The sequence below is a fragment of the Leucoraja erinacea genome, chromosome 40 (genome assembly GCF_028641065.1).
Source record: "Leucoraja erinacea ecotype New England chromosome 40, Leri_hhj_1, whole genome shotgun sequence".
NCBI classification, from domain to species: domain Eukaryota; kingdom Metazoa; phylum Chordata; class Chondrichthyes; order Rajiformes; family Rajidae; genus Leucoraja; species Leucoraja erinaceus.
This window is the reverse complement of record NC_073416.1, coordinates 506,248-578,336: the sequence shown is the minus strand read 5'-3', so window position 1 is coordinate 578,336 and position 72,089 is coordinate 506,248. Positions and strand designations below refer to the sequence as shown.

Sequence of the window (72,089 nt, the reverse complement as noted above, 5' to 3'; positions counted from 1 at the left end):
TCTTGACCTGAAACCTAACCCATCCTTTTTCTCCACAGATAGAAACATAGAAAATAGGTGCAGGAGTAGGCCATTCGGCCCTTCGAGCCAGCACCGCCATTCAATGTGATCATGGCTGATCATCTAAACTCAGCATCCAATTCCTGCTTTTCCCAATATCCCTTAATTCCTTTAGCCCCAAGAGCTAAATCTAACTCTCGCTTGAAAACATCCAGTGAATTGGCCTCCACTGCCTTCTGTGGCAGAGAATTGCATAGATTCACAACTCTCTGGGTGAAGAAGTTTTTCCTCATCTCAGTCCTAAATGGCCGACCCATTATTCTTAAACTGTGACCCCTGGTTCTGGACTCCCCGAATATTGTTCCAACATCTAGCCTGTCCAATCCTATAAGAATGTTTTGTTTCTATAAGATTCCCTCTCATCCTTCTAAATTCCAGTGAATACAAGCCCAGGCGACCCATTCTTTCATCATATGACAGTCCCGCCATCCTGGGGATTAACCTCGCGAACCTACGCTGCACTCCCTCAATAGCAATAATGTCCTTCCTCAAATTAGGAGACCAAAATTGCACACAACACTCCAGGTGCACCAGGGTCCTGTGCAACTGCAGTAGGACCTCCTTGCTCCAAAACTCAAATGCTCTCGCAATGATGGCCAATGATTGGCTTTCTTCACTGCCTGCTGTACCTGCATGCTTACTTTCAGTGACTGATGTACCAGGTCTAGTTGCACCTCCCCCTTTCCTAATTTGACACCATTCAGACCATTCTGCCTTCCTGTTCATGCCACCAAAGTGGATAACTTCACATTTATCCACATTATACTGCATCTGCCATGCATCTGCCCACTCACCCAACCTATCCAAGTCACCTTGCAGCCTCATGGCATCCTCATCGCAGCTCACACTGCCACTCAAAGATCTTGGAATTGAAAGCTATAGGGAACTGGCAGGGTGAAGGAGCTGAGAACCACGGGTCGGCAGTGATCATATTGAATGGCGGAGGTAGACACAACAAGCTGGAGTTAACTCAGCGGGACAGGCAGCATATCTGGAGGGGTAGGCTTGAGGGTCTGGTTCATTCCTGCCCGAGTATTCTAGTGTTAGGAAGAAAGTCTATAGGCACTCTCTAGTCCACCGGGTGCAACAGTCAGGATTGCGAGAAATTGTGAGCATCTGCAATCCACAGAGGGACACAAGGAACTGAAGATGCTGGAACCTTGAGCGAAACACAAAGTGCTGGAGGAACTCAGGTCAGGGTCCCGGTGTCGCCTGTCCGTCAATTTCCCTCCACAGATGCTGGCTGACCCGCTGAGTTCCTCCAGCACATTGTGTTTCACAATGGGACCCAGGGGCATGGATTTTTTACGCACGATTTCGGCAGGGACTGGCTTTGAATCTTCCGACTCAAGCAAAGGGGGGGCGTACCAGAACACCGACTGTAACGGTTAACATTGTCAGCCCTCTGTGGCATGTGAGTATTTACATGGGGATTAAGGTGAACTACTGTACACATTTCGTGCACGCCTGAATCCCAGTTCAATCGCCCTGAAATCAAACCAAACTTGGTCCCGGCATTGCTCAATTAGTTCTGCTGGCCGCAATAGATTTTGTCAAGCGCTCTTAAATAATTCATGAGCGGTTCCCACTGAGGCAGCCAGTTTATAAAACACGATTGCGTTGGGAGGAGCTAAGGCAGGTTGAAGATAGCCCACCGACCTTTTATTAAGTTCCACAAAACAATTCGCTGTTCATTTAACAGCGTGTATGAAAGGCATTCATTTCTGCACTGGCTGCAAAGAATAAATCACGTCGCGAGCAATGTTGATGTCTGCAATACAAACCTTCAAGTTTGAACTAGTCACTGACGTGTAACAACTCCCACCCACCGCACCTTGCAAGCCCGTTACACAGGCAGGGACTGGGGTTAGTTAGTTCATATATCATTCTCCACAGAAATGGCCCACATGCTTCAACGCGAGAAATAAATCGCTGCTTTTTAACACTCCAGTGCCGGCTTCAATATTTAAGCTTTAAAAAAAAAAAGCCATTGCAAACGGGCGTCCCAGAAAGAGTGAATGATACATCGTTGCTACTGACATGTTCAATTGTACAAGCACTGCCTTCAGGGTAATCGCAAATAGATAAATTAACAGTAAATTGACACGGAGATAAATACATTCAGAAATATTCTATTCCGTTAATCTGCGTAAGTGTCTTGTGTAAACATTATCATTCACCCCCGAGTAACAAAATTCACCACACTTGAGATTCATTTGCACTTTCCGTGTCTTTGCAATCAGCTCAGATGAAACGGCGTTACAGATTCAAAATAGATTTTCAACTCACCAACTCTGAGCGTCCGGGCTGGTCTGTTTGTGTAAAGCCACAGAAAACCCAAACAAACTCCCTCGCTCTCCTTCCTTTGCGATCGTGTTAGTTGTCTCCAGATTAAACGCCGAGCCCTGGGCTGCCAAGAGTAGCCAACACACGCGCAGCAGAGGTGTCATTGCTGTAAATGTCTCTGGTGCAGGAGAAGCGCTTTCACAGCTTGACAGAGAGGTACTGACTGGTTGAGGAGGGTGTGTGACCTCGTGTATACAGGAGACGGGATGTACCGCTGCCACTGATGCTGCTGCTGCTGGTGGTGGTGGTAAAACACTCCCTCCCTCTCCATATACACAGGCTCTCACTGAAGTCTGACGAGGCTAACAGTAACCCTTTCACACCTCACTGGGTTATTTTAGATTTGAAATCCCGTGGACAAACATGCTTGACAAATTAACGCCAACTGCAGTATTACGCGCGACAAATTTTATCGAATTATAATCAAGTGGGCGGAATTGAAGGAGGACTGCGGAGCCTCGAGGTATTGCTATTTTGGAGATGGTGCACAGTTGGTGTAATGGAAACACTTGGATTATTTATATTTGCTACAAGTTGATTCTGAGAACACGTTTAACGTTTTTCTCGAGATGAGGAACTGCAGATGGTGGAATCTTGAGCAAATTATAAAGTATTGGAGGAGCTCAGCGGGTCAGGGGCAACTGTGGAGGGAAAGGATAGGCGTCGTTTCTGGTCTTTAGTTGAGTTTATTGTCACGTGTACCGAGGTACAGTGAAACATAGAAAATAGGTGCAGGAGGAGGCCATTCGGCCCTTCGAGCCAGAACCATCATTCAATATGATCAGCCAAAATCAGTACCGCGTTCCTGCTTTCTCCCCACATCCCTCGATTCCACTAGCCCCTAAGAGCTAAATCTAACTCTCGCTTGAAAACATCCAGTGAATTGGCCTCCACTGCCTTATATGGCAGAGAATTCCACAGATTCACAACTCTCCAGGTGAAAACGTTTTTCCGCATCTCAGTCCTAAATGGCCTACAGTTCTTAAACTGTGGCCCCTGGTTCTGGACTTCTTAAACATCGGGAACATTTTTCCTGCATCTACCCTGTCCAATCCTCTAAGATACACAAAAATGCTGGAGAAACTCAGCGGGTGCAGCAGCATCTATGGAGCGATTGAAATAGGCAACGTTTCGGGCTGAAACCCTTCTTCAGACTTTGTCCTGAAAATCACTTTGTCCAATCCTCTAAGAATTTTTATATGTTGCTATTAGAAACATAGAAACATGGAAAATAGGTGCAGGAGGAGGCCACAAGCCAGCACCGCCATTCATTGTGATCATGGCTGATCGTCCCCAATCAATAACCCGTGCCTGCCTTCTCCCCATATTCCTTGATTCCACTAGCCCCTAGAGTTCTATCTAACTCTCTCTCAAATCCATCCAGTGACTTGGCCTCCACTGCCCTCTGTGGCAGGGAATTCCATAAATTAGATCCCCTCTCATCCTTCTAAATTCCAGCGAATACAAGCCCAGTCGACCCATTCTTTCATCACACGTCAGTCCTGCCATCCCAGGAGTTAACCTGTTGAACCTACACTGCACTCCCTCAATATGGAACATGGAAAGGTCATATTTTGAGTCAGGGCCCTTCTCCAAGGCCAACCCTAATGTCACCTATCCTTTTTCTCCAGACCTGCTGAGTTACTCCAGCACTCTGTGTCCCTTTTTTCACGCTAGAATCTGGACCATTTGGATTTTGTTGACTGAAGTAGATATAGACGCTGCTATGGATATTATTTTAACAGACTTCCACAAGGTATTTGACAAAGTCTACTACGAAAACTAATACTACTTGTAAATAAAGGCAATTGCTTGACATTGAGTGGAACTCAACTGAGAATCAGGAGGTCAGAGGGTAATGGGAACAGACGGAACACACAATGAACTGCAGATTCTGTAATGGTGGGTAGAACACAGAGTGCTGGAGTAACTGTGGAGAACATGGATAGGTGACGTTTCACAGAGTGCTGGAGTAACTCAGCGGGTCAGGCAGCATCTATGGAGCTAAGGAAATAGGCAACGTTTCAGGCCGAAACCCGCAAGGGTTTCGGCCCAAAACGTTGCCTATTTCCAGAAGGATTTCGGCCCGAAACGTTGCCTATTTCCTTAGCTCCATAGATGCTGCTGCACCATAACTCAGTGGGTCAGGCAGCATCTGTGGAGAACATGGATAGGTGACGTTTCACAGAGTGCTGGAGTAACTCAGCGGGTCAGGCAGCATCTGTGGAGAACATGGATAGGTGACGTTTCACAGAGTGCTGGAGTAACTCAGCGGGTCAGGCAGCATCTGTGGAGAACATGGATAGGTGACGTTTCACAGAGTGCTGGAGTAACTCAGCGGGTCAGGCAGCATCTGTGGAGAACATGGATAGGTGACGTTTCACAGAGTGCTGGAGTCACTCAGCGGGTCAGGCAGCATCTATGGAGCTAAGGAAATAGGCAACGTTTCGGGTCGAAACCCGAAAGGGTTTCGGCCCGAAACATTGCCTATTTCCAGAAGGATTTCGGCCCGAAACGTTGCCTATTTCCTTAGCTCCATAGATGCTGCTGCACCATAACTCAGTGGGTCAGGCAGCATCTGTGGAGAACATGGATAGGTGACGTTTCACACAGTGCTGGAGTAACTCAGCGGGTCAGGCAGCATCTGTGGAGAACATGGATAGGTGACATTTCAGAGTGCTGGAGTAACTCAGCGGGTCAGGCAGCATCTGTGGAGAACATGGATATGTGACATTTCAGAGTGCTGGAGTAACTCAGCGGGTCAGGCAGCATCTCTGGAGAACATGGATAGGTGACATTTCAGAGTGCTGGAGTAACTCAGCGGGTCAGGCAGCATCTCTGGAGAACATGGATAGGTGATGTTTCACAGAGTGCTGGAGTAACTCAGCGGGTCAGGCAGCATCTCTGGAGAACATGGATCAACGACGTTTCAGATAAGGGCTCTCCTTCAGTCTTGACCCACAACGTCGCCTATCTGTGTCGTTCACAGATGCTGCCCGATTCGCTGATTTACTCCAGCACTTCATGCTCTACGATAACAGATAGGAGGACAGACCGGCAAGATATAACCAATGTGCCCCAGCAACGATTATTCATTGAATGCAATGCAGTAAAATACACATATCCTAGTTTGCCAGAGGTACAAAAATAGACAGCGTTGAGACCAATATGAGATGAAAGCTCAACTGTAAATAGAAATAAAAAACATGTGAATGGGAAAGCCTGTGATAAATGGAAATTCTTGTAGCCAAATGTGAGGTCAACCACTTTGAACTAAAGAGGGTAGAACTGAACATTTTCTAAGTGGCGCAAAACTGGAAGCAGTGAAAGTTCAAAGAGACTCTGTACATCAATCATTAAATGTCACTGCGAGATACTGTATGAAACTGTTGTTGGATCTCATTTGGAGTATCTTATACAGTTCTGCTCACCCTATTACAGGAAAGACATGCGGGCTTTGGAGAGGGTGCACGAGAGGTTTACCAGAATATTGGCTCGATTCGAGTATAAACTATAAGGAGAGGTTGGACAAACTTGGATTGTTTTCTCTGGAGCATCAGAGGCTGACAGGAGACCTGATAGAAGTGTATAAAATCACGAGAGGCATAGATGAAGTGCCTGGTCAGAGTATTTTTCTCAGAGTGGAAATGTTAAATACTGGAGGGAATACCTTTAAGGCAAAAGAGGGCAGCCTAAAGAGGCTGTCCCACTGCGGCGACCTAATCCACGAGTTCTGGCGAGTTTGCCCTTGACTCATACTCGCAGCATTGTCGACACGAGGTCGTAGGAGGTTTTCGTAACTCTCCTTCATGCTCGAGAATGGTCTCCGCGTACTCGAGGCCTCGGCAAGGTCGCGGCATTTTTTCCAATGTTAAAAAATGCGCGTGAGTAAAAAAAGGTTGCCATGGGAAAAAAAATCGATAGTTTTTTTACTCGTAGGTTTAGTCGTCGTAGGTCGGCATGTTAGTCGTATGGAGCAAAGGTGAGTATGTGGAGTTAGCTCACAGGTTAGTTATGATATCATTAAAATGATGGAGCAGACTGGAATTGCCACCTCCAAAATTTAGTTGCTATGACTTGTATGGAAATATCAAAAGGCACTGAACTTTCATGGAATCTGCTTCTTTAATGCTGAATCAACAACAAAGTGATTAGTTTTCCTGTTTGAAAAAATAGTCGTTCAGCCAATGTCATGCGATTGGTTTCAATCCCGAGACCTATGACTCGTGACCTCTGCAGACGTTATGTGCTGCCTTTTTAAGGAAAGTGCACAATTGTGGTTTTATCAAAGCCATCAATTAAACCACACTGTGGCAGCACAGTGAAGTCGCTTACACACTTAAGTTAGCAGTAGCTCAAAAAAAAGAATTGCACTCAATCTTCCTGGGTTTATCGGGGTTAAAAACAGCTCGGCTTTCTGGCTCTGAACACAAACCATTGACCTCTGCTGCAAAGTGCATTTGTGTGGACGTGGTCAGGCTCAGCTGTGCTGCTGCCCTCAGAATCAATGGTGAAAATGACAAATGACCAGTTTGGTAAAACAGTGGAGGGTTACACCTGTGGGGCTTTGGCCAAAGAACATTCAGGGAAGAAGTTGGGGAGTAAATTATTAAATAACAGAGGTTCAGTTGGGTAGTGGTAAACAGTAGAATTAGAATGGAAGAATGCCCAGCCAATCAATTTATTAAAAAAGCTATTTGCCACGCACAACCTCAGGATAATCCAAAGCCAATAATGTATTTTTTGAAAAAGGAAGCAGACTGCTGGAGTAGCTCGGTGGGACTGGCAGCATCTCAGGAGAACATGGATTGTTCAATGTGTTTAAGAAGGAACTGCAGATGCTGGAAAATCGAAGGTACACAAAAAAGCTGGAGAAACTCAACGGGTGCAGCAGCATCTATGGAGCGAAGGAAATAGGCAACGTTTCGGAGTCTGAAGAAGGGTTTTGGCCCGAAACGTTGCCTATTTCCTTTGCTCCATAGATGCTGCTGCACCCATTGAGTTTCTCCAGCTTTTTTGTGTACCTTGGATGGTTCAATGGTCTCTTTATTATCACGTGTACCAAGGTACAATGAAATACTTTTTATGCATACAGCTCAGCAAGACTATCACCATACACAATCCCCCAGTTAGTACAGAATGTATAGAACAGCCCAGTCAGTCTAGATGCATGAAGCACCATTTTGGAGAGGTGACGTTTCGGGTCGAGACCCTTCTTCAGATGCAAAATCTCTTAAAGTCTCTTAAATCTCTTAAAGAGAAAAACATTTTTCACACAGAGAGTGGTGAATCTCTGGAATTCTCTGCCACAGAAGGTAGTTGAGGCCAGTTCATTGGCTATATTTAAGAGGGAGTTAGATGTGGCCCTTGTGGCTAAAGGGATCAGGGGGTATGGAGAGAAGGCAGGTACAGGATACTGAGTTGGATGATCAGCCATGACCATATTGAATGGCGGTGCAGGCTCGAAGGGCTGAATGGTCTCTACTCCTGCACCTATTGTCTATGTTTCTAAAGTCCTTTCCTGAGATGCTGTCTGTCTCACTATGCTATTCCAGCACTTTGTGTCTTCTTTAGTAAACCAGCATCTGCTGTTCCTTGTTTTCAACAAGATTTTTTTGGAGGTGTATACACTGCTGTAATGTATAAAACACGTGGACCAATTTGCACACAGTGAACATCATGAGTTGTGACACTGGCTCTCTGAGGTACTTTCACCAGAAAGGGCAAATGGGAAGGGGACCCACCCTCCAATATCTGCAGCAAGTTAACTGATCACAATTAGACTACCACAATTGGCTCTGTAGCCCAAATCTAGGGAATTGGAATCTCACCCAGACTTCCAAGGTTAGATGGTTAAGCAGTTGTGAATATTGGAGGTTCCTAGAAACAGAATTGCATGCCAACATCAAATCAGGAATGTTATTCCAAAAAAACCGAATGCACTGAAGTCATCATTTCCAAAGTACTCTTTCTTCTTCTCTTCCTTGGGGTCAAGGATGATTTGACTCAACTGGTACTAAGGTGGTGACTGATGGGGCATGAGGTGCTTGACAGGGGTAGGTAAACATAGAAACATAGAAATTAGGTGCAGGAGTAGGCCATTCGGCCCTTCGAGCCTGCACCGCCATTCAATATGATCATGGCTGATCATCCAACTCAGTATCCCGTACCTGCCTTCTCTCCATACCCCCTGATCCCCTTAGCCACAAGGCCCACATCTAACTCCCTCTTAAATATAGCCAATGAACTGGCCTCAACTACCCTCTGTGGCAGAGAGTTCCACAGATTCACCACTCTCTGTGTGAAAAAAGTTCTTCTCATCCCGGTTTTAAAGGATTTCCCCTTTATCCTTAAGCTGTGACCCCTTGTCCTGGACTTCCCTAACATCGGGAACAATCTTCCTGCATCTAGCCTGTCCAACCCCTTAAGAATTATGTAAGTTTCTATAATATTCCCTCTCAATCTCCTAAATTCTAGAGAGTTTAAACCAAGTCTATCCAGTCTTTCTTCATAAGACAGTCCTGACATCCCAGGAATCAGTCTCAGCACTCCCTCTATGGCAATAATGTCCTTCCTCAGATTTGGAGACCAAGACTGTACGCAATACTCCAGGTGTGGTCTCACCAAGACCCTGTACAACTGCAGTAGAACCTCTCTGCTCCTATACTCAAATCCTTTTGCAATGAAAGCTAACATACCATTCGCTTTCTTTACTGCCTGCTGCACCTGCATGCCTACCTTCAATGACTGGTGTACCATGACACCCAGGTCTCGCTGCATCTCCCCCTTTCCCAATCGGCCCCCATTTAGATATTAGTCTGCTTTCCTGTTTTTTGCCACCAAAATGGATAACCTCACATTTATCCACATTATACTGCATCTGCCAAACATTTGCCCACTCACCCAGCCTATCCAAGTCACCCTGCAGTCTCCTAGCATCCTCCTCACAGCTAACACTGCCCCCCAGCTTAGTGTCATCCGCAAACTTGGAGATATTGCCTTCAATTCCCTCATCCAGATCATTAATATAGGTTAGTTGTTTCCACCCAATGTCTGGTCCATAGGTTTGGTTTCCTGGTATCTATAGAGATGTTTAAATTACAGCATTTAATTCACTATACCATAGATTTCTCTCTACCACACACAGTTTTGCCTGTTAAATACTTTGTCCAGTATTTACATTCCGACATCCCTTGCAGTTGTTTCAGATTCATTCTGCCAACCTCTGACCTTTCAAGGACAAGATTCGAACAAGTCTACAAAGAAAGAAGTATGTATGCCAAAGTTATTTGTGGTTCAGGTATATGCACGCAGCTGGTGTAGACTCAATCAACCATGGATATTCATATTTTGACAAGTTTCTGCTACATCTTTAAAGCCGTTCATGACAATGAAAAATGACAAGCTGGCATGTTTACAGAATTCCTCAGTTGCTGCAAAACAGAGGGCATCATATCCCTGTCAGTAATCCCTCAAAACATCAGTATTATATACCACATCTGCTAATGGTTTTGGTCCGAGACAGTTGTGGGAACAGTTGATAGAAATGCATGACCACAGACAATGGCACTGAGTTAATAGATGTTGTTTTCTGCAAATTGTAATTTATTTTTCTTTAGGCTGGCCAAAATCATTCAGTCCATTGTATATCTTATAGATTCATAGTCATAGAATGATACAGTATGGAAATAGGCCCTTCAGCCCAACTTGCCCACACCGGTTAACATGTCCCAGCTACACTAGTCCCACCTGCCCGCGTTTTGTCCATATCCCTCCAAACCTGTCCTATCCATGTACCTGTCCAACTGTTTCTTAAACGTTGGGATAGTCCCAGCCTCAACTACCTCCTCTGGCAGCTTGTTCCATACACCCACCACCCTTTGTGTGAAAAAGTCACCCCTCAGATTCCTATTAAATCTTTTCCCCTTCACCTTGAACCTATGTCCGCTGGTCTTCGATTCCCCTACTCTGGGCAAGAGACTCTGTGCATCTGCCCGATCTATTCCTCTCGTGATTTTATACACATGTATTTGCTTGTAATAAACTGTTAAAATATAGAGGTTAATTTCATGATCTTGAATATTTACGAGAGCATTATAAAAAAAATCTACAACAAATTGTATTGATGTGATTATTACCTGTAACATCACAAATCATCCGAAAGTGGTTCAATCTGGAATCAAGGTTGTCCAAACCCAGATTTTGACTAACACTGTGCAGACGGCACTAGCATTTGCACACTCTGCGGCCAAGCTCCAAAGAATGGTCGACTTATTCACTGAAACATAAGTGAGTAAGGGCTTTACACTCAACATCCACAAGACAAGGGTCCCCAAAAAAACATGCTCTTGCTGCCACTTACTGCACTCCAATAATCAAGGTTTGCAGCGAGACCCCTGGAAAGTGTCGGCCTCTTCCCATATCTATTGGGTGCCATTTTTTTGCCAAGGCAGACATCATTGATGAAATTCGACATCACCATCAATGTGCCACCACAGCTTTTGGTCTACTAGGGAAAATGATATATTTGAAAGACAAGATCTCAGACCATGCACAAAACGGATGGTATAGCAAGCTGCAGTGATCCCTGCCCTTCTATACCTGTCTGGAATACCTACAGCGGGCAGTCCGAAGTACTACAGATATTGTAGTAGTTTACACCCCAGCGGTATGAACATTAACTTCTCCAATTTCAGGTAGTCCTTGCTTTCTCCCTCCTTCCCCTTCACTTCCCAGCTCTCCCACAACATACTGTCTCCACCTCTCCCTTTCTTCTTCCCGCCCCCCTCCCCCACATCAGTCTGGAGAAGGGTCTCGACCCGAAACGTCACCTATTCCTTCGCTCCATAGACTACAGAGGTAAAGGGAAAAGTGGGAAAAGGGAAAAGCAGAGTGACAGAATGATTGGACATAGGAAAACTGGAGCTATGTCAGTGCAGCTCCATGCTAGATCCAAGCCGGTTTTCCTTGAAATGTATGGGAATTACAGGGAAGATTTCAGTTCAGAGGGCTGATAAAGTTGATACAGCAATGATGAAGTAAACAATGAATAGATATCTTGGTGCCAAGGTAGGTGAGTAAGACAAGAATCTATTTGAGGGCCAGAGTGCTGAAGTGTGTGTTTCAAATAATTTAAATGTTTTACTGTGGCAATATGGCGCCTAGACTTCTGCATGAAGAGAAGACAGCTACTGGGGCCTGTTGATGGATCCCCTGGGAATCACTGCTAAGAAATCTAAAAGTCGTAGTGATGAATAACAAAGAGCAAAGTGATGAATAGTCAATTATTGTTTTTTGGTGGTATTGATTGAGGCACCAGCAAACCTCCCAGCTCTTTTTAATTTAACCCACAACCTTCTGATTCACCTCTGGATTCAGGCGAAAGGCTACAATTGATTGAAGCATACATACAGTACAAAATAGGGGACAGCAATAGACTGGTTTCTTTAGGCGTGAGTTTGTGAGTGGGATCTCAGCTTAATATCGCAAGGAAAGTTGTTCTGTCATCCTGCATTGGGAACATTATGAACCATAATCTGATCCTTCTTCAGTCACATTTTATTGCATGCAATTTCTTCCAATCAAATTTTTACAAATGTAATATTTATTATATGCAACTTTGTTTTAGACGATTGGTTGTTATTTAAATTCCTTACAGCTGCTGTGACTGAAAATAATTATAAACTGGATATGAAGATTTCTGAAAAGCAAGAAGGGGAACCTAATTAACTTAGTTAAGAACAGATTCTGAAAAAGATCTTCAATCCATGGTTTTCCATCAGTCTCTCCCCACCCTAAACCCCAAACTAATTTACAGTCTGGTTTAAAATAAACTTTCTACCAGTTATTTCCCAGTAGCACGATTAAGTTCCAAATGTGTAAAATCACTGTGCGCATATTTGAATGTAATCAGCAAGGTTTGCAATTGAAGGCTTGAGCCCCACAAATGCATGGGTTTTGATGCTGCTAGTAAAAAGAGACACTATATTGTACAGTACATTCAATAAGACTTGCTTTTACAAGAAAGTTCATGGGTCAATGATAATTCTTTTGACATTCATGAGAGCCCAGTGGGAGCAATCTTTAAAAAAAAAAAATATATATATATATATATAGGGAAAAGGGAGAAGAAGGATTGATAAGGAGGGGATAGAAGTTATGACCTAGGAATTAGGAGGCAAATGTTCAAAGGAAAGAAAACTTGTGTGGGTGCAGATGACCAAATACACTGTAAGCATTTTATTAAAACTGAAAGCGTGGTTAACCAATTGCGGGGCAGCAGAGAGAAAATTTGGGAACTAAAGACGGGCCTATAAAGAGCACTGGGCGAAACAGGGAGGGACATTTATTCCCAAAATGCTTCTTTTAACACTTGCTCCTAATATTTGCTGTGATGTTTTAAGTCTCGAGGAAGGACTGATTAAATACCACTCACGGGTACAGAATTTAAATAAATAACTTCTGGTCCTTTTTTTAAAAAGAGAAGAAAAAAAGCAGAGATGGTTCACTGTCTTGACTGATATCAAGTCAATCATGCTGGCAAGTTAGTACCACAGGATATGATTGGACTCAGCTGCACTGATTTTCACATTTGAACCTCTGTCCACAGATAGTCGTGAAGAATGGCCTCTTGCCATCAAGAGCTGCAATGTGCGGGCAGAGTCAAGTTTCTGTTTTGTTAGAAGAGAGGTGCTAAAACAAGACAGAAAATTACGTAAAGAAAATTGGCAAAGTTACATCATGATCTCATTAGCACAGTGTGCTAAAATCTTGTCTCCATCCATTATTGCATCAATTAGAAATGAATCATAGAATTAGTGTTTGGTTACTGAAAGAATAGCTGAAGCATTACTGTAATTTAGACTTGTACTGTAAATGAAGAGTTTGTTTTACGATGACAAAGATAGGTCATACTTTTGATAGAGTCATCTTGATTTTCCCAGACTCTGCATTATCCACATACATGCTGAAAGAAATTCATGAACTCAGAGCATGACATTGCAAATTGACAGTTTCCCATGAACTCTGGCACTCCAATTATTACACCAGTTCATTTTTCCAGAAACTGAACAAATATTTAATATTCATTCATTTCAATAATTACATCCCTCAATACCCCCAAGTATAGATTAGTGAGATTCAGTGATGTAGAGCATTTTGACAAAGGGCCCAAACCTGCAACGATTTCTCTTTCCATAGATGCTGCCTGACCTGCTGAGCATTTCCAGCATTTTCGGATTTTATTTCAGATTTTCAGCATGTGAAGTTTTTAAAAAAAAATTCATGAAAAGATTCCCTATTTTATAAAAGAATGAAAACATTTGGATGAGCTTCTTCATACATCCATTGCTGTACAGATTTGCGACAAAGGCACCCCTGTATCAGAGCCTTAAATAACACAAGGGCTAATATTAGTATTAGTTAATTATTTATTATGAGTACAATACGTAGTGCTAAAAGAAACAGAATGCAGAATACAGTGTTACAGCTACAGAGAAGGTGCATATAAAAAAGTACAAGGACCACAACGAGGTAGTTTGGAAGATCAGGAATATATCCTTACAATTACGAGAGATCCGTCCAAAAGTATTGCAACAGTGAGGAAGAAGCTACTCGATGTAGAGGTTGGAGGAGGTGCAGGTGAACCTCTGCCGCACCTGGGAAGACTGCTTGGGTCCTTGAATGGAGTCGAGGGGCGAGGTAAAGTAACAAGTTCCAACGGGATCCCACCACTGGCCACATCTTCCCATCTCCTCCTCTTTCGGCTTTCCGCAGAGACCGCTCCCTCCGTAACTCCCTGGTCAATTCGTCCTGGTGGCTCAGCACTTCAACTCCCCCTCCCATTCCGAATCTGACTTTTCTGTCCTGGGCCTCCTCAATGGCCAGAGTGAGTCCCACCATAAATTGGAGGAGCAGCACCTGATATTTCGCTTGGGTAGTTTACACCCCAGCAGTATGAACATTGACTTCTCCAATTTCAGGTAGTCCCTGCTTTCTCCTTTCCCCTCCCCAGCTCTCCCTCAGCCCACTGTATCCGCCTCTTCCTTTCTTCTTCCCACCCCCCTCCCCCCCTCACATCAGTCCGAAGAAGGGTCTCGACCCGAAACGTCGCCTATTTCCTTCGCTCCATAGATACTGCCTCATCCGCTGAGTTTCTCCAGCATTTTTGTCTACCTAATTAGCGTTATGATTTTTCTCTCTTCTGAAAGGGCATGCCACTCCACAAACTTATCACAAAATGGTTAATTTTCTTAAACGTAAGAAAAGCACTTTACTTACTAACTGCAGTATCCATGTTTTTGCCAATTGCTGACTTCACATTTGTAGACTGCTATGGTTTCCTTTCTCAAATAGATTTATCCTATAATCATTTTATTTTAAATCGAGATCCTGATCTTTTCTACTGGCTTTGTTTGTTGGGATAGCCCATACAACCCTGATTCTCCAGATGAGATAGTATATCCATCATTATGCAGGCATGTTTTAGGGATCTGACCAGGTCATTAGTGATCGGGGCTGTCACGCTCCTGTCAGGTGTGGCCTCCAGCTCTGAGCTGCTTACCATGCTTACAGAGTTACTATACAGTGTCATTGAGGCATCTTTCACTCTGCCCCATTATATATGTGAGACTAAGCTAACCTCTGCTTCCATATGCTTGACTACCATAATTATCATGGCCACATCTATTGGCCTGACAAAACTAATTTGAGTGCATTGCACCAACAGGTGGATTAAGTCAACATTATCTACAGCCGCACTAAACTGTTAGCGAGTCCAACAGCAGATTATTTTTTTAACTGCAGCTCATGAGGTATGTGGAAGTTATATTAATTTACATCGGGACCAATGCAATTATTATGTCTTGGATAATTCAGGATCTTTTTAAGTTATTTGTGCCAAATGAATAGAGCCTGATGTTTTGGGACAAAATCAGGAATCTAGCCTTGGCATTTAAATTGAATTCCATTTATTTTTAAAAGCTTACTAAGGGAGCTATACTGACTTCCAGGGCTATTTCCCCCATGTTTTGACAGCACTGTGTTATCCCACATCAGTGTTGACTTGGTTTATAATACAGAATGGAGGAGTTGGTCTATCAGTCAAACTATCCTCAATGTCAATCCATTAGAAATTAAATCAAGATGCATATTTTCTTTAAAATTCGTGACAGTGGAACTGTTCACTTTTGCTAAGAGTCAAGAGTTAGGTTAAGACTCTGCTGCTTACCAATATTCCTTTTGTTAGGTTGGCTCAATCAGACCCTGCGAGGTCTCTTACTTCCTGGCAAATGCTAACTTAAAAAAAGACTCAAAGTGCTGGAGTAACTCAGCAGTCGGGCAGCATCTCTGGAGGGCATGGATAGGTGATGTTTCGGGTTAGTCTGAATAAGTGTCTCGACCCGAAACTTCACCTATCCATGTTCTCCAGAGACGCTGCTCGAGTTATTCCAGCACTTTTACACTTTTTTTTGTAAACCAGCATCTGCAATTCCTTGTGTTTCCAAAAGCTAACCCAAGTTTGCTAACGTTAAATTTCCTGGACCCTTTTCCTCTACATATAATCGTTGTCCATTCTTTCATCATTTTCATTGGAGATGAACAGTATATAGATATGAAATTCTGAGTTGAAAGCTGTTCCTCGCTGTGATACTTGCTAGATGTTCCACGTTCAAATAACAACCTATCAAATTTACATTGGGACTTTAGACCCTGGGATCTCATTCTGATCCGACTGGATGCCTGTTTATTAAATTTTTTTCCGGGTGTTTCATCCTTCTTGCCTTTTTATCACCTGGCCTATTTCTCAAGCTCACAGCAGGGCTATCTTATTATCTTGCTAATGGTCTTTCACACTGCTCCACCATGCTGACATGCTGGAGGGGCTATGCATTCAATCTCAGATTTTCCTGTAAAATAAAGAGATTTGCTGGCAATGATGTTGTTAACAGCTCAGCAGTTATTTACCTGAATTATTTACAATCCTGAAGAATGTTAGAAGTAAAGTCGTCGTAAACTATTGCCTGTATGATACCCTATATTTGAATTGGTCTTTCATTTAGATTGCAGATTGGTGCCGATTTCTTGAGCAGTTCCGAAGCTATTATAGGGTTTTGCTGGCTTGAACAAAGTCACTAAGGGTAGTGCACTGACTTCAGGAGTAAATAAAATTGAGAGCTCTGTGAAGCCAAAGATTCAATCCTATCTCCAGGGTATCCAGATGTATCTTCTTCATTCCACTAATCTTAGCTCCGGGCATTATCTGCCCCTTATTGGATTACTGATTGCCTGTGGGGTTAGCCTTTGCTCTGTGCTCAGGAAGGCGCACTGACTTCCCTGTCTACGTAAGAGTTCTGACAGTTAATGCCCTACATTATTAGCTTCAATTTATCTCAGAATTTATCCTTTAGCTCCAATTCCAACATTGTTTAACTAGTTCTATTTGCTTAAATCAGAAACAAAAATAACTTTGCAAAATCAGAACTAACTTTACATCAAACGCAAGTGAAAAGATATTTAAATGCACAAGTACTTTGAATGATCATGATGCACTCAACTGATTATAGCTCTGTCTATATTGAGTGATCTACAAGGACACAACATGGAATCTGGATTTCTGTCAGTGTACTCCAATCCCAAAAGATCAGCTTTCCAAACTGTCACTATTCTTACCAGACTATTTTCAGGCCACCTCCTCTTCAGTTACTGATGATGTTTCTGGAGATTCAGCTGATTACCCACTACATTTTCAGTGAAGACTTCAGAATCAGAATCAATTTATTGCCCAAGTATGTACACATACAAGGAATGTGTCCAGGGAGGCGTCTGCCACTTGCAGCCTCCTGGGAGGCATCTGCGAAAGCACTACTAACTTGACTTTCCCTCATGTACTTAGTATAGTTTCCCCCAAATTGTACTTATTCTTAAAATATAGTTATATAATATGGCATATTGCATTGTCTTTATTTACTTTTCATGCATATCATTACATTTACAATGTGACAGCAAGTCATTAATTTTTCAGTCTCAAACGTTCCATTTGCATTAAATTGCCCCCCACCCCAATCAGTTTGAAGAAGGGGCCTGACCCCAAACGTCACCTCTCCATGTTCTCCTGAGATGCTGCCCGATCTGCTGAATTACTTCAGCACTTTGTGCCATTTATTGTAAACCAGCATCTGCAGTTATTTGTATCCTCTATCCTTCAGAAACATCTGTATCATATTTGCAGGCAAGGCTGACAAAATTGTGTAACGATAATGTTTACTTTTATTAATTGTGGTCATTCACAAAAGTCAATAAGCATATTTATTTCTGGGAGGGAGGGTTTGGGGAAACAGCTTAAAAACTTAAACATGTATGTACTTTTACAAAACATTTAAATCATTTCATTAAATAACAGATGTGGAAAGTTACATTTTACCTTAGTAACTATTGTTTTTTTTCCAATACACTTGGTGCACTACCATTCTCAGATCAAATCCAGGGATGTGGCTGAGAAGCAAAAAAAAAAAACTGTTGCTGCTGGAAATCTGAAATAAAGAGCAGTACTGCTGTAAATATGCAGCAGGTCAAGCAGCACGTGTGGTAAGAGCATTGACATTTCAGGTTGTTAACCTTTCATTAGTTCTGATACAAATAGGAAAGGTTGGTTATCTGCAATCATTGAGTTCCAGATCAAATGCCAATGGCTACAATGTACACACGTAGAAGATGAAATACTGTTCCTTGAACTTATGTTGGGCTTCATTGGAGCAGTGTAAGAGACAAGGGGCCAAAGACTGGGGGGTTAGAATGGGAATGGCATGGAGATGGAAAATGTAAGCAACAGAAGCTCCACATTGCCAATGTGGATGGAACAGAGGCATTCTACAAAGCAGTCACTCAATATGCATTTGGCTTCTCCAATGTAGAAGAAATGTGAGCACCAAATACAATACACCAAGTTGAAAGGACTGCAACTAAATTGTTGTTGCACCTGGAAGAATGGTTGGGTGTTCTGGATGGTAAGAAGGGACAGGGTAAAAAGATAGGTAGACAGTCCCAGTAAAAGGATAGGTGTTGCATCAGCTGTAGTTGAATTGGAAAGTGCCAATGTGAAGGGAAGTGGCCATGGAACTGTGCCCTTCTCACAAGAATAAATACTGGCAGCCCAATATTTTTCACCCCCAGCAACCATCGGTAGTCTTAGCTACAGCACTGGTTGCAGTATATGGACTCCAAGGCACTGATCTCGAAGAAAATTAGAGTGCTCAGTAGAGAAGAATTGGGTGTAACTTTAAAACCCCCAAAAATGGTATTAACTATAGACAAACATGTCCAATGATCATTTCTAATGAGTATTTTTAAAGCAAAGATTGCTAGTTTCTTGATTAGTAAGGGCACCAAAGGTTACAGGGAGAAGGCAGGAGAACAGGTGTGATAGCGAAAAATAGATCAGCCATGATCGAATGGAGGAGCAGACTCGATGTGCTGATAGTGGCCTAATTCTGTTACTATGTTTTATGAACTTTTGATAAGTTGATGTAAAAGGCAACCAATATCCTCTCAGAGATAACACCTATATTTAAAAAAAAGGCAGAGAGCTGCAAGCAAAATAATCTTGGGTACTTACATATAACCATATAACAATTACAGCACGGAAACAGGCCATCTCGGCCCTTCTAGTCCATGCCGAACACTTATTCTCACCTAGTCCCATCTACCTGCACTCAGACCATAACTCTCCATTCCTTTCCAGTCCATATACCTATCCAATTTATTTGAAAAGTTAAATATTGCAAAATTGTTATGTCCTTAAATATTTTACAGATTTAAGTACCTTTTGGTAATTCAATGAATTGTAGACAAGTGTGAAGAAAAGCCAGGGACCTGAAAGGTTATACACAAAATGCTGGAGTAACTCAGCAGGTCAGGCAGCATCTCTGGAGAGAAGGAATGGGTGACGTTCAGGGGAGAGGGAGACATAGAGATATGGAAGGGTAAGGTGTGAAAACGACAGATCAAAGTAGACGTTGATCAAGGCAAATCTAAAATGTTTCATTGTTGGCTGAGGGGAGGGTGACAAGAAGGCAAATAATCAGTAAAATTAATCAGGACAGTGAAACTAGTCAGAGAACTAGGGTGGGGGAGGGATGGAGAGAGGGAAAGCAATATCTGAAGAAGGGTCTTGACCCGAAACATCACCAATCCATGTTCTCCAGAGATGCTGCGGAGCGCTCTATGATCTTTGATGCTGCCTGACCCGCTGAGTTACTCCAGAGCTTTATGTTCAGCTTCGAGGGAAGGCAAGGGTTACTTGGAGACACAAAAAGCTGGAGTAACGCAGGTCAGGTCGAGACCCATCTTCACCCATTCCTTCTCTCCAGAGATGTTTCCTGACCCGCTGAGTGACTCCAGCTTTTGTGTCTATCTTCGGTGTAAACCAGCATCTGCAGTTGCTTCCTACCAAAGATACTAGAGGAGCTCCTCTATAATCTTTGCTCCCTACACAAGGGTTATTTGAAGTTACAGAGATCAAAGTTTCCTTTGTAACTTCCAAAGTAACTTTGCCAATTTTCTTTACGTAATTTTCTGTCTTGTTTTAGCACCTCTCTTCTAACAAAACAGAAACTTGACCCTGGCCGCACATTGCAGCTCTTGATGGCAAGAGGCCATTCTTCACGACTATCTGTGGACAGAGGTTCAAATGTGAAAATCAGTGCAGCTGAGTCCAATCATATCCTGTGGTACTAACTTGCCAGCATGATTGACTTGATATCAGTCAAGACAGTGAACCATCTCTGCTTTGTTTCTTCTCTTTAAAAAAAGGACCAGAAGTTATTTATTTAAATTCTGTACCCGTGAGTGGTATTTAATCAGTCCTTCCTCGAGACTTAAAACATCACAGCAAATATTAGGAGCAAGTGTTAAAAGAAGCATTTTGGGAATAAATGTCCCTTTCTTCCTCCCTGTTTCGCCCAGTGCTCTTTATAGAACCGTCTTTAGTTCCCAAATTTTTCCCCTCTCCTTAAATGGTGCCTGGCCTGTTAACTTGTTGCAATATTCTGTTATTTGTTTTGTCATGCACAATCTGTATTGGCGAGAGGCTGCCTGCGCTGGGCGCTGCTCACGTGACCGCCGTCTCTCCGTCGCCACACGGAAGGCGGGCTGCACCAGGAGCGGCGGCCCTCTCCACGCAGCGGCCCTGCACCATGTTATCCCGTTTGCTCAAAGACCACCAAGCCAAGCAAAATGAACGCAAAGAACTGCAAGGTGGGTGCAAACCTTTTTATTTCGCCCTCAAAACGGGGAGGCGTCCAAACGCCATTGCCTGCCTCGAACCCGCCTGCCGCGCAGGCCCATATCTCCATGGAGACGGGCGTGTGCGCTCGCTGATTGGTCCAAATAACTAGAGGGCTGGCCGACATAGGGAGTGTAACTCTCCCTGATTGGTGCATTCCTCTGTCCGCTATAGTGCCCCAGATTATATTTATTTTGTTAAAAATATGAGTTTCTCCAGCATTTTTGTCTCCCTTCGATTCTCCAGCATCTGCAGTTCCTTCTTAAACACCATAAAGGACGTGTTGCTGCTTTAGAGAGGGGACAGTTAATCACCGAAAAGGAGATGTGACTTTATTTTGTTGCATCGAGTCAAACTCTAAGACACTGCACCTTGGCGAACTTGCATTTGTCACATTTCAGTTGCTGTCATTTGTCAACAACCTTAACCTAAAGACAGACATAAAAAGCTGGAGTAACTCTGCGGGTCAATGAAAATTAGAAATTTCTCCAGAGATGCTGCCTGACCCGCTGAGTTACTCCAGCACTCTGTGAAACGTCACCTATCCATGTTCTCCACAGATGCTGCCTGACCCGCTGAGTTACTCCAACACTCTGTGAAATGTCACCTATCCATGTTCTCCATAGATGCTGCCTGACCCGCTGAGTTACTCCAGCACTCTGTGAAACGTCACCTATCCATGTTCTCCACAGATGCTGCCTGACCCGCTGAGTTACTCCAGCACTCTGTGAAACGTCACCTATCCATGCCCTCCACAGATGCTGCCTGACCCGCTGAGTTACTCCAGCACTCTGTGAAACGTCACCTATCCATGTTCTCCACAGATGCTGCCTGACCCGCTGAGTTACTCCAGCACTCTGTGAAACGTCACCTATCCATGTTCTCCACAGATGCTGCCTGACCCGCTGAGTTACTCCAACACTCTGTGAGAAACGTCACCTATCCATTTTCTCCACAGATGCTGCCTGACCCGCTGAGTTACTCCAGCACTCTGTGAAACGTCACCTATCCATGTTCTCCACAGATGCTGCCTGACCCACTCAGTTATGGTGCAGCAGCATCTATGGAGCTAAGGAAATAGGCAACGTTTCGGGCCGAAATCCTTCTGGAAATAGGCAACGTTTCGGGCCGAAACCCTTAAGGGTTTCGGCCCGAAACGTTGCCTATTTCCTTAGCTCCATAGATGCTGCATGACCCGCTGAGTTACTCCGGCACTCTGTGAAACGTCACCTATCCATGTTCTCCACAGATGCTGCCTGACCCGCTGAGTTACTCCAGCATGTTGTGTCCATCTTCTGTTTAAACCAGCTTCTGCAGTTCCTTCCTACCAGCTAATCACGTATAATATCAAATGAGTGTCCAATTTAAATTTTTATCGTGCTTGATCTATGGAAACAGCAAAATTGGTACCCCCATGTTTGTCTCAAAGAAAATAGTTTGCACGTGGGTTCTCCAGAGGTTACTCCAACACTTTTTCTTCTACACTTATATGTTGTTTTCTTTATTTCAGGGTGGGCTAAAGAGTCTTGCAGTCCATTAAGTAATTGCTTTGGTTTAGTTTAAGGATACTACATGGAAACAGGCCCTTCAGCATACTAAGTCTACACGGATCTCTAGACTTTCTTTGTTATCCCACTTCAATCCCTACACATAAAGGGTAGTTTTTACAGCAACCAATTAATCTACAAACATTTTTCAGATCCAGAGTACTTTGAGGAAACCCACACGATCACAGGAGAACATGCTAACTACACACAGACAGCACCTGAGGTCAGGATCCAATCTGGGTCTCCAGTGTTGTGAGGAAGCAGCTCCACTTGCTGCGCCACTGTGCTGCCCTTGCAAATATAAGACCTAATGAGATTGCACATAACAAATGAGTGATTCAGCGGTTCGTATCCCACTTCTGACACCATGTAAAGGGGTTAAGTCTGACACACTGTAACTTTACTGAGTCTTTAATAAAGGCACATGTCAAACACGTCCCAGTACTGACTGCATCTAGTCTTCAGGCGTACTGGAACCCAGGGAGGAGCAAGGGGAAGATATCACAGTTATACTGAGATGACTGGGCGTGGTTAGTGGTATTGAGGTAGCTACATTATAGGTTGCATGCATAAACCATCTACAGTCTGTTTCTGGTGGTAAGGGTGATGTATTGGCCAGTATACCAAATTAACCTTTCATTCTTGGTGTAGGTACAGAGAAATAAAATAATATCTAAATTCTATCTGCATTACTCCTTTTATTTACTTGGGATATTCAAAAGTATTTTGAAGCCAAAACTATATCTTGGGCAACCCATCAAAAAAAGTCTCGTAGAGTTCCAAGAGTGCATTTTGATAAAAGCAGCAGTTATTTAGAATTGCATCTTTTGTCACTTGTTTGTGTTGTTATTCATCCCCCTCTTCATGTGATGAGGATAGAATCGCTAAATCATACAGTTCATCACCAAAGATGGACATGAAATGCTGGAGTAACTCAGCGGGATGGATAGGCAGCATCTCTGGATAGAAGGAATGGGTGACGTTTCGGGTCGAGAGCCTACTTCAGTCTGACCCGCTGAGTAACTCCAGCATTTTGTGTCTATCTTTGGTGTAAACCAACATCTGCAGTTCCTTCCTGCACAGTTCACCGCCAATAATGTTCCTTCATTTCCTTTCAGAAAAGCGGCGGAGGGAAGCTGTTGTGGCTGCTACACGTCTCACTGAAGCCCTTGTGGATCATCTGAATGTTGGGTGAGTCTTCCAGTAAAACATACCAATCGCATGGAAAATATGCACAATTGAAGAAATAATGCAGGAGAAAGGGTTTGTCAAAATGGCTCGTAACAATTGTTTTTTGCCACCTTTGTACACAATATTTTTCCTCCATCAATATGACTCTGTTGCAGGATTGACTAATTATTTTTCTGACAGCTTTGTTATTAGCTATGAATGACCAAATCACCCGTGGTAATTTCGAGGGGATAATGTTCTGTTTGTCCCAAGACAGGATTACATCCTGCTGTAGGTACTGTTTGAATGAGTCTATTAGTCTGGGCTCTCTGAATTGTAAATATTGAATTTGAGCATTCCCACTTGTACAGTAATCCTTATCACTTGTAAAATGCCAAAGGCAATTTGTAAAACATCCCCCAATAACATCCACTGACTTGGGAACCATGCTTACTAACCAACTGGCAGTGTGATTGTTCCTTGCTGCCTGCCAAGGTGAAGTCCGGTTACTTTCTCCTAGTGCCTACCGGATTTGTGTTGGGTCATTTTCCCATGCTGCCCATCTCGCTTATGAAGCCTCAAGCAGTAAAATAGAAAAAAATATAGTAAAATAAGTGCAGGAGTAGGCCATTCGGCCCTTCGAGCCAGCACCGCCATTCAATATGATCATGGCGATCATATTGGTCAAGATGGTCATACTGATCAAAATGGCTGAGAAACGGTGATTGTTTCTTGGGTGTTCAAAGCATGCCTGGTGCAATTTTCAATTTCCATTTTTCATTTTAAATGGTGCCGGTTGCTCCTGGCAGAAGCAGGTGGGAATCACTTTACAAAGTGATTCGAGTCGAGATCCTTTCCTAGCATTAGGACCTCATTAGCCTCATTGACCTTGTTTTTAAATACAAGCCGCTGGAGCCAAGGATGATGGCTGCACACTGACCATTGACCAGGCAAACTGGACCTTTTTTCGGTTTAGGTTTGGGTTTACTATTGTCACGTGTCGAGATACAGTGAAAAGATCCATTCAAATGAAGCCACATATTTCTGAATTCTTCAGTCACCAATAAAGGTCCTTCTTCCCCGAGGCGATCTCTCGAGATCGAGGATGATTTGCTTCCCCTCGAGTTCGATGGGTTCTGAGGTGACTGATGCTGTCAACGTGGGACCCACGCACTCTTCCACAGAAGAGATGGGTGAGTGGGTGGGTAGTCTGGGGTCTGCTATCCCTCCACTGTTTCTGTGTGCTTCCCGTGAGGCTCTCGACATTGTCCCAAATGCTCCTCCTCCACTCTGAGAAGTCAAGGACCAGAGATTCCCACGAGGCAGTGGGAATGTTGCACTTCATCAAGGAAGCCTTTAGCACATCTTTGAATCCTTTCCCCTGTTCGCCTCGTAATCTCTTCCCATGGCAGATTGACACCAGATTCTCAATGGCAATCGGACCATAGCAGAAGCCCCTAAATGTGATAATCGGACCCTCCATTAAAACCCTACCAGGTTTCAGTCGCATTTCTGTAAACCTGTGTGATTTCAACAGCTGTGAAATGCAAGAGAGGATTAAGTAGTATGCCATTCACAAGCCTGAAGTGTTTATGTTGCCTAGTGTATCTTTATATTATATATAGTTTATGCTTTAAAATATGCAGAATGAAGGATTGTGTTTAGGCGGCAAAAATAAAAATTCACTTATAGCATAATTGACCAAATTTGGTATTCGAACATAATTCTAGGCATAAAATGTTCATTGCCCGGACGAGTGTGATGTGTGCAGCGAAGATTTGTATGGCATGCCTTTCAAAAGTACCAGCTGTGCAAATGGAATAAACAGAACGTAGTCAAGTGTTAAACATTATAATTGCTGCTTGCAAAATTAATCTGTGTGCAGGAGGGGGTACACCACAACTCTGCTCTCAGTATTTCATATTTCAACACTGTCAAGTGACGTTGCTGTAGTTGTAAGTGAGTAGCTGCAGTTTCAAAGATTGCGCCTTGCTGGGTGAGCTTGTTGTTTTCTTCCCACTAAAATCTACTGCAGTGGCATCTGCTTAACCTATGCGTAACCTATCACTTACCACCACGATAACAGCTGTGTGAAGCAGGTGTGGGATGGCGGTGTGGCTTTGGGGAGGGGGAAGTTTGCTCAGATGCTTCAGGCGCTCATTTGATACGGCAAGCATGGCCTGTGAGCGCCTCCTCTTTCTTGGTGCCGCAGCTGTGCTGATGATTAATGGTGTCCTGCTTCCGCTCTTTGTTCTGTCATCTCTCCACCTTCACATTGCATCAACCACCATTGCCATACCCACCCCCCCTGTGGTTGAATACCAAATTTGGTCAATCATGACAGTGATAAAGATCGCCTGTCAATTGAAGACCAAGAAATGGATTACAAGGTAGAGCCTAGAGCCTGAGGTGTGAGGCATGTGCAATGACATGGTGTAGGCACATGGCACCATCGCAAGGAACAAGGGGTAAACCATTTAGAACGGAGACGAGGAAACACTTTTTCTCACAGAGAGTGGTGAGTCTGTGGAATTCTCTGCCGCAGAGGGTGGTGGAGGCCGGTTCTCTGGATGCTTTCAAGAGAGAGCTAGATAGGGCTCTTAAAAATAGTGGAGTCAGGGGATATGGGGAGAAGGCAGGAACGGGGTACTGATTGGGGATGATCAGCAATGATCACATTGAATGGCGGTGCTGGCTCTCGAAGGGCCGAATGGCCTACTCCTGCACCTATTGAGTCCACAATTCATTTCAGAGCTGTCATGGTGAGTCCACAATTCTGGCATTGATTCAGGCTGTCTTACATTTACACCAAAGGTCAAGTATTAATTTTGCATGTGGGAGCCGAAAGTTGATTGGGTGGTTATAAGAGCCTGATTGCTGTCAGACTCATTCTAAAAATGATCCTCCATAGCTTGAGGATGCATCAAGATAGTAACAACAAAAGAATTTAGTTTCTACACTACACGACTCTGCACATTTTGTGCACTCGCCATTATTATGCCGTGAAAGTGCACTGTGCTAATTACATAATTCCACACGGCTCGCAGTAATTTTTGTCATGAATTTTCCCCTTATCCTTCTTGTAGCTTGTTTAAATGTGGCTGACTGGCAAGGAGCCCTTTGATTCTTACACACTTTCCAGAAATATCAAGTGCAAACACTACGATATTACCTGTATCTTCAAAGGCTTGGACAAGAAACGACACTGTGGCCAGAATGATTTTATGGCTCGATCCTGCTCTCGCCACATTGCAAGGAAGAGTGAGGGGGTGCTGATCAAGGAGGGTGGCTTGGTGGTGAACAGAAAGTAAACAATTAGGATGACAGATGAGTTTGTAAAACCTGCTGTGCTGGAATACAAGTTTCCATTGCAATTTTTACATGAAGGGAGGCTGATGTCCACCCCTAATATAGTGTACGCTGATCTATGTGATTGTGTTCACTCTTTATTCAGTTGTTGAAACAAAACCACCACTATTAATGACAATTAAAATTGAATCTGAATCTGAATCTGACTATTCAATAATTACATTGGTGAAGCTTGCATCTGGGATGCAAATTTAGAAAAAATCTATTTCTTCAAGGATTTTCCCTGAAATGGAAATATGCGGGACATCTTTTTCTTTACACAGAGGGTGGTGGAAGCAGATAGCAGCAATGTAGAGACAATTAGTAGGCACGTGGATATACAGCAGATGGAGGGATATGGATATCAGAGGAGATTTGTTTAACATGGCATCATAATTGGCACATTGTTGGTTAAAGGGTGTGTTCCTGTACTGTACTGTTCTATGTTCAAATACAGTCACCATTTTGTTAATATCGATTTCAGCTTCTTGCTCTCCTCTGGCCTTGGTCCTTTTGGCAGGCTAACACAAAGATGACTTCAGTCACTTGCTCCATATGTGGTGATAGATATTGCATGCAGCGCTTCCGAGGAGCCAAAATAATTAGTTGGGCAACGTTACAATAGAGTGAAAATTCACCAGAAATGTTGGCGTGCAATTTGCCAAATTTTCTTGAGGGAGTCAGATTCAAAGAACTTCTAATGGAACCATAGCTGAGACAAAGGAAAATGATTTTAATTGAGATTGAAACATTACAATGGAATGCAAACATCTTGTTGAGATGACCATTTATTTTTTAAGTTTTTTCTCCATGTGGTACACTGTTTGGAAATCGTTGTCTAAATTTCACTTTGTACTTGAACAGTAGGCGCATTCCTTAAATCTACCGTCATTGTTTATTTAAAAATTACGTGCAGGAAACCTGTAAGATACGGCCTCTATATCGAGCTGCAGTGTTGTGGGGTTTTGAGAATCAAGATTTATTTAACTAATGTTTCCTGAAATTCATCTTGCAAATCAAAAATATACTGTCCTAATTTTTCTACCATTCAAATAACCTATTGTTTATTTTCACGAGCCAGAGCAGACGGAAACATTCATGTTCTCGACAAGCGTATTCCGAGCTACCCAATCCCATGCAGGAAGATTGTTCCCGATGTTAGGGAAGTCCAGGACAAGGGGTCACAGCTTAAGGATAAAGGGGAAATCCTTTAAAACCGAGATGAGAAGAACTTTTTTCACGCAGAGAGTGGTGAATCTCTGGAACTCTCTGCCACAGAGGGTAGTTGAGGCCAGTTCATTGGCTATATTTAAGAGGGAGTTAGATGTGGCCCTTGTGGCTAAGGGGATCAGGGGGTATGGAGAGAAGGCAGGTACGGGATACTGAGTTGGATGATCAGCCATGATCATATTGAATGGTGGTGCAGGCTCGAAGGGCCGAATGGCCTACTCCTGCACCTAATTTCTATGTTTCTATGCATAGAAGCTCTTATCCAAAACCTGATTCTTCGTGTCTGCTGAATTGCCACATAGACACAAAGATATATCCTTGTGTATTTTTGTAAAAGCAAGCGATCAAAAGCAGGCTAGCAAAAGTAGATATCGATCTGATTCAATCAGAAGAATGGTCCCGACCAGTAACGTCACCTATGCATGTTCCCTGGAGATGCTTGACTTTTTGTTACTCCAGTCCATTGTGAGTTTTTTTGTGTAAACCAGTATCTGCAGTTCCTCGTGTTTAGGTTTTCACAATGCTGGTAGGAGTTAACCAACACAAGGACATTGAATTTATCGTACATGTTGCAAGACTGTCCAGGCTACTTGCTTTGTTGTTGGACAGCCTGTTCATGGCATGATACATCTCATGCACCATGTAAGTCTCACAGGAATGTGGATCTCCAAAATCTGTTATGCTTCTAGAGGATGGTTGCTTTCCTGCATGCTGCCTTGACTCTTTTTCATAAATCTATATTTTCTCCAACTGACTGGAATTTTAATTGGAGATATTTCAGTTGAAGGTAACAGATAACAGTGCAAGAACACAGTGAGATTGAGTTTGAGATGGCACTTGAGAGGAGAGTTTGGGCAGGTTGTTTTTATTATTCAAACCATAAGATTAGTTAAACATTTTACAACGACTGAGAGAAATCCATCCGCCGTCGTAGTCTATGTCGTTGGCTATGAGTATTTTTGTTCAGTTATTTTTCTTGCTGTTGCAGTTCCATGTACCTGTTTCATTTATAGGATTCTAGGTGACCTGTGTCTGAAAAGGATATTGCATTAGGTTATATGGCATCAAGTGCAATGCATTCACTGTCAAAAGTAATTCCTTCAAATCACGTCTCACTTTGATCTCCACCCGTCTTGGAATGATAGGGGTCATGCCTAATAAGGTGGTCTATTGCTCAAGGTCTTTTTGCTCTAGTTTACTGTGTCTTTATTTTCCATGGCCTGGACTGTTGTCTGAAGTTTGCACTCCAGAGCAATATTTATATTTTAAGACCTAGAGTGAGAAATGTCTGCCGTGCATTTAAAAACTGGGTGAGTTGTCTTTCTAAAGTTTAGTTAGCATTGGTATTTTTCTTGAGTGGTAGCTTGTTTTAATCTCTTAAATTTATAGTCTGTGGTGCCGTACTAAGGTTTGTTCATGATCCCAAATTGGTTTTGGCCTTGATACATGAGCAATTCAGTGGCTTCAAACCCCGAAAGAGCTATTTATGCTTGAAACGTAAGTAGCCAAGTTTTGCCTCATTTGTCTGATTTTCTTTAAAAATGTTCTGCTCAATAGGCTATGACAGGGCATTAGTAATTTTGAATAAAGTGTGAACAGGTTTGTGACAGAAAATAATTGGAATTTTAATGCAAAGCTAACATTTTCCTATGTTCTATAATGTTAAGGATTCTTCAAGGCAAAGTAGTTGAAGAATGGAAAGGAACAATAAGATTTAACTGTTTGATTACAGGCACTGCACCACCATGGTAGTAGAGTTATTACCTCCCAGTGCCAGAGACCCAGGTCCGATTCTGACTAGGGGTGTCAAGCATGTCTGTCACCCCTTTGCACATGCACTAGCCATCTACACTGTCTGTATGGAGTTTCTATGTTCGCCCCATGGCCTGCGTGGATTTTTTTCCCGGCTGCTCCGGTTTCCTCCCAGTCTCTAAAGATGTACAGGTTTATCGGTTAATTAGCTTGGTAAAATTGTAAATTGTCCTTTTGCATAGGATAGTATTAGTGTGCGGGGATTGACGCGGACTGGGTGGGTCGAAGGGCCTGTTTCCGTGGGTAAACAAAACTAAATGACCACATGAAGGGGCCAGGGACCTTACCTTTGAAGTGGTGGGATGCATGATCATGCAGACATTTGCGTTAATACACAAGTACAGCTGCATTTAATCAAAACAAGAATAGGAGTCAAGATCTAACTCATTAGCACCCCCAAAGAATAGCGAGGCGGAAATTGTGCAGAAAGGTAATCCCCAGAGGAGAAGGAAGAATCCTATCCTGGACAATCACCTGATTATGTAGAAGGCAGCAAGTTTAACATCCGCCTCAAAATATGTCCAATACGAGGCAGTCGCCAAGTGAAATAGGAGTCATGCCTGGACTGGAACATTCCATCTGCCAACCAGTCAGCGGCAAGTTAATAATAAGGATTAGTTAGTGGAAAATAAGAAGAATTGAACTGGATCCAAGTTTCTTCATCTCTCTACTCTATCAACTATAGTCCCCTCGTATTTCATTCTGCACATTCTGGCTACGTTTGATCCTTTCACATTTTGCAGGTCCTTGCTATCTTCATTAGCTGGCTTCTCAATATTAAAGGTGGCCTTTGTTCTTTTTTGTACTCAATTTTCTGTGATTAGAGTTGACTTTTGACTCGCCTCACCTCATCTCGACACGTGGGGTTTTCCACCTTACTCTGGGGTGGTGTCATTCACAATCCACACCCTGTGAACTACTGAAGCGTTATAAATAGCAGGCACCCAACAATGGTTAAAATTATGAATCCCAATAAGGTAACAAAACTTTTAACTGCTCCCCCCCCATCTGAATCTAGTGGACTGTGATGCTTTCGTCAACGAGTGGACTGCACTATTAACCTGTGGCCTGAAGTAGAGAGCAGTGGTGACCTACTTCTCCGGGATCTCCGGTTTCCTCCCACACTCCAAAGACATACGGGTGTGTAGGTTAATTGGCTTGGTAAAATCGTGTGTGTGTAGGACAGTGTAAGTGTGCGGGGGATGGTCTGTGCGATCTCGGTGAGCCAAGTTGTATCTCTAAACTAAACTAGACTAAATGTTGTCATTTTGGAAACCTCCATGCTTTTGGCAAAGTGGAGAAAATGAGCTGTTAGGACAAAATACATTTCCAACGTTGGCATATAGCTCCGACCTCCTGCATATGGATCTGCAGAAATCGCCACCTTCATTTCCAACAGCATTGAACATTGCCTATTCTCAGTTTCTTGTGGTGGTGTCAACATGAGGTCCAACAGCTGAAGTAACGTTGGTAACTTGTGATGTGTACCTGATCCTATCCAGCACACAATTCCTTCAGAACTGGAAGGAAAATCCTGGTAGAAATGGGTAAGAAAAAGCCCTGTTGTTTTGCAGAATTATAAAAAAAGGAAACCTGTTATATTTAAATTTCAAAATGCACATCCCAATCAAAATAATGTCACAGAGAGCTAACAGTTTGGCCTCTTCGTTTTTACGGAAAACTTAAAAAATCTCCTTTCGATAATGAGCTATTTTGCAAAAACTGTTGTAATATAATTGAATCCAAATAAATACACAAGTAGAGCCAATAAATTTAAATCTTTGGATCAAACTTTTATGGGATACATATGAAAAAAATTACCATTTTGTTCTATACTGTATGCCTGCTATGTTGCCATTAAACGTTTGAAAAAGAAAATGAAGGGCAAGGGGATGGGCTCAAGTCACCATGAAAAATAAATGCTTCTGAAACACAGAGGCATGTTCCAGATTGTGATTGCGGGGCATAGCAGGTGGATTCTGTTCATCTTTATACTGCTAGGCAGCTCATTAGCTGATTGAAAGTTAGCTACCCATTGATGCCTTCGTTCATCTGTTATATTTATCACAACTCTTATGTTTGGAAATTGAAGATTTAAAAAAAAATAACGTGGTCCACTGTCCATAAAAATGTTATTTCCAGTAATAGAATATGACGTATTCTCTTGACAGTAGCGGGTACAAGAATTGTCTGCATCAGGGATAATCAATACAAGGAGCCATCTGCCACTGTTTCTGCTTGATCAGAGCACGGTGATGAAATTCTGATTTCATTTTTTAGAACGAATGTGCCATCCAGAATTTGCTCTTCCTTCCATCCTCAATGAATTCACAAACTCCCTGTGGTGAGATTTCTGCATTTCTTTGCTGGACTATGAGGTAAGGAATGCTCATTCGGCAAGGGGCAGGGGGGCCGTGTCAGCAGGGGGAAGAAAAATGTGCAGTGGAGCGTCGGCCTATCCCACAAGCTGCCTCCCTGTCAGTTGGCACTGTGCAATTTTGGATATAGGCTGTGTGCTTTGGATGAAAGTGGACCAATTAAGAAGTGGGAGGAAGTAAATTCTCCGAGCTTCTCAAAATATGTTGGCCAGCTGAAGTTTAATTGAAATGTTTGGAAAAAATGTGTTCCTCCTTTAAAATCATCGCTTAAAGGCGAGGTTGATATTTTCGCAGAAAATAGAAAATTTGTCATGGGTAAGCCCTGTGTAGGGTGGAAAGAGATTTTGTAAGACGTGTGGGCAAATAACTAACTGTCTGGATGTAGGTTTGAGGTAAACATGTGTAATTGTGCAAAGTCGTTTTTCCCCCCAAGTGGACTACAAAGTGGCCTATTGTCCTTTTGTTTAGATATCATTTACAATGCCTGTGGTAAGGATATTATTTATCTTCCACCTGTATCTTTGCATAGACGGTGACGGATTAGACCATTAGCAAAAATTGATGTCTATTACGTTTATGTCTATTCTCTTTTCTTATTGGCGGGTCCTCGTAAGGTCAAAAGTGATAGGAGTAGAATTAGGCCATTCGGCCCATCGTCCACTCCGCCATTCAATCATGGCTGATCTATCCCTCCTTCCTAACCCCATTCGCGCGCCTACTCCCCATACCCTCTGACATCCGTATTAATCAAGAATCTATCAATCTCTCCCTTAAGAATATCCACTGAAATTTGTGCTATGGTGGATAAATGGGTGTTGCTTCAGAATTCTTTTTTTTTTTTTTAATTATGGGTTTTAACCTGTGGGCATATAACTTATTTGGGAAAGTGCAAAGAGCCACTTTATTCAGTAGCAATGATAGGCTGGGTGAGTGGGCAAATGTTTGGCAGATGCAGTATAATGTGGATAAATGTGAGGTTATCCATTTTGGTGGCAAAAACAGGAAAGCAGACTATTATCTAAATGGTGGCCAATTGGGAAAGGGGGAGATGCAGCGAGACCATGGTACACCAGTCATTGAAGGTAGGCATGCAGGTGCAGCAGGCAGTAAAGAAAGCGAATGGTATGTTAGCTTTCATTGCAAAAGGATTTGAGTATAGGAGCAGAGAGGTTCTACTGCAGTTGTACAGGGTCTTGGTGAGACCACACCTGGAGTATTGCGTAGAGTTTTGGTCTCCAAATCTGATTATTGCCATAGAGGGAGTGCAGAGACGGTTCACCAGACTGATTCCTGGGATGTCAGGACTGTCTTGAAAGATATAGATTGGTTTTATACTATCAGAATTTAGAAGATTTTTTTATAGAAACTTTCTTAAGGGGTTGGACAGGCTAGATGCAGGAAGATTTTCCCGATGTTAGGGAAGTCCAGGACAAGGGGTCACAGCTTAAGGATAAATGGGAAATCCTTTAAAAACGAATGAGAGCCACTTTTTTCACACAGAGAGTGGTGAATCTCTGGAACTCTACAGAGGGAGTTGAGGCCTTCATGGCTTATTTAAGAGGGAGTTAGATGTGGCCCTTGTGGCTAAGGGGATCAGGGGGGTATGGAGAGAAGGCAGGTACGGGATACTGAGTTGGATGATCAGCCATGATCATATTGAATGGCGGTGCAGGCTCGAAGGGCCCAATGGCCTACTCCTGCACCTAATTTCTATGTTTCTATGTTTCTATCTATGATTCCTCCTGTTTAAGAGGGAACTGCAGATGCTGGAGAATCGAAGGTTACACAAAAAAGCTGGAGAAACTCAGCGGGTGCAGCAGCATCTATGGAGCGAAGGAAATGGGCAACGTTTCGGGCCGAAACCCAAGGGACGAAGGAAATTTCGGGCCGAAACCCAGGGGTTTCGGCCCGAAACGTTGCCTATTTCCTTCGCTCCATAGATGCTGCTGCACCCGCTGAGTTTCTCCAGCTTTTTTGTGTAATCTATGATTCCTCCTAATTGCTGTCGAAGTACAGTAATACAGCTTCATCAAGTCTGGGGATGATCAGATCATTCAGCCTTTCGCTTTTGAAAGTGAAGTCTTGAGATGCAAGTCTTTGTTTAAAGAGGGAAAAGATCAAGGCAGCAATAATAGTACCATTTTATCATCATATTGGACAGTTTGTATCCCTTTGAAGAAGTGGCACAGAGCCCAATTGACTGAAGGATTCTCCAAAAGAAAAGGAATTGTTTTGCCACTGTTGCCAGGAATATGAACCTGCTTGCACCCAAAAATGGGTGAAATCCAGTTGCTAGGCTAATATATTTTGAAACTTTTACTCATTAGAAATGCTGTTCACGTCTACAGATGAAGACATTTGCTGGTATCTGGGTTTTATCTAGCACAGTGTGTTCAAGGTCTGTCAGGATGTAGAAGTAATAATATACATTAAAACAAGTAGTTTAAATATTGCCCCTAAGTTGTCACTTTTCATGTAGCATCAGGTTTCAGTGCAACAACTTGACAAATGTCAGCATCCTCGTTTAAACCCTGAATTTTGCATTTTTTGGCTTAAATTCCATAACAATTAATCTGTTATTGCAACTGAGAAGCTATAAAATGGAGTATTTTGTAGATGAATTTGGCTGAAGTCAGCCGTATAGATCTCTATCATAGTACAATAAACAACTAAGAACAATGCTTAAAATACGTGTTTACAGCTGAACAGATGAAACAGTTTAGATCTTAGAATGAAAAGATATAGTATTCTGTGATTTTGTATTTACTTATGATGCACTTTAGTGAGCATCATCTCTCTAAAGTTACAAATTGTATTTTGCTACATTATATCTTTTGAGGTGTATATAATTCAGTCTTAGCTTTGCAGGGAGCTTCCTTCCTATATTTGTTTTATTCTGAAGCACTGGTGTATTTCCTGGTTCTCTAGCTCAGACATGTAAAGGGCTTGTCCCACTTTCACAACCTAATTCACAACCTCCGCTGAGTTTGCCCTTGACTCGTACTCGCAGCATGGTCGTAGGTAGGTCGTAGCAGGCGGTAGGTCGGGGCGTTTTTTCTAGCATGATGAAAAATGTCCACGAGTAAAAAGCGTTGTGAAACGTCACCTATCCATGTTCTCCAGAGATGCTGCCTGACCGGCTGAGTTACTCCAGCGCTCTGTGAAAACCCTCTCCAAGACACACACACGTGAAGCTCACCGTTTGACCTGTTTCTACAAAATGTTAAATGGTCAGCTCGACATAGACTACAAGACCTACCACCAAACCCAAACCAATTAGGAGCAGACGAGGGCATTCGATCCAATTTGTGATCCCAGCTACAAAGGCAGATGTGTACAGCAATTCGTTCTTCCCCCGCACAATTAAAGCATGGAATAATCTCCACCCAACTATAGTTACCCAATCAGATGCAACTAAATTTCTTCCCGATAACCCTTTCTGGCTTAAGCCCTCCCTTCACCACCTCCAGTTTAAATTCCATTTGGAATATTTTGGTGGACCAAGAAACCAAGAACCTATCCATGTTCTCCACAGATGCTGCCTGACAATTCTTCCTTTCCCTCCCGCGCCACCCCCTCCCCGGGCACTTTCCCTTGCAACCGCAGGAGATGCAACACTTGTCGCTTTACCTCCCCACTTGACTCCATTCAAGGACCCAAGCAGTCGTTCCAGGTGCGACAGATGCAGACGTTCACCTGCATCTCCTCCAACCTCATCTATTGCATCCGCTGCTCTAGATGTCAGCTGATCTACATCGGTGAGAACAAGCGTTGGCTTGGCCATCGTTTTGCCGAACACCTCCGCTCGGTCCGCAATAACCAACCTGATCTCCCTGTGGCTCAGCACTTCAAATCCCCCTCCCATTCCGAATCCGACCTTTCTGTCCTGGGCCTCCTCCATGGCCAGAGTGAACACCACTGGAAATTGGAGGAGCAGCACCTCATATTCCGCTTGGGCAGTCTGCACCCTAGCGGCATGAACATTGAATTCTCCAATTTCCGGTAGCCCTTGCTGTCTGCTCCCCCTCTCGCTCTCCCTCAGCCCTCTGGCTCCTCTTCCTTTCTTCTTCTTCCCCCCCCCCCCCCCCCCCGGGTTTCGGCCCGAAACATTGCCTATTTCCTTCGCTCCATACATGCTGCCGCACCCGCTGAGTTTCACCAGCACTTTTGTCTGCATGCTCATTAATGTTAGGTGAAGGTAGGACTGAGTGTGGCCTTGCTTTCTCACTACTCTTTGCCCCAGATCACTCGCACCTTTTAGCGGTCAAACATCAGATGGCTGCTGCTGCCAATGGAGCTGTAGATCTGCACAAGTGTTGCTCCTTCAGCAGAGAAGGCCAACAAAGTCATTCCTCTTTGGAATATTTTATTGACAACAGTAGTTTATTTTCCCCTTGTTGATGCTCTTGGACTTATCATGCATATCTTCTCACCCTGGAGAGTATAAAAATGGATGCTCTGAAGTTAAAAACTGTATCGGCATGAGAATGTTTTTTTCCCACTTTTTTTCTTATTTTGAAGCCATTGCAAAATCTGCAGTATTTTTAACCTTCAGTATTCATGCCAAATGTATTTTTAAACAGCCATTATTTGACCTTGATAGATTGATAGATGTGTTGTGTATTCAGTCATCAACTCTCTCTCTCTGTGGCCATTACACTGCATGGAACTGACTCGCGATCCTCTGATTGTGAACCTTCCACGTTTCATTGATATTCTAAGGTTATGGATGTAATTCATGCCCAGATGACATTTTTGTAGCGAGGTCACATATGGTGTTTCCACTTCACCAGGCAACACTGCACAATTGACGAAGAGGGTGAAAATATCATTTCGGTCTGAAGAAGGGTCTCGACCCGAAACGTCGCCAATTCCTTCTCTCCATAGATGCTGCGACACTCGCTGAGTTTCTCCAGCATTTTTTGTCTACCTTTGATTTTTCCAGCATCTGCAGTTCTTTCTTCAACATTCGGGTTAATCTGTTCTATTAAACAATTCTGGTGATTCTTGGCAGGATAGGACTGTGTCTTGGGCTCAAACTGTAAACCTTTAAAGTCCCCGCTCCCCTCCATTTCAGTTGCTGTCTCTCAGCGCCAGAGTTCTGGTTTTGATTCTGACTGCGGGTGCTGTCTCTGCGGAGTTTGCACGTTCTCACTGTGGGTTTCCCACTGTGGATTTCACTGTTGGGTTTCCTCCGGGTGCTCCGGTTTCCTCCCACATCCCAAAGATGTGCGGGTTTGGAGATTAATTGGCTTCTGTCAATTTGGTGTTGCACCCTATATCCCGTAGTAGAGTTGAACTCGTATCACTAGGGCACATAACTTTTTTTAAATTAGCCCTTTTTTTCACTCTCTTGGATATTGAAAGATTATCTTGGTGGGAAATATTTGACTCCTAATGTTGTCTTGTACAGAAAATTACTTTTCCCATCTGTTCTTTGACATGCATGATGCACATGTTTTTGGAAAACTTTAGGTGCTGCAAATAGACACTTGCCATTTTAAGTTCCCATGTCTGGCTTGGTTTTCCCTTTTGAACACGGCTGCTATTTGTTTTTGGTAATCCAGTTCAGTCTTTTTTTTAAATTTCTGGTCCCACCCTTAAACTGATTCAGACCAGCACTCGTCACTTTTTCCAGTTCCTCATTAATAAAAATCCTGAAATTGTGCTTTACCAGAATGAAGTTTACAATCTCTTGAGCTGCCTACAGTGGCAGGCAGCTGTGGGAGGCTGGGACTCTGCTATTTGGCAGTCGACAATTCTCCAGCAACGTGCAAGTAGTTTTTAACCCTATCCTACACCGTGGACTTGAAACTTTTAAACCTGCTCTGAATTTCCCCATCCCTCTCAAAAATGGGACCCCCTCATCAACAAGAGTGTCAAGAGTGTTTTATTGTCACATGTCCCAGGTAGAACAATGACATTCTTGCTTGCAGCAGCACAACACAATATGGAAACACAGTACACTGTAAACAATATGATAAACCAGAAAGAGGAAAAAAAGTTCAGTGTGTGTTTATATACACACACACACACACACACACACACACACACACACACATACACGTACACATACACACACACACACACACACACACACACACACACACACGTACACACACACGTACACATACACACACACACACACGTACACATACACACACACACACACACACACACACACACACACACACACACACACACACACACACGTACACACACACACACACGTACACACACACACACACACACGTACATACACACACACACACACAGAACACATACTCACAAGTACACACACTCACAAGTACACACACACACACATATATATACACATACATACTCAAATAACATATAATACCAGTGCAATAATAATAATAATAGCCTATTGAAATTCAGAGCTTATGGTGTTTAAGAGCCTGATGGCTGTAGGGAAGAAGCTGTTCCTGAACCTGGACGTTCCAGTTCTCAGGCTCCTGTACCTTCTTCCCGATGGCAGGGTTGAGATGAGAGAGTGGCCAGGGCGGTGTGGGTCTCTGATGATGCTGGCTGCCTTTTTTGAGGCAGAGAAGCCGATAAATCCCTTTGATGGTGGGGAGGTCGATGAGCCGGTGATGGACTGGGCAGCGTTCACAACTTTTTGCAGTCTTTTCCGTTCCTGGATGTTCAAGTTGCCGAGCCAGGCCATGATGCAACCGGTCGGTCAGCATGCTCTCTATTGTACATCTGTAGAGGTTCAAGAGAATCCTCTTTGACATACCGGCTTGGGCATGGTAACCTGCTTTTTAAACAAATATTTAACAAAATCAATTATTAAAAATAATATTTACAATACAATAAAACAAAACAGAACCCACCACCAAACTACAAGACAAACAAATATACTAAGGAAATTACTATACAACTATGCTACAATCACCAGTGTGGCTGAGTTTGGTTAACTTAGTGTGGTGGGCCTTGATATCTTGGACTGTGAAGTTGTGGATCTACCTAAAAATGAAGGACCTGGTTCTCTGTGCTGCCAGAACATGTACAAATGTTGAAATCATGTGGGGCCATCATTAGTCTCTGCTGGCCCCTCCATGAAATAGTTGAGAAATGTTCATCATCAGCTCTCGCATATTAAAGATCTTGAACATCAAAAAAACGGGAACATGGACTTTCACATCATCCGAGGACGTACACTCCTTTAAGTATAAATGGGGATCCTATAAGATCCCCTCTCAACTTTTTAAATATCTAGAGAGTATAAACCAAGAGGATATCCAGTGGTCATTCACAAGACAGTCCTGACATCCCAGTGAATCAGTCTGGTGAACCTTCTCTGCACTCCCTCTATGGCAATAATGTCCTTCCTCAGATTTAGAGACCAACACTGTACGCAATACTCCAGGTGTGGTCTCACCAAGACCCTGTACCAACTGCAGTTCGAACCTCTCTGCCAAGGACTCAAATCCTCTGCAATGAGTAGCTAACATTCCATTCGCTGTATTAGGTATTATTCATTCACCCCCAATAGGAACTAAAACACAAACAGCAACTCCAGAGCAAACAAAATCATGAGAGACCTCTTCCACCCCTGCAACGGACTGTTACAGCCGCTACGGTCAGGCAAACGCCTCCGTTGCCATGCAGTGAGTTTGGAGAGGTTGAGTGTAGTGGGCTTCCCAGATCCAATTCGGACTGTGAAGTTGTTTCTCCACCTAAAAATAACTGGACCTGGTTTTCTGTGCTGCCAGAACATGTACAAATGTTGAAATCATGTGGGGCCATCATTAGTCTCTGCTTGGCCCCTCCATGAAATAGTTGAGAAATGTTCATCATCAGCTCTCGCATATTAAAGGATGGTGCAACATGAAAGTCACTGAATCAACAGTGTTTAAGAAGGAACTGTGCAGATGCTGGAAAATCGAAGGCACACAAAAATGCTGGAGAAACTCAGCGGGTGCAGCAGCATCTATGGAGCGAAGGAATTAGGCAACGTTTCGGGTCAAAACCCTGAAGGAAATAGGCAACGTTTAGGGTCGAAACCCTGAAGGAAATAGGCAACGTTTCGGGCCGAAACCCGGAAGGGTTTCGTCCCGAAACGTTGCCTATTTCCTTCGCTCCATAGATGCTGCTGCACCCGCTGAGTTTCTCCAGCATTTTTGTCTACCTTCTGAATCAACGGTGCCCATCTATACGTTCAGGCAAGTCGGCTGCGAAGGTCTTGAACGCCCTTTGTTGGGTTGGTAAGAAAGCACCAGTGCTCTTGTTTCCATGTTGGTTCAGTATTGTAGCTTTGCAGTTTACACCAAGTGTATTACTCTTAATTGGAATGCATGCTCACAATCAGGAATCAATATTCAATCAGGAACTGCTTAAATATAAATAATACAAAAGATCGATCTACAACTAACCACGAGAATGTGTTGTTGTCCAGTGACCATTTGTGACTAATTCAAAGGGAATAATAATTGGAGCATAGGGAGTGTATTAGTGAATGACTTAATAATTTCCCTGTGTTTTCCATGTCCCTATCTACATTCAAATCCTATCCGTGTGTTTTTATGGTGGGTTGGGGGGCTGTCTTTGTGTTTTGAATTGAACGGAAAATGTTCCCATTTCACAAGATATTCCGAGGAGCACAGTGTAGCAGGGGCGTGTGTTGTTTGTATTGATTTGATTTCATGTCAGACATTGCAGTCAAACTGATTTATTTTTGAATAATAATTGTCATTTACCAATACCCATGATATTTCAGGACGCATCAACTGTTATAAATCCTGAAAATGTGCACATTTTAGATTTCCCCCCCAATGTAAGATAACATTGACGTCCTTATTGTAAGCTTTGGGCTTTACCCTTTCTGATTTATAACGCCATTTGAGCCCTTTAATTTAATTATTGTCAGGTTTTTCACTGCCAGCTATCCATTGACCTCTGTATGTATTCCATTTCCAGCAATATCCACTCTTCCCATCGCCTGGTAGCTGGAAAGCAAAATGTGGGAACTGTTAACTGCTGCGCTGTGTTGTGCTCTTGGGAATTCGCAAGACTATAAACAGCTTAACCTTTACCCATGTATATATTTCCAAGATTTCCAGTGTTTAAACAAGATTGACCAAATCTGAAAGATAAGCTGATATTTCCTTGGAGGTGATGGAGCCAAAGGAAAAAACCTTTGTTTCGACAAAAGTTTTTTGTTTATAGTTACAGCATGGAAACAGGCCCCACCGAGCCCACGCCGACCATAGATCACCCGTTCATAGTAGTTCTATGTTATCCCACTTATATCATTCACTCCCGACACACCAGGGGCAATGTACAGCGGCCAATTAACCCGCATGGATTTAGGATGTGGGAGGTAACCAGAACATTATAGAAACTTACAAAATCTTATAGAAACTTACAAAATTCTTAAGGGGTTGGACAGGCTAGATGCAGGAAGATTGTTCCCGATGTTGGGGAAGTCCAGGACAAGGGGTCACAGCTTAAGGATAAGGGGGAAATCCTTTAAAAACCGAGATGAGGATAACTTTTTTTCACACAGAGAGTGGTGAATCTCTGGAACTCTCTGCCACAGAGGGTAGTTGAGGCCAGTTCATTGGCTATATTTAAGAGGGAGTTAGATGTGGCCCTTGTGGCCAAGGGGATCAGAGGGTATGGAGAGAAGGCAGGTACGGGATACTGAGTTGGATGATCAGCCATGATCATATTGAATGGCGAATGGTGCAGGCTCGAAGGGCCGAATGGCCTACTCCTGCACCTAATTTCTATGTTTCTAACACCTGGAGGAAACCCACGCGGTCACAGGGAGAATGTGCAAACTAAACATAGACAATACCCGAGGTCAAAATTGAACCCGTGTCTCTGGTGCTGTGAGGCAGCAACTCCACCAATGGCCCTACTTTGGCGCCCTGGTTAATGCCAGGCTTCTTCACTGCACTTTTAATAGTTTGTGGCTTCTACTAATTCCATTAAGTATTGTGCAACCTTTGTACAGATTATTGGGTGTCTGGAAGGTACACAAAATTGCTGGAGAAACTCAGCGGGTGCAGCAGCATCTATGGAGCGAAGAAAATAGGCGACGTTTCGGGCCGAAACCCTTCTTCAGACTGGGTTATTGGGTGTCTGTTTGATTCGCTCTAGTATAAGCACATAAACCTGAACGGCTAAAAATATGTCCGTTGTTTTGGAAAAAAAATCTGGATTGTGACCCCAATATGCATATCTGTGAATTTAACAGCAGTGGGGCAAGGGAAACCCAGTCAAGTCAGTCCAACAAGGTGGCTTGGCTATTGAAGTATTTTATTGAGGCCAATTTTACCAGGTTTCCGAGGTCTCTGGGAAACGCAGCAACCCCAGGGACTGAGGACATCTTTGAAGTAAAGGAGTAATGTACCCAGAGTAGGGGAATCAGGAACCAGACATTTAAGGTGAGAGGAAAAGATTTAATAAGAACTCGAGGGATAACCTTTTTTGCACAGAGAGTGGTGGGTATCTGGACCAGCTGCCAGAGGAGGTAGTTGAGGTGGGTACGATAACAACATTTAAAAGATATTTTGATAGATACATGGCTAGGAAAGAGGTAGAGGTAATGTCTCTGTCCAACAAGGAATCCAAACTTTCTTCACAGAAAATAATTTTAATCCATTTCCCTTGCACAGCACCACGCTGAGCTTGGCTACAGAATGAATGGCTCAGCACTTCAACTCCCCCTCCCATTCCGAATCCGACCTCTCTGTCCTGGGCCTCCTCCATTGCCAGAGTGAGCACCACCAGAAACTGGAGAAGCAGCACCTCATATTCCGCTTGGGCAGTCTGCACCCCAGTGGCCTGAACATTGACTTCTCCAATTTCCGGTAGCCTTTGCTGTCTCCTCCCCTTCTCAGCTCTCCCTCTGCCCTCTGGCTCGATTGAATTTTGCTCGCCATTCCACATCATCTGAGTGAGGTCCAGTTTGCAAAAACAGCTGACATATAATATTCCAATGAGTTAATATTTAACAATGTATTTGGTTCCTAATGCAGATCCCTACACCACTAAGCACTGAAGGAACACTCTCGTAGCCCAGGAAACTTGCTTTGAACTCTGGAATCATTCCTTAATTAAACATTAAACCATTCAGCTGTCGTTATGGAACATTAAGGGTGAGCTTGCACTGGAGTTGATGTTCAAGTTGGCTCAAGATTTCTGGTCTGACAAAATACATCTAGATCTCTTATCAAATGAGCATTGACTTTTGTGTTTGGAGATGCCGTGTGGAAACAGGCCCTTCGGCCCACCGAGTCCGTGCCGACTAGCGATCACTAGCACGATCCTATACATGTAAATTCCGTGCAGACAACACCCGTAGTCAGGATTGAACCCATGTCTCTGGCGCTGTCCCACGATGCGAGTTCACCTAAGAGCTCGCCAGAGTTTAAAAAAACCATCAAACTCGTGGTACCTCATCACGAGTATTTTTTCACTCTTGGAAATTTTTCGCATTGTTGAATAAACTTCACGAGTTTCCGCGTTTCCCGAGTACCTGCTGTTAGCATTACGAGTCGCTACGAGACATCCACGAGCTCCGACGTACCCGCTACGTACATTCTACGTACTTACCACGAGTTTGATTTTTTTTTTTAAACTCGGGAGAGCTCTTGGTGAACTCGCATCGTGGGACAGGCCGTTTATAAGGCAGTAATGTGGTTCATGCAAATGTAAGTAACGGCCCTGTACCTCCTCCCTCTATCCCATCTATTTAAATAACTTTCATACTCATATCCCTGTGAAGTTTGTATCTCCAAAAAACACCAACTTGCATTTAGAGCGCCTTTTTAATGTGGTTTGGCATCAAGAGCTGCAAAAGTGTCAGGATCATCAACTTCAATGAAACAAACAGCAAAGCATTGGAGATGGGAATTTCGGTGTGCAAATGCTTATGCATAAAAATACAGTCCATGCCTTTGATAAAGAGCAGATAAATCACTTTTTTTTAACGTTGTGTTTTAACTTAAAAGCGAGCAGCTGAACAAACTTAATCCCAAGACCATGTCTTCTTAAAATAAATGGTAAAAGATCACTATTCATTCTGAGGTGCAGATGGGAAGCATATTTCACATAGGGTCCTGTGACTCTCCTGTGCTTCGAATTTTGGTTTTAAGTTGTTGACCCATAAAACTAAGTCGAGCAAATCTTCTCCACACAAACCTGCGAAACAAAATAAGTCATTTTTATCATCTTGCATGTCTTGAATGTTGTGTGTTTGTGTCTCAATCAAAATTCAGTATTCTATTAAACTTCTCTCGTTATAACTGTTATTTTTCCCTCAATGGGAAGTGTGAGCAGTGTACTGGAAATCGGAAGGCCATTCGCCAACACCCTGTGTCCACCCAGTCCATTCATGTTGATTTATATTGGCACATATCAATGATGGGTAATGGGAGTGGAATGTGGACTTCAAATAGCATGACTGAGGAGCACAGAACACAATGCAGTATAATAAGTGATGTCCCTAGAGCTGGGTGTGCCACTTTAACATTCAATCCTTCGTGTATATGAAGCAGTTAAAGCTACTGAATCATCTCTATGTATTTTGGGCCCTTCTGTGGATGCAGGTTTGGTCCAGAATTATCCTGTCTCCACATCTATTAGCATTACCAAGTGATCAAATATGTTTTCAAGATGCAAAGTAGAACGCTTTCCCACTGTATATTCAATGGTGTAAAATGTTCCCTGCATGCAGTTACAATGTTATAAAGCAAATGTTATGTAACGGTATTGGGAGTGGCTCAGGGAGGGAAGTTTGTGCATGTCAGACAAGCCAGTGGTTGTACTTGAAGGAGGAAATTCAATAATCCCAACTTTATTTCAACATGGATATTGGTCATGATGTGTTTAATTAACAAAAAATGCATTCAGTCCGTCACGCCAACTCTTACAGCCCTGGATATAAATGGAAGGTAAAACCAATTGGTGGTGATTTTTTCCCTCCTTTTTTTAATATTGTGAAGCCAGTGTCTTCCTGACACATAAAATACAAGCTCCAATAAGCGAGTTCGGTATTCCGACTGCGCACACAAAGGTCATCGGTCACTCGCGATAAACATTCTCGGTAGCTGTGCCCCTGCATGTATACAGACCTGCGTTTGTCATCCGCAGCCAGGATCGAACCCGGGTCTCCGGCGCTGCAAGCGCTGTTGAATTGCTACTGGACCGTCCCCTCCCGAGTGGCCCATCCCTGTGTGGGGGCAGCTTTAAGCACCAGATAGCCAGAGAACCCATGCAATGTTACTGTATTTCCCTCAGCTGGGGGAATATGCTAGTTGAAATTCACAATTCAGTACTCTGTAAATAACTCTGAAAGTTCACATCTTCCTCTGGACTTGCCTGATATTTGGTCCTTGTTCTGTAATATAAATGTTTCAATGACTTTGTTTGCTTCAATAATGCTAATCTGTACTCGAACATAGAACAGTACAGCACAGGATCAGGCCCTTCAGCCCACTGTGTCCATGCCGAACATGCTGCCAAGATAAACCAATCTCTGCTGCCTGCACATGATGAGAGGCGAGCTTGTAGAGGTGAATAAAACCATGAGAGGAATAGATCGGGTAGACGCACAGAGTCTCTTGCCCAGAGTAGGTGAATCAAAGACCAGAGGACATATGTTTAAGGTGAAGGGGCATAGATTTAATAGGAACCTGAGGGGTAACCTTTTCACACAAAGGGTGGTGGGTGTATGGAACGAGCTGCCAGAGGAGGTAGTTGAGGCTGGGACTATCCCAACGTTTAAGAAACAGTTAGACAGGTACATGGATAGGACAGGTTTGGAGGGATATGGACCAAACGCGGGCAGGAGGGACTAGTGTAGCTGGGACATGTTGGCCAGTGTGGGCAAGATGGGGCGAAGGGCCTGTTTCCACCCTGTATCACTCTATGACTCTATGATCAACATCCCTCCATTTCCTGCATAATTGAAATAAAATGTTCTGAACGTTTTTGAAAGAAAAAAAACAAGCTTCTTGCTTTAATTTATGGACCAATGGATTCTGCCTCTTTCATTAATAGCCAGAATGATGCTTTTTGTTTTCAGTCTGTTTTTCATCCTTCATTTGGAACCTTAAAACTTGTACTCTAATTACTTGAAATATACATATGTAATGTAGCTGTGGGAGGAAATTCAATAACTCCAACCTCGACATAGATATTCCTCATGATAATGAGCTTATTGTAAATCATTTAAATGCCTTCTGATAAATACAGATCTAGTTTGTTCAGATGTTATTCTTCCACTAAAATGCATTACAAGTTCAAAACTGGGTAATTTGCAATACAGGACAATCTATCATTTAATTACTGATTTGTAAAACACAGCAATATCCTGTGTATGGAATATTCTGTGATGAATAACTTCAATAGCTATGATGGTTGAGGTGAAATATTTACAGCACGTTCTTCAGTGCTGCAGGTAACATTTGAAACATCAACTCAATTCACTTTTTTTTATCCAACGTCGCACGTCTTTGGAGTGTGGGAGGAAACATCCTTTATGTCACAAAACCACCTGAAGCAGAAATAATTCAGATAAACACAAAAAGCTGGAGTAGCTCAGCGGGTCAGACAGCATCTCTGGAGAAAAGGAATAGGTGACGTTTCGGGTAGAGACCCCCCTTGCACGTTCTCCCCCCATCACTGCATAGTTTTCTCCGTGTTTCCTCCCACACTCCAAAGACGTGCAGGTTTGTAGGTTAATTGGCTTTTGAAGTTGTAAAATTGTCCCTAGTATGTAGGATAGATGAAAATATGTAGATTGAGCAAGCAGTAAGGAAGGCCAACTGTATGCTTTCTACTTGCTGCAAGAGGATGTAAGCACAAAACATTTTGCTCTAATTATATAAACTTTTTGGTGGGAATTCATCTGGAGTATTGTGCGTAGGTCTGGCCTTCCTACCAAAAGAAGGATACTTGTGACTAAGGTAGTGGCACGTGAAGATTCGTGAGATTCATTCTCAGCATGACAAGTTTGTCATGTGAGGAGAGCTAAAACAGACTAGGCTTGCTCTGTCTGGAGTTTAGAAGAATAAGAAGTGATCTCGGAAATGTGCAGAACATTTGCAGGTCTTAAACACATGGATGCAGAGTTATGCCCCAGTCCCACTTAGGAAACCTGAACGGAAACGTCCGGAGACTTTGCGCCCCACCCAAGGTTTCCGTGCAGCTCCTGGAGGTTTTTGTCAGTCTCCCTACCTGCTTCCACTACCTGCAACCTCCGGCAACCACCTGCAACCTCCGGGAACCGCACGGAAACCTTTGGTGGGGCGCAAAGTCTCCAGAGATTTCCGTTCCGGTTTCAAAGGTGGGACAGGGGCATTAACTGTTTGTTTCCTCTCGTTGGGGTGTCTGAAATCATGAGGCATAGTCTCAAAATAATGGCATGATCTTGTTGAATGGCAATGTGGGCACAAGTCAAATAGCTTACTCTTGCTTCTATTGATCTTGTATGTTCATCCATCTGTGTCGGACAATCCCTTCTTGGGAAAGGGCTGATTTATAGCTTTACAATGCATGTAAGCAGCAGAGTTGCTGCAAGGTGAGCAGTGAATCTGCTGCCGGTTAAAGGAACAAACAGTAGTATGTTCAAACTCATAAGCTTTTCCTGCAAAACACTGAAGTTTAAACATATGCGATCGCCAACCAAAAGAATCCTGTTCTTCTCAAGAGAATTGAAAGCCCAGTTGGATGGTGAGCCATTTATCTGGACTCTACTGCTTTATCTGCGTCTCCAGATGTGGACTCAAACCTTAGTTCTAACGTGTTCAGGAAGGAAGTTTATAAATAGACGTATCTTGCAATTGCTAGGCGACTCATAATGAGTAATGTTATTGGATAGAATTAGTGGGTAACAATGCCCATAACTCTGAGTAATGCTACTTGTTGAGAGAGAATCGAAAACTGACAATATATATTGAAGTTAATTTTTCCGCTTGCATTTAATTTGATTACCTGTGCTACAGTGGGTTGATTGCATTCGTCGAAACAGGGCGGACCACGTGAAGGTTGCAATCTCCCACCCCTGTCTCTGGTGCTGTGAGGCAGCAACTCTACCGCTGCGCCACTGTGTCACCCAATGCAGGAACTGTGGCAGCCGATATAAGTTCCCAAAAACAACAAACTAAAATAATGTGATATGGACCAGAAAATCTGTTTTAATCATGTTGATTTGTTGGATAAATATTGGTCAGGGCACTGGGGACAACTTGCCTGCTCTTCTTTAAATAGTGACATGGAATCCCATGCACCTTCCGGAGAGGACAGGCAGGGTCTTAGCGCAGGCAGGGTCTTAGCGCAGGTCATTTATTTTTATTGTGCTTCACTGATCCCTTAATCTTAATTTATATTCCACTTCTTTCAATTTAGCTAGCACTTCAAATGGGTTCAGTTAGAACAAATTAATCTCCGCTAGAATAGCGATTACAGTCTTTTTGGCAGATGATCTGTTACTCTCATGATGCAGATTTGGAAAGAATGTGGAGCATTAGAATCCAGTTGAATGACTGTAATAAGGGGAAAATAATTGGCATTGAAATGAACTGTATTCTTCACAATTATGCATTACTCCTATGTTTTTTTTTAATGTTTGATTGTTGCCAGAACACAAGGCTTCTGTGTTGCCTGAGCTGAATTATCCAATGTGAAATGATGTTAGCAATCTTGGTTCTTGTGTAACAAACATCTGGTTTGGACATTACAGCAGATTTGGTGAAAGCATTCATGGGAATAGAGTACATCGGATTGTCCCAGGCACCGTGAGGCAGGACAGACAGTGGTGCTTATTGTATATGATTTCACAAAAATCTACAATGAAAAGAAATACTGAGCCGTGGCTTTCATTTTATTTTTGCCTGACTTTTCTCCTCTCCTGAAAGTACTGACTGTTTCTGGGGTACAGACAGCATCTCACTTGAGGAACTTTGCTAAGCAAGTTTAGTGAGTGGCCCCAGACTATTCAGCTGCACAACATCACAGTTATGCCTGACCTCCCTCTTGCACAAGCGCATTTCCCAGCAAGATGCCAGTTAGGACCAGGACCGTATATGCTCCTCTTTCCTCTATCTGTAACCACCCATCCATTTTCTGCTTCAAAAAGTATTCTTTAGTTTAGTTTTAGTTTAGAGATCAGCACGGAAAAAGGCCCTTTGGCCCATCGAGCTGTGCCGACCAGCGATCCCCGCACATTAACACTTTCCTACACTCACTAGGGACAATTTTACATTGATACCAAGCCAATTAATGTGCAAAACCTGTATGGAAACCGGAGCACCCGGAGAAAACCCACGGGGAGAGCATCCAAACTCCGTACAGACAGCACCCATTGTCGGGATTGAAGCCGGGTCTTTGGCGCTGTAAACGACTCTACCACGGCATCACCATGTCGCCTGTTGCTGAATATCTTTGTGTGCCTTCATGATGTCCCCTCTTACTTGCAGCACCAGTCCTCCAACACAAGCCCTGCAACCGTTCTCTGTTCCCAATTCTTAGATGCTTCTTTTATTTTTCTCTGCAGCATGAAAGGTGTGGTGCGACTATGATTGTCTCAGCGTACGGATTTAGCAACATAGCTCAACATTATGTTTGCTTTCATTGTTACTTTGCAGTGATATTGGAAGACAACTGGATTACTTTACTTGGATCACTCCCCAGTGGCTGACGGCCAAAAGAATTAGGAGCAGGAGGATGGCACTCGGGTCGTTCAGGCCTGCTCTGAAACTTGTTTAAGAACGAACTGCAGATGCTAGAAAATCGAAGGTAGACAAAAGTGCTGGAGAAATTCAGCAGGTGCAGCAGCATCTATGGAGCGAAGGAAATAGGCAACGTTTCGGGCTGAAACCCTTCTTCAGACTCCAGTTACTCCAGCACTGTGTGAAACGTCACCTATCCATGTTCTCCACAGATGCTGCCTGACCCGCTGAGTTACTCCAGCACTCTGTGAAACGTCACCTATCCATGTTCTCCACAGATGCTGCCTGACCCGCTGAGTTACTCCAGCACTCTGTGAAACGTCACCTATCCATGTTCTCCACAGATGCTGCCTGACCCGCTGAGTTACTCCAGCACTCTGTGAAACGTCACCTATCCATGTTCTCCACAGATGCTGCCTGACCCGCTGAGTTCTCCAGCACTCTGTGAAACGTCACCTATCCATGTTCTCCACAGATGCTGCCTGACCCGCTGAGTTACTCCAGCACTCTGTGAAACGTCACCTATCCATGTTCTCCACAGATGCTGCCTGACCCGCTGAGTTACTCCCAGCACTCTGTGAAACGTCACCTATCCATGTTCTCCACAGATGCTGCCTGTCCCACTGAGTTACTCCAGCACTCTGTGAAACGTCACCTATCCGTGTTCTCCACAGATGCTGCCTCTCCCACTGAGTTACTCCAGCACTCTGTGTCTATCTTCAGTTTCAACCAGCATCTGCATTTCCTTCCTAAACATATAAGAGTGAGTTTAGAAAGATGTTTCTGTTCCTGAATTCTGTATGGAGCGACAACCTTTGCTTTCAAATTGGGAGCGGATTCAACTCTCTCCCCTTCACAAACTGGCCTCCAATTTCTCAGAATCAATTATCTTATGATAACTCCTTTTTGTGCAAACAGAAAAGGTGAAAGTCAGATAAATGCCAAATCCTGTTGTCAATATTTATACATGCATGTTATTTCCAGATAATGGCACCGCCTGGGAGAGAGGGAATGCAGGGATTACAACCCAGGGGTATGGATATTGATTTCTCTAACCCCAAGTAACCCCTGCATTTCCTCTGTCCATCCCTCCCCCACCCAAGTTACACCAGCTTCTCGTTCTCATCTAGCAAACAGCTAACATAGAAACATAGAAATTAGGTGCAGGAGTAGGCCATTCGGCCCTTCGAGCCTGCACCACCATTCAATATGATCATGGCTGATCATCCAACTCAGTATCCCGTACCTGCCTTCTCTCCATACCCCCTGATCCCCTTAGCCACAAGGGGCCACATCTAACTCCCTCTTAAATATAGCCAATGAACTGGCCTCAACTACCCTCTGTGGCAGAGAATTCCACAGATTCACCACTCTCTGTGTGAAAAAAGTTCTTCTCATCTCGGCTTACAATGGCTTGTTTCCTTTATCATCGTTACTTTTTTGCATATCTTACATTAATTTGTTCTATATCTCTCTACATCATCGTCTATATCTCTCGTTTCCCTTTCCCCTGACTCTCAGTTTGAAAAGGGTCTCGGCCTGAAATGTCACCCATTCCTTCTCTCCAGAGATGCTGCCTGTCCCGCTGAGTTACTCCAGCACTTTGTGTCTACGGTTTAAACCAGCATCTGCAGCACCTTCCAACACATTAAGTAATTGATGCATATGTATACAGTCACAGTCATGGTTCAAATATTCAATGAGCCTGACATAAACTCACCAGCGAATGCCACAGGTCAAAATTTGCTTTTGGTCTTTATTGCTAAATGAGTGCTAGGCTGTTGGCCATCATTCTGATCTTTGTTTTCATTGTAACTGGAGTCAAAAGTTAAATTGACAGCATAATGGAGTGGCCTGCGCTCTTCTATATGTTCTGTTCTAGCAACCCAAAGACTAATTTCTACAGAAAGATAGCCACAAAAAGCTGGAGTAACTCAGCGGGTCAGGCAGCATCTCTGGAGAGAAGGAATGGGTGACGAGATGCTGTCGGTTCCGCTGAGTTACTCCGGCTTTTTGTGTCTACTTCGTTGTAAACCAGCATCTGCAGTTCCTTCCTACACAACTTATTCCTCCACTTTTCCCCAATGTTTTATACCTTCGGCCAGTTTCTTATTTACTGGGTACACGCACAGTGCCCTCCATAATGTTTGGGACAAAGATCCATCATTTATTTATTTGCCTCTGTATTCCACAATTTCAGACTTATAATAGAAAAAAAATCACATGTGGTTAAAGTGCACATTGTCAGATTTAATAAAGGCCATTTGTATACATTTTGGTTTCACCATGTAGAAATTACAGCAGTGTTTATACATAGTCCCCCCCCCCCCATTTCAGGGCCCCATAATGTTTGGGACACAGCAATGTCATGTAAATGAAAGTAGTCATGTTTAGCATTTTGTTGCATATCCTTTGCATGGAATGACTGCTTGAAGTCTGTGATTCATGGACATCACCAGTTGCTGGGTGTCTTCTCTGGTGATGCTCTGCCAGGCCTGTATTGCAGACATCTTCAGTTTATGCTTGTTTTGGGGGCTAGTCCCCTTCAGTTTTCTCTTCAGCATATAAAAGGCATGCTCAACTGGATTCAGATCAGGTGATTGACTTGGTGCTGAGCACTCTCTTATACCTGCATTAAGGAGGCAATTAAACACAGCTGGGCAATTACAAACGCCTGTGAAGCCGTGTGTCCCAAACATTATGGTGCCCTGAAATGAGGGGGACTATGTATAAACACAGCTGTAATTTCTACACTGTGAAACCAAAATGTATAAAAATACCCTTTATTAAAATCTGACAATGTGCACTTTAACCACATGTGAATTTTTTTCTATTACAAATCTCAAATTGTGGAGTACAGAGGCAAATAAATAAATGATGTGTCTTTGTCCCAAACATTATGGAGGGCAGTGTAGTTTTGAACTGGTCAGTAATTTTCTTTGGCAAATTTACCTTTTGGACATCTGTGTTGGTAATTTAGGATTTCCACTCCCCACTTGAATTGTCCCCGCTATAAAGAATTCAAGGTGACTGGATTCAGGAAGCAATAATACGATAGGGTACGATAGAACTTTATTTATTCCAGGAGGGAAATTGATCTTAATCTTGCCTCTTGATCAGATAAACTATTTTATATAAACCAGGATGATTGGAACTTCAGACAAAATCTGTAGGAAGGAACTGCAGATGTTGGTTTAAACCGAAGTTAGACTGCAGTCTGAAGAAGGGTCTCGACCCAAAGCATCACCCATTCCTTCTATCCAGAGATGCTGCCCGACCCGCTGAGTTACTCCAGCAGTGATCTCCTCAGAATGCTGGTCAGTGTCCTTCCCTGAGCTCTGTCAGCACTTGGACAACTGCTCTTTATTTATCCCTGGGCTTTGCAGCCTTTTTCTGTTGTTGCAGATTACGAGTTGATGAGATTATGTGCACTATTTCCTCGGCTGTTTTATCCTTTAGGAAATTTATTGGGAATTTTTGTATAGGGGCCATGTGGTTGAATATTAGATTTTAATGATGCAGGTTCACCAAACCTTGTTTGATTGCATATCAAGTATTGAGTCTGGTGAATGTCTGAAAGCTTTTTGATAATTGTGATTAAAATATAAAGCACCCTTGTGTCAGTCCATATGCCTTCCAGCTTCTCCATTGCTGTCTGAATACACTCCCAGCGAGTTCAAAAGCTGATCTTACTAAGAAATGGCTGCCTCTGGCACTGAACTAATCATGTCCCATGGTAGAACTGCCTGCTGATCTGACCAGGGTAGATGCCACTGCTTCAGGGCTTCGATAACAGTGCATTGGGAAATAACTGACAGTTTGGCGATTTTCACCTGCATTCAAATTATTTTGCATTTCAATAAAATGCAAACAATCCAAAATTAACTTTTTCTGTCTGCTTCCTGAAATATAATAGACAATAGACAACAGGTGCAGGAGTAGGCCATTCGCCCCTTCGAGCCAGCACCGCCATTCAATGTGATCATGGCTGATCAGCCACAATCAGTACCCCGTTCCTGCCTTCTCCCCATATCCCCTGACTCTGCTATCTTTAAGAGATATATCTAACTCTCTTTTGAAAGCATCCAGAGAATTGGCCTCCACTGCCTTCTGAGGCGAATTAATCTCATCTGCCTGTACCTGATCCATATCCCTCCATTCCCTGCATATTCATGTGCCTATCTAAAAGCCTCTTAAACACCACTGTTGTATCTGCCTCCATCACCAACCCCAGCAGCGTATTCCAGGCACCCACCATCCTCTGTAAAAAAACCTGCCCCGCACATCGCCTTTAAATGTAAGAGATGGCCGGGAGGAGAAGATGCGAGGGGGGTGGGAGAGGAGGTGGCGGGTGTGTTTCAAATGAGAAAACACAAGTATTCCTGTAAAGAATGTAATAAAAAGGAACTGCAGATGCTGGTTTACACAAAAGGACACAAAATGCTGCGCCTAACGGGAGCGGGTCAGGCAGCATCATGGTTGGGGTGAGAGCATGGCGATGTGAGCGCCCTCCGCAGAGTGCGCTTGCTTACTCCAGCACTCTGTGAACCGTCCCCAGCATGTCTTCACAGGCTGCCTGACCCGCTGAGTTACTCCCTGCCCCGCACATCGCCTTTACCTATCCATGTTCTCCACAGAGGAGAAGATGCCCGGGGGGTGGGACTCCAGCACTGTGAAACGTCACCTATCCATGTTCTCCACAAGATGCTGCCTGTAAAGAATGAGTTACTCCAGAACTGCAGATGTGGTTTACACATCCAGGTTCACCAAGATGCTGCCTGTAACTCAGCGGGTCACTCAGCATCATGTGAGAACATGGATAGGTGACGTTTCTCAGAGATGCTGCCTGAGTGAGTTACTCCAGCACTCTGTGAAACGTCACCTATCCATGTTCTCCACAGATGCTGCCTGACCCGCTGAGTTACTCCAGCACTCTGTGAAACTGTCACCCTTTACAGAATTTCTCCATTACAGAGGATGTTGCCTGGAACCGGGGACAGCTTCCAGCACTCTGTGAAACGCTCAAGGATAAGGTTCTCCACAGATGCTGAGATGAGGAGAACTTTTTCACACAGAGAGTGGTGAATTCTGGAACTCTCTGCAGAGGGTAGTTGAGGAAGATTAAATGCTATATTTAAGAAGGAACTGTGTGGCCCTTGTGGCCAAAATCAGAAGGTACACAAAAGGCATGTACGGAGAAACTCAGCGGGATGATCAGCCATGATCATATTGAATGGCGGTGCAGGCTTGAAGGGCCGAATGGCCTACTCCTGCACCTAATTTCTATGTTTCTATGTAACTGTAGATGCTGGAAAATCGAAGGTACACAAAAATGCTGGAGAAACTCAGCGGGTGCAGCAGCATCTATGGAGCGAAGGAAATAGGTAACGTTTCGGGACGAAACCCGGAAGGGTTTCGTCCCGAAACGCTGCCTAATACCTCCAGGATTTCGGGTCTGAAGAAGGGTTTCGTCCCGAAACGTTGCCTATTTCCTTCGCTCCATAGATGCTGCTGCACCCTGCTGACTTTCTCCAGCATTTTTGTGTACCTTAAATGCAGGATGTTGGTCAGCAAGTACAGAATGCTTTTGGGGAGATTGAAAAATGTATCCCATGTGTGAGACTGGGAATTGTATCTGCCAGGATAAATGCTTTGCCAGGAAAGGGCTCGCTTCTCCTCCTTGATTTCTTGCCTTTTATCCTGAAAAGACTGACTCATGCCGTGGCACAATTCCCTGTGCACTGATCATTCCACATGCCGGAGCCTTGGCACTGAGTTTGGGCAAGCAATTTGACTCTCTGGGCGGGGATGTCACAGACAAGAAGTATAATCTGCATAACTGTATCTGTGCCACAGTTTAAGTCTGTTAATCAGAATAACATTTAACTGTTTCTTATTGTGCATGGCTGTTCAAAATGCTGATTTGTTGTTTGGATTTTATTGCGGTGATCCTAAGTGATAGGAGCAGAATACAAGATACAAGATACAAGATACATTTAATTGTCATTTGGACCCCTTGAGGTCCAAACGAAATGCCGTTTCTGCAGCCATACATTACAAACAAATAGACCCAAGACACAACACAATTTACATAAACATCCATCACATTGCTGTGATGGAAGGCCAAATAAACTTATCTCTCCACTGCACTCTCCACCCCCCCGATGTCAGAGTCAAAGTCAAAGCCCCCGGCTGGCGATGGCGATGGCGATTGTCCCGCGGCCATTAAAGCCACGCCGGGTGGTGCGAGGTCGCACACCGGGTCTTGGTGTTAGAGCCCCCGGCGTGCGCTCGCAGAGTCTCGCGGCCATTCCAAGCCGCGCGGGGCGGGGGCTCAGATGTCAGGCCCCGCTCCAGGAGCTCCTCGACCCCGCAACTCGGGCGGGGGAAGTCGCCGTTGCGAGAGCCCTGAAAAAGCGGTCTTCCCATTCGGCCCATCAAGTCTACTCTGCCATTCAATCATAGCTGATCTATCTCTCCCTCCTTGCAGGCGCAGTCTTAACCTCCATTTTCTGTTTGTGATGTGAAATCCGTCCTGTTCACCCTATATGGAGAGGTAGCATGGTTAGCCATTGATAACCTGGCAAGACAGTGCATTGTGCCAGCAGCAACAGCAACCAATGCCAGAGGTGCTCGTGCTTGTGAGAGAGCAGGCACGTACCACATCTTGAAGGGTTCTTTGCTTCTCACGCAGCAGAAATGCCATCCTTTCATGTTTACAGCCTTTACACTGATGTTGGCAGTGGTGCCGAATCCATAAAAGGGATTAAGTCTCCCAATTGTAGAGCTGCAAAGTCAAGCAAACTCATTTAAAGTCAGGGTTTCTGCTTTTAAATATGTATTATGGCCCTGTATGTTTAAGGCCAGCAGTGCCTTTGAAAATACATGTAAACGAATGGCTGGAAGATTGCAACCTTCACGTAGTCCGCCCTGTTTCGACGAATGCAATCAACCCGGCATGCACAATCAAATAAGATCAAATAGACCAAGTTGTCCTGCAACTTTAGGCTGTGCACGCCACACGCAAGAAGAAGAAGGAATCACTACAATCCCTCTCTGTTAGTGTCGCCTGTGATATTGTCAGGGGGGAACTTGCTGGATAATGGCACAGTGATGTTGAAGACAAAATGACACATCAAGCCAGGCTGCCATGTGAGGAGAATATAGAAGCCTTGATAGGAAGTGGCTCTGGATGAAGTTGCTGTGAAGATTCCAAATGATTCAGTCAGCGTATACCTCAGAGCAAATATGTTGTACTTTATTTAGATTAACTAATAGATTCAACGTGAAAGATAAGTACATATGAACAGTTTTATTCTAATTGTGGTTTAAATTGTATTATTTCATTGACTTGGTTCTACGAATAACTGGTTATTTGTGACTCATCTTTTGCCGTCTCCCTTTCAGAGTGGCCCAGGCCTATGTGAATCAACGCAAACTGGATAACGAGGTAAAAACTCTGCATTTTTTAGGCAAATCTTTAAAAACTCTGCAGATCCAGGCAGCTCAATTTGCCAAACAGACACAGCAGTGGCTCGGTATGGTGGACAACTTCAACCAGGCGCTAAAGGTAAGTTGAAACATATAACCATATAACAATTACAGCACGGAAACAGGCCATCTCGACCCTTCTAGTCCGTGCCGAACAAATAATCTCCCCTAGTCCCATATACCTGCGCTCAGACCATAACCCTCCATTCCCTTCCCATCCATATAGCTATCCAATTTATTTTTAAATGATAAAAACGAACCTGCCTCCACCACCTTCACTGGCAGCTCATTCCACACAGCTACCACTCTCTGAGTAAAGAAGTTCCAACGGAATCAACGTTTCATATATCAAATGCCTTCTTCACGACCCTAACCACCTGTGTCACCACCTTCAGCGAGCTACGGACTTGCACCCCAAGTGTTCTCTGAACATCAATGCTCCCACGGTCTCTGCCATTTACTCTATATGAATTTCACCTCCAAAGTTCATTACCTCACATTTATCTGGATTGAATTGCAAATAGGATCAACCGTTCCCCATTTAAAATGACAATTTTCAATCAAATTCAACTTAAAATAGCTAGGGGGGGATTTATTTTCCCAACCAGAAAATAATTGTGATTTCTTAAGAGCCCACATTTAGCCAGTGATCCCGGATCGTAAGGAAAATTGTTAACGGTGGGTCCTATGACAGAACAAGCTTGCATTTGTATCACACCTCGTGTGTTTAGCGTTTTACCAAATCCAGTCGGTGGATTTATTTTGAAATTCTTTCACACTCGAACTTGGCTCAGTGGCCACACTCGTCTAAGCGCTAACACTTCTCTAAAGTTTACAAATGCTCTGGCTGGAAGTTGTTAGTGACATCTGTGTGTGGACATGCTATGTACCTAGAGTACCGCAACTGAACGTGCAAATTGTTTATGTTCTTGTCATATTCCTTGGTGGGGGTGTTGTGTGGGACAGTGGGGGGTGGAAGTTGGCTGAATTTACACAATTGTCTTTTAATGGTGGGAACAGGAAACTGGGTGGATCTGATTTCTGGCATGTTGCCAACTTCACTTACACTACAGTCAGTAAAGAAACGTTAAACCTTGAAGTAATGAGGCACTATATCTTTCCAACAGCTGTCAGAGACACTGTTACTGCTTTTAGTCTGCAGCAACATGATCACTTAATTACTCCAGGTTAATGACTATCACACTGTTGTCCTTTGTCAGTGCCTTGAATTTCCATAAATAGCTTGTCAGCAACTTTGAATGCTTTGTCCGTGGTGGGTTGCATTTTTTACTGAGTGGCACAATCACTCTTTTAATTCCGGGTTGTATTGTGATGGTATTACTAGATGGTAGTTACACATGCCAGGTAACTTTATGTTCTTGAGTTAATAAAATAATTCTTATTCAAATTCTCCTTCCCATCTTCAGATTCAGATTCAATTTTAATTGTCATTGTCAGTGTACAGTACAGAGACAACGAAATGCATTTAGCATCTCCCTTGAAGAGCGACATAGCAAACGATTTGAATAAAAAAATAATAAGTGTCCGGAGGGGGGGGTGGTGATTGGCAGTCACCGAGGTACGTTGTTGAGTAGAGTGACAGCCGCCGGAAAGAAGCTGTTCCTCGATCTGCTGGTTCGGCAACGGAGAGACCCGTAGCGCCTCCCGGATGGTAGGAGGGTAAACAGTCCATGGTTGGGGTGAGAGCAGTCCTTGGCGATGCTGAGCGCCCTCCGCAGACAGCGCTTGCTTTGGACAGACTCAATGGAGGGGAGCGAGGAACCGGTAATGCATTGGGCAATTTTCACCACCCTCTGCAATGCCAGGTAGATTTTTAGTGAAATGACTTGCAAAGCGTCATCTCGGTATTTTTGTTAATGCTGCTCATACTTGCATGTGGCATCGGATTAGAGTGGGAAAACAGTTAGTTTAATGTTGGCACTTTATGAAAGTTATCTGATGATGCATTTAAACCCGATGTTTGAAGATCACTCTTGAGCACTTTCCTCATTTTCCAAAGTTATTCAAATATCTCTCACCAAATTGTCTATTGAAATGGGACCAAACAAGTATGCAGTTTGCCTCTGATCAAGAGCCCACACCTGTAGGTATCAAGGGATCAATCTCACTAGAGTCCAGGCTAACTATAGATGCTTCATTATTTTCAGCTTCCCAGCTGCTGCTCAAAGCAACTGGATAAACAGCCCTTTATCTATAATGTCGAAGTTTTAAAGCTGTTCAGTTCCTGCTCAATAATCACATTTCACAAGGGGTGGATTTTAATGGAAAGATGGATCTCAATATATTGAGGTACTTATATTTACTTTGGAATCTACACCTTTCCAACCTGGTCTCCTTGAATGATCAGATCCATAAGATTCCACTCTGCCAATCGTACTGATTTAATCAGCGAGAGTGTGCAGGATGATGTGGCTTCATTTACCCATTATGTGCCAGAACTTGCATTCACAATGTTTAGTTTAGTTTAGAGATACAGCGCGGAAACAGGCCCTTTGGCCAACCGAGTCCGCGCCGACCAGTGATCCCCGCACACTATGCCCCTGTCCCACTTAGGAAACCTGAACGGAAACCTCTGGAGACTTTGCGCCCCACCCAAGGTTTCCGTGCGGTTCCCGGAGGTTGCAAGTGGTTGCCGGTAGGTTGCAGGTAGTGGAAGCAGGTAGGGAGACTGACAAAAACCTCCGGGAACCTCACGGAAACCTTGGGTGGGGCACAAAGTCTCCGGAGGTTTCCGTTCAGGTTCCCTAAGTGGGAAGCAGAGTTAATATCAATCGATGATATTAGTAATGTAGGAATGATATACATGAAATGTTTTTAATATATGTACCTGCCTCCATTAAAAAGATTATTTTAAAAAATAATAATAATCTACAAATCCTCATGTCTTTTGGGATGTTTGGGGGAAACCGGAGGAAACCCTCGCGGTCACAGGGAGAATGTGCAAACTCCACACAGACAGCACCCGAGGTCAGAATGGAACCCGGGTCTCTAACGCTGCACCACTGTGCCTCCCAGTTTTATTCCTCAGTTGAAAAACTCTTGAGTAGCTAAATAAGTTTTTTAAAAACCTTCTTTTAAGTTGTCTTTTGAATATGATCCAGGATTTTTGCTCTCAGAAGAGTCCTTTTTTTGGAATCATATGGTGCAACACAATTGTAAAAAATAACTGTTTCAGGACTGGACGAGGGTTGGTCAAGATTATAAATAATGATCTCCTTTTCTTTTCACTATTTTCTCTCTCAACTTTCTTCATTTACTCGTTTTCTTTCTTCGCACACTGTATATTTCACATCTTTCTATCCTTTACTATCTAACTTCTTTTTCTTATTCTCATCTTTTTTCAATGTAACAAAAAAAAAAAAAGAAGTTGTACATAAAATGTATTATGAAAATATATATTAGGCACTTTGGTGCCATATGACTGTGCTTACTTCTAATAAAATAAAATATTTTTTAAAAAAAATTTAAAAAAAAGAGTCCTGATGGTTAATCGTCAAATCGTAGGGACCAAGGAGTTGTCAGGCGCTCCTAAACTGTAACCAAGCATGGGTCAATCGTATTAAGAAGGAACTGCAGATGCTGGAAAATCGAAGGTGCTGCTGCACCCCCTGAGTTTCTCCAGCATTGTTGTGTACCATGGGTCAATCGCGGCTGTTTTGGAGAAGGGCAGAGAACTAGACAGGGGAAGGTTAAAACCGTTGACATTACCGCTGCTGAATGAATGCAGGACTCAGCACCATCTGCTGGCTTGTGGAAGGAAATCAATAATACTGTGATCCTGACAAATCAGTAGATTGTAGCCATCTTGTTTGACTGGTTGAAAAAAGACAAGGCTCTGATGGGGGAATGCTTGTTCAGGGACACCGGGGAACCATTGTCATTTTGTCAAAATGATATAATGTGTAACTGATACAATAAGACAAAACGATTGTGTTACACATCTGCAATTATTCTAAAATCCTCAAGTTTTATTCATCCAACAGTTTTTTCCAAAAGTCACTTCTGCCCCACGGGATGTGAATAGTAAGGTGACTGAAACCAGAGCCTTTCCCCCCCCCTTTCCTGAAGCAATATTACAGTCCTTGCACAAGCTGTGATCTATTACTAAGTTTCGTTCTTGGGACTCATTATTTACGAGGATGTTGCCAGGTCTGAGCTATAGGGAGACGTTGAGACGGTTAAGAAACAGTTAGGCAGGTACATGGAAAGGACAGGTTTGGTGGTATATGGACCAAACACGGGCAGGTGGGGCTAGTGTAACTGGGACATGTTGGCTGGTGTGGGCAAGTTGGGCCTGTTTCCGCGCTGTATCACTCTATGACTGTATGACTACCTTTAAAAAGGAGGCAGTGTGTCAGAAAGATAAACATCAAACCCTTTGGCTCATGAAGTTGGTGCCGAACATGATGCCAAGTTAAACTAATCACCTCTGCTTGTGCATGATCCATATCCCTCCATTTCCTGCATATCCATGTGCCTATCTAAAAGCTCTTGCATGCCACAAACGTATCTGCCTCCACCACCACCCCTGATAACGGGCTGCAGGCGCCCACCACTCTGTGTGAACAAAGAGCCTTGCCCTGCACACATCCTGTGAACATTCCCCCCTCCAACCTCCAGTCTTTGATATTTCCATCCTGGGGGGAAAAAATGTTCTGACTGTCAACCCCATCTCTGCCTCTCATCATTTTACATACTTCTATCAGGTCTCTCCTCAAACTCTTGCATCCAGAGAAAATAATCCAAGTTTGTCCAACATCTCCTTGTTAGTTATGTCAACAGAGCAGACAGATTTGTACACACCATGGCCCAATGGGACTGGAAGGCCAAGGAACACTGTTTTAAGTGTTTAAGAAGGAACTGCAGATGCTGGAAAATCGAAGGTACACAAAAAAGCTGGAGAAACTCAGCGGGTGCAGCAGCACCTATGTGGAGCGAAGGAAATAGGCAACGTTTCGGGCCGAAACCCTTCTTCAGACTGTTTTAAGTACTTCTTGGTAAACTGTAAGTCGGCCATCCCATTTTTGCGGCTAACCAGCGGTTTGCATCTTGCAGTGTAGCCTCTGTATTTCTGTTCATGAAGTCTTCTGCGGACAGTGGTCATTGACAAATCCAAACCTGACTCGCAGTCGCTGCCTCAAAAAGGCTGGCAGCATCATCAAAGACCCACAACATCCTGGCCACACACTCATCTCCCTGCTGCTTTCAGGTAGAAGGTACAGGAGCCTGAAGTCTGCAACAACCAGGTTCAGGAATAGCTACTTCCCCACAGCCATCAGGCTATTACATAGAAACATAGAAATTAGGTGCAGGAGTAGGCCATTCGGCCCTTCGAGCCTGCACCGCCATTCAATATGATCATGGCTGATCATCCAACTCAGTATCCTGTACCTGCCTTCTCTCCATACCCCCTGATCCTTTAGCCACAAGGGCCACATCAAACTCCCTCTTAAATATAGCCAACGAACTGTGGCCTCAACTACCTCTGTGGCAGAGAGTTCCACAGATTCACCACTCTCTGTGTGAAAACCTGTATTAAACCTGGCTCGGACAAAACGTTGATTATCAATAACCAATTATCTGTTATTTGCACTTTATCATTTTATTTATTCATGCGTGTATATATTTATATTACGGTATATGGACACACTGATCTGTTTTGTAGTCAATGCCTATTATGTTCTGTGAGCTGAAGCAAAGCAAGAATTTCATTGTCCTATCATCACACAAGGCTCTGCGACATAGCACACCCTAGCCAGCAGATTTACTCAACACTAGCTCAGTCAAGCACACCTCTCCATGGTACGAATTGCTTGCATGGAGCCAGCAACTATTTCCTGTTATTGTTCAGCTCAACTATGGTCTTGTTGAGGTTTCGATTGATTCACCATTGCATTGTCTCTCGGCAAAAATAGAAACCTTGCAAAAATGCAGGCACTTAGGCTTTTTTAAAAGCTTTGAAAAACTGGCCTGCCTCCCGGGGTCTATTTGGCCAGCTATCGCACCTGCCCTGTCTCCCAGTATCCGACCTTAGTTAAAGCTGGAGTCGGGGAACTAGAGCCAGGATGGGCTATTGTGTTGATGGGGTTAGAAACTACTCAATGGTTCTTTATTTGTCACACATGCATCTGCACAGTGAGATTCGAGTTGTATGTGTGATATATCGCACATGCAGGCGCCCCCATTATTAGCGCCGTTATTCGAACGTCCAAAGTCCGGCCTGTCCGCGCGCTCGATGTACTGGGTTAGTTCCCGTGAACCGAAATCCCTCTCTCCTTGCCCGACCATCTTTGTGTCCCACCATGTTCCACCGTCCGACGAGCCTTTGTGTGCGTTCCCAGTCCCACCAGTCATTGGGCCGGGTTCCTGGAGAACTCCCTGATCCCTCCCCTCATTTGGAGTGGTCACAAACTTGAGGCCGTGGGGATTGGAGATGCAAGATTATTTGGGTTCTGGAAAAGGAGAAGGCATTTTGCAGCCTTGCAATTGACTTTCAAGTGGGTAAATGACTGAAGCAGCGAGCGGTTCCGCATCTAAGAGTAGGCTAGTTAGGACGGCTGACTTATCAATCACAATAATATGGGAGTTGTATATTCTCACATTGAGAATGGTGCCAGGTCCTCGTCTCTTGAGCCCTGGTTGGAGAGAGACTCTTGGATCAGACATTTAGTGGCTCTCTGCGGAGGCACTGAGGGGGTCATCGTGTCAGTGTCACGTTACATCTGTGATGGCAGGGAGTGAGAAGGAAGCGATCGGGTATGGGGGAGGGAGTGGACGGGTCGGTGCTTGAGAGGTGAGCGAGGGAGAAAGCAAGAATGGCGACTTCACAGTGTGGGTGACGGAGCAGAGGCTGGAGTGATGTCGTGGTTCTGTGGGTGGATATTGAAGGCGGTGGGTGGCGTGTGTTTAATGGGGTTGGCGCCGTAAATCACTTCCCTGCTTGGGGCTGCAGGAAGCAGACCATGTTGTCCCGCTAGTGCCCATCCGGGAGCTACCTGAGACAGCGTAGAGCAAGCTCCTGCAAAAGGAGCGATGTACAGGCATTGACATCCCCAATGCAGGCATGGCAGGAAGGTCACAGGTTTGTCTCGTGACACAAAGTGCACTTTGAAATCTAACGAGTGATGTGAAACAGCCCAGATATGGTCAATACCATGCTTCAATCTGGAAGAAATCAATTTTTAATTGCATAACCTTGGAGGGGGGAGAAAAACAGCATAATGCAATTGACAAAGCTTTCTATTTGGAAGGTTGGCAAGACTGGACAGTAGGCAAAAACTGCCAACATGAAAATGTATTTATAGCAGCACTGTAGATGGCAGCTGATTCTAAATCCCATCAAGATATGACTGTAGACACAAGGAACTGCAGGTGCTGGAATCTTGAGCAATAAACAAAGTGCTGGAGAAACTCAGCCTGTGAAGCCATGTGTCCCAAACATTATGGTGCCCTGAAATGGGGGGACTATGTATAAACACTGCTGTAATTTCTACATGGTGAAACCAAAATGTAATAAAATGGCCTTTATTAAAATCTGACAATGTGCACTTTAACCACATGTGATTTTTTTCTATTACAAATCTCAAATTGTGGAGTACAGAGGCAACTAAATAAATGATGGGTCTTTGTCCCAAACATTATGGAGGGCACTGTAAGGAGAGAAGAGTGGTGAAATGTAACGCTGGAGGGATATAGGTGAGCGGGAACAGTGGAGGAGAAGATGGGGGGGTGGGGGGGGGGGGGTTTAGACTATATTTGGCCCAGTAAGGATAAAGGGTCTTCAGTGAAAAGCTGCCTATCCACGGTCTTCTGAGATGGTGCCTGACCCATTGAGTTCCTGCACTTTGTGAATTTTTCCTCAAGACACCAGGATCTATATATCCTTGTGTCTATAAAATCATGAGAGGAATAGATCGGGTAGACGCACAGAGTCTCTTGCTCAGAATAGGGGAATCGAGGACCAGAGGACATAGGTTTAAGGTGAAGGGGGAAAGATTTAATAGGAATCTGAGGGGTAACATTTTCACACAAAGGGTGGTGGGTGTATGGAACGAGCTGCCAGAGGAGGTAGTTGAGGCTGGGACTATCCCAACATTTAAGAAACAGTTCGACAGATACATGGATAGGACAAGTTTGGAGGGATATGGGCCAAACGCAAGCAGGAGGGACAAGTGTAGATGGGACATGTGGGCAAGTTGGGCCGAAGGGCCTGTTTCCACGCTGTATCACTCTGTGACTCTAAGGATAAAGGATGGTTGGCTAACAAACTGCCGTGAACAGCGCTCACACATTCATCCTACTGGAAACTTTGTTTTCTCCTCAGGAAATTGGTGATGTGGAGAACTGGGCAAGAAGCATTGAGATGGACATGAGGACAATCGCCACTGCCCTCGAGTACGTGTATAAAGGGCAGCTACAACCTGCAACGTGATGCGAAATCGAAATGCAGCCATTTTGTGAGGAAGAAACCAAATCACCTTCGGAAGATAAAGCTGCCACTATAAACACAAGCTCTGCAAATGGAGGTTTCCTACAGGTTGAATGCAATAAGCCTGGAATGCCCTTCCTCATTCAAATGAAGACGAGAACTAGAATATATCCATCCCACTGTGCTGGTTGTCTGCTACAATAATGTAAAAATGAATGCACATCAGCAAGACTCCATGCATCTGCTTTCCTGGAATGTAACAGTCCAGAAAATATAATATGTCCATGTTAAAAATCTTCAATAAATACCTGCGGGCCTATTTCATATTTCGCTGCTAAAATAATTTGTGCTGTCTCAGGATGTTAGAGTGATAGTGTGAAAACAGGCCCAACTTGCCCACACTAGCCAACATGCCCCATCTACACTAGTCCCACCTGCCTGTGTTCGGTCCATATCCCTCCAAACCCGTCCTATCCATGTACCTGTCTAACTGTTTCTTAAACGTTGGGATAGTCCCAGCATCAACTACCTCCTCCGGCAGCTTGTTCCATACACCCACCACACTCTGTGTGAAAAAGTTACCCCTCAGATTCCTATTAAATCTTTTCCCCTTCACCTTAAACCAAGCAGCAGTTTGTTTTAAAGCAAACACATAATCTGAATATTAGTGACAGAAACACTCAGTGGAATGCTACCCTAATGAAAAGAAAATGATTACAGTTTAATTGGTACTTTACAAGCCCTGTCCTTGGCCAAGAATTTAGCATCATGTGTTGCCCTGTACTGTTTTCCTGCAACTCTTTGTCAAATACCGGGCTTTGTTGCTTCTCATTGCTGCAGTGGAATGATGGCAGTTGCCAGTAAGTCGTAGTTGTTCCTATATCTTTGCCCTGTCACGCTAGCACTTTCCTTGCCAGACCAATCGATGAAGATGATAATTCTTCCTGAGAGGCACTTGTGGTGGATGTCCACATTTACCAGCTTGTTCTATACTTCTATACAGTTACTTTTCCTTCTGAAGAAGGGTGTCGACCCGAAACGTCACCCATTCCTTCTCTCCAGAGATGCTGCCCGTCCCGCTGAGTTACTCCAGCTTTTTGCGCCTGTGAAGATTAGCACCTTGGATAGAGTCATAGAGTGATACGATGTGGAAACAGGCCCTTCGGCCCAACTTGCCCACACTGGCCAACATGTACCAGTTGCACTAGTGATGATGGGACCCGGGTCCCAATACACAAGGGATGATGCCTTTGGAAGCCTTTAAGAGGTCAGTAACTTCATAGAAACATAGAAAATAGGTGCAGGGGTAGAGGCCATTCGGCCCTTCGAGCCTGCACAGTCATTCAATATGATCATGGCTGATCATCCAACTAAGTATCCTGTACCTGCCTTCTCTCCATACCCCCTGATCCCTTTAGCCACAAGGGCCACATCTAACTCCCTCTTAAATATAGCCAATGAACTGTGTGGCCTCAACTACCTTCTGTGGCAGAGAATTCCACAGATTCACCACTCTCTGTGTGAAAAATGTTTTCCTCATCTCGGTCCTAAAGGATTTCCCCCTTATCCTTAAACTGTGACCCCTTGTCCTGGATTTCCCCAACATCGGGAACAATCTTCCTGCATCTAGCCTGTCCAACCCCTTAAGAATTTTGTAAGTTTCTATAAGATCTCCCCGCAATCTTCTAAATTCTAGCGAGTACAAGCCGAGTCTATCCAGTCTTTCTTCATATGAAAGCCCTGACATCCCAGGAATCAGTCTGGTGAACCTTCTCTGTACTCCCTCTATGGTAACTGAGGGAGTAAGTCGCTTGCCTTTGCTCATGCTCACTATGAACCTTTGGTTCCCCTCGGCTTGTTGAGGCTAGTCTTGTGTTCTCGTTAGTGAAGGAAGTTGTTTCTTTGTACAGTGGGTGGCAAGTTCCTCTGAATTGTGTCTCCTTTAACGTCAGTTTGTTTTGCACTGAATCCCACAGAAGGTGACGAGGAAAGTCCTTCCTTTTAATTCCCTCCTGGAGCCTCGTGGAAAGCTGACATTAAAGGTCAGGAAGTGTCCCGAATGCCTCTTGTCTGAAAGCAAGTAGCTGTGTTGAATCAGCGGAGATTAACATCCCCATGGACTGGTCGTTTAAAGGAAGCTTGCTGCTGTTAGGTAGACGAGCTTTGTTTCAGAACAAAATATTTGGCAGCGAATAACCAAAGAGGCGGATGCAAGAATGACCTTGTTCACCCCCCATGCGCACACACACCCATTCGCGCGCACACACGCACACACACACACACACCCACACACACACACACTCGCACACACACACACACTCGCAAACCCACAGACACACACACTCGCATACACACACACACTCGCAAACCCACAGACACACACACTCACACACACACTCGCACACACACACACACTCACACACACACACAAGCACACACACACACCCACACACACACACTCGCATACACACACACTCGCACACACACACACACACACACACTCGCATACACACACACACACACACTCGCACACACACACACACACACACACACACTCGCATACACACACACACTCGCAAACCCACAGACACGCACACACACACACACACACACACACACACACACACACACACATACACACACACACACTCGCAAACCCACAGACACACACGCACAGACACACTCACACACACACACGCGCAGACACACACACACACACACACACACCAAGTTCCTCTTCCACACTGAATATATGGAATGTCTGCCAATGTTGCACGATCTCCCTCTGGCTGTGTGAATTTTCCCCAGGTCCTCAGGTTTCCCCCCTACATCCAAAAGATGTGGAGGTTGATGGGTTAATTGGTCTCTGTAAATTGCCCCTCGTACATGGGTGGCCGGTAGACTCTGAGCGGAGTTGATGGGAACATGGGAAGAATAAAATGTTATTATTGTACATGGGTGGTTGATAGTCGGTGGGGGCTTGGTGGGCCGAAGGGCCTGTTTCCAAGCTGTAGGACTCTGTGATTCTACAATTTGTTGGCTTTAATTTTCCTATTTTACTGGCCTGGTGAACTTACCGAAATCTAAGATGTGCATTTACTAGAATACACAATGATACTGTTGTAAGGGATGAGATTTAGAATCGGGCTGGGCTAGTTCCTGATTCAGCAGCGCCACCAACTGACAGTCATGGTTACTGCAGTTATTTGCTTGATGATATTTCCTGGTCATGTTTCTACATTAAAATTGTGAACTTTTGTAAATGAGAAGGAGATATGATCTCTTGGGTTTGCAGACCCTACAGTTTGAAATCTTGTTTTTAAAGCACTGTTAGAATAATATGTTACGGAGGATGTAAAAGAGCAGCCAGGATGTCCAGTGCTGATTACAACCCTTGCTGAAAGGTCTATGTGCAGGATGTTGAATGAAGATAGGATCTGATTCAACAATTACACCCTGAATGACCCAACAGCCTGTTAATCCCACTCTCTCCATCCCTCCCCGACCCTACTCATCCGACTAGTTCCACTGTCCTGATTAATTTTACTGATTGTCTGCCTCATTGTCACCTTCCCCTCAGCTAACAATGAAACATAGATAGACACAAAATACTGGAGTAGCTCAGAGTAACGTTTCAGGTAACTAGCACAGATCCTACAGCGAGCAAGACAGATCACTCAACGATAAAGACGCAGTACGGTCATGGGCAGATTCATGGGTCATTTTCGGCCCCATTTCCGTAACCGGCTTCCGTCTCCGCACCAAAGATCCCATCGTAGCGGAGCAAAGATACTAGCGCAGAGACGGAAGCCGGTTACGGAAACATCCTCGTAAAAATAAAAGTTCTTTGGTAAAAATCTTCTCCTCATTTTCAGAATTATAATTTATTAACACAAACTGTTCCCCCGCAACATTGATTACACTGCGAGTCGGGTGGGGTCCAGTTACTGAAATGGATGAAAAAAAGGCCCACGTTCCGCTCCGTTGCGTTCTACACGCCCATTGCATTTAGCAGGAGTGGTCTATCTTGCTCCCCTATAGGGTCTTTGGTAATCAGTCTGAAGAAGGGCCTAGACCCGAAACGTCACCCATTCCTTCCCTCCAGAGATGCTGCCCATCCCGCTGAGTTACTCCAGCACTTTGCGCCTATCTTTGGTTTAAACCCGCGTCTGCAGTTCCTTCCTACACAACAATGAACCATTCTACATTTCACACCTTCCCCTTTTGTTTCTCTAGTCTCCCTCTCCCCTGACTCTCAGAACCTGAAGAAGGGTTCAAGTATTGCCTTGTTTAGCAGTATGATACAAGGCATTGTACAAGGCATTGGTGAGGCCAATTCTGGAGTAGGGTGTACAATTTTGGTCGCCTAATTATAGGAAGGATGTCAACAAAATAGAGAGAGTACAGAGGAGATTTACTAGAATGTTGCCTGGGTTTCAGCAACTAAGTTACAGAGAAAGGTTGAACAAGTTAGGTATTTATTCTTTGGAGCGCAGAAGGTTAAGGGGGGACTTGATAGAGGTTTTTAAAATGATGAGAGGGATAGACAGAGTTGACGTGGAAAAGCTTTTCCCACTGAGAGTAGGGAAGATTCAAACAAGGGGACATGACATGAGAATTAAGGGACTGAAGTTTAGGGGTAACATGCGGGGGAACTTCTTTACTCAGAGAGTGGTAGCTGTGTGGAATGAGCTTCCAGTGAAGGTGGTGGAGGCAGGTTCGTTTTTATCATTTAAAAATAAATTGGATAGTAACAGCGGGATGGAGCATCTAGGAATGGAGGGTTATGGTCTGAGCGCAGGTATATGGGACTAGGGGAGATTATGTCAATCTTTCGGCAGAGGACTAGAAGGGTCGAGATGGCCTGTTTCCGTGCTGTAATTGTTATATGGTTATATGATACAAGCTTGAGGCTCAGGAGAGAAAGGCATGTCCATGTGGGGGGTGGGGGTGGGGGGGGGGGGGGGGGGGCGGGGGGAAACCATTCTTCTCAGTCACCCTCGACTGAGAGGCAACTTTTTCCATGTAGCTTCTCTGCCTCCCCTCTCACGGCCTAACAGCTTGGATTGGAGCGGCTTTTCCCGGAGTCGGGCCCAGAGCTTCAGCAGCGGGCGCAGCGTGGACCTTTCCATCGTGGAGCGGGCGAACCCTTGCCGGGGGTCGCCAGAGAGGATTGCTCCGATCACTGGCCTGGTGACTTTGGCATCGCTGCCTCAAAAAGGCAGCCAGCATCATCAGAGACCCACACCACCCTGGCCACGCTCTCATCCACCCTGCCATCGGGAAGAAGGTACAGGAGCCTGAGAACTGTAAGGTTCAGGTTCAGGAATAGCTCCTTCCCTGCAGCCATCAGGCTATGAAACTACGAACTCCATCTAAACTCCAAACTGCATAGACTTGGGGACATTATTTTTGTCTTTGCTCTATTATTGTTTGTTTGTTTGTTATTTTCATCTATATATGTTCATTATGGTGTTTACATCTCTGTTGTGCTGCTGCAAGTAAGAATTTCATTGCTCCGTTTCGGGACATGACAATAAAACACCCTCGACTCTTGAGCCTTTGCCCACTTAATCCTGATATCTCCCACTGTGACTCCGTGTCAGATTTTGTATTCTAACCCTCCTGTGAAATGCTGTGGGATTACTCACCACATTCAAGGTGCTATAGAGATACAACTGTGTCCGAGTTAGTAACTAGCTTGTGACTGATTTCACCCCCTAGTGGAATGAAGACATATTGCTGCTAGCTGTCCCATTATGCCTACCCCAGCTGGTATTCACCAACATGGGAGGTAAGTTCTGATACTCTGGCACTGTCTTACTCGAAATGTTTGTTCTCTGCGTAGAGGAAACCCTACGCACCTCACCCAACGTTGTTGTCAAGTTTAGTTTTAGTTTAGTTACATAGAAACATAGAAACATAGAAATTAGGTGCAGGAGTAGGCCATTCGGCCCTTCGAGCCTGCACCATTCGCCATTCAATATGATCATGGCTGATCAACCAACTCAGTATCCCGTACCTGCCTTCTCTCCATACCCCCTGATCCCCTTAGCCACAAGGGCCACATCTAACTCCCTCTTAAATATAGCCAATGAACTGGCCTCAACTACCCTCTGTGGCAGAGAGTTCCAGAGATTCACCACTCTGTGTGAAAAAAAGTTCTTCTCATCTCGGTTTAAAAGGATTTCCCCTTTATCCTTAAGCTGTGACCCCTTGTCCTGGACTTCCCTAACATCGGGAACAATCTTTCCTGCATCTAGCCTGTCC

General features: G+C 43.9%; 2 protein-coding genes across 5 annotated transcripts in view; one reads left to right on the top strand and one right to left on the bottom strand.

Moving 5' to 3' along the window:
* The window catches only part of LOC129714728 (integrin alpha-7-like), a 124,103-nt gene extending 119,780 nt beyond the window's left edge, over positions 1 to 4,323 (bottom strand). The window contains exon 1 of one of the 3 annotated variants that reach the window (XM_055664523.1): positions 2,350 to 4,323. In XM_055664523.1, coding sequence (XP_055520498.1) covers positions 2,350 to 2,510 — 161 coding nt within the window. In that variant the 5' untranslated portion in view covers positions 2,511 to 4,323. The remainder of the gene's footprint in view (positions 1 to 2,349) is intronic. The other 2 variants (XM_055664522.1, XM_055664521.1) reach the window with 2 other exon arrangements.
* Positions 4,324 to 20,566: 16,243 nt separating this feature from the next.
* On the top strand, positions 20,567 to 66,145 carry bloc1s1 (biogenesis of lysosomal organelles complex-1, subunit 1). 2 transcript variants are annotated; one of them, XM_055664632.1, is made up of 5 exons: positions 20,568 to 20,658; positions 23,352 to 23,424; positions 57,287 to 57,343; positions 57,374 to 57,449; positions 65,715 to 66,145. In XM_055664632.1, exons 1-5 carry the CDS (start codon positions 20,598 to 20,600, stop codon positions 65,820 to 65,822), a joined length of 375 nt encoding a protein of 124 aa, XP_055520607.1. In that variant the 5' UTR covers positions 20,568 to 20,597; the 3' UTR covers positions 65,823 to 66,145. The 2 variants fall into 2 exon arrangements, with proteins under 2 accessions (XP_055520606.1, XP_055520607.1); XM_055664631.1 differs by having other exon boundaries at positions 20,567 to 20,658; positions 57,287 to 57,449.
* Positions 66,146 to 72,089: the final 5,944 nt, after the last annotated feature.

Excerpts from the sequence above, each read along its gene's own strand:
- bloc1s1 (XM_055664631.1), top strand. The coding sequence starts at position 20,598 with ATGTTATCCCGTTTGCTCAAAGACCACCAAGCCAAGCAAAATGAACGC. Across the intron at positions 23,425-57,286 it reads GTGGATCATCTGAATGTTGG|AGTGGCCCAGGCCTATGTGA; the intron begins GTGAGTCTTCCA and ends TCTCCCTTTCAG. Across the intron at positions 57,450-65,714 it reads ACTTCAACCAGGCGCTAAAG|GAAATTGGTGATGTGGAGAA; the intron begins GTAAGTTGAAAC and ends TTTTCTCCTCAG.